Below are 71,713 nucleotides of genomic sequence, written 5' to 3'. Positions count from 1 at the left end.
CAGTCCACTCGCCAAGGATGACGTGGTGCGAATCCAGGATCAAGAAGCATGGAACAGAAAAGCAACTGTTCTCCAGGAGGTCGGACCTAGATCCTATGAAGTGAAGACTGAAGAAGGACATGTGCTCAGAAGGAACCGCCGCAGCCTTCTGAAAACAAAAGAGACTTTCACAGATGCTGAAAATGATTCTGATGATTTCAGTGCAGACGCAGCATCAAGTGCAGACAATGGACATTTGCAGGAGGACACAAGCAATGTTCAGTCGGAATTACCTGTCCTGAGAAGATCTGGGCGCCAGACAAAAAGACCTGATAGACTGAACTTGTAAGAAGAATGGACTGGATATTGGTTCACTGCAAAAAAAAAAAAAAAACTTGTGATGTGTTGATGAATGTTTAAAGTAAGTATCAGTGTGTTAGATCTATTAAGTAAGTAAGTTAAGTATCAGTGTGTTAATGTTTGGATCTACAGAAGGGGGGATGTGTTGATATGCAGTATGCATTAAATAGCCATTCCAAATATGACCACTAGGTGGACCTACCAAGCATAAATAGAAGGTCAACTACATGAATAAGGCAGTAGAACAAGTGATGTTGAACCTGGGCTGTGTTCGAAACCGCCTACTACATACTACATACTTGAAAACGGCATACTCATCTATCTGACAGTATGCAGAGCGTTTACACACAGTGCACTTCACTCCTGCCCGAGCCGAAATCAGCCGGCCTGAAAAGCTGATTTCGCTTAAGCTATAAACTCTGTAAATATATAACTTTAGCAACATTTGACACATTTTCAGGCAAGAAAGTAGTCATTTAGACCCCCAAGGTGTTGAAAATCTGACAAAATACCGGCTATTTACAATTTTGTTCCCACGAATTCGCCGCTAGTAAAGCTAGCCGCAGTGAGCAACGCACTTCCGGTTATGCCGTTTTGACTCCTCTCGTCCCGTTAACGGAATTTGACCGTTCAAATGACGATGGGCGACGTCACGTTACGTTGCATCTTGGGTAGTTTGAGTGTGACAAGTAACCTCATGATGAATACTCAACATTTCGGTGAAACTAGTATGCATCTAGTGTACATCCGGGAACTTAAAAAAGTATGACTAGTAGGAATAGTAGGAGAAGTAGGCGGTTTCGAACACAGCCCTGGAGACATGTTTGAAAATGTTTGTTAAATAAAGTGGAGTACGAGCTCTTTAAGGAAGCTACAAAGTTTATCGACTGAGTTCGTAAACAACACAATAAAGGGCTTGCTTTCCAGGTAAAATGTGGCGGGATTTATGTCCACACTCCTCAGAAATCTTTTAGGTGCTCTTCTGGTGAGAGGCCTTAAACATATCACAGAAAATAATAATGGACTTACCGTGCTTTCTATGTTAAAATTCTCAGAATATTCCTTCCCTATTTTCACTTGTATTTTTCTTCCTTCTAAATTTTTTTTAATCCATTTAAACATACAACCATTTATACCCATTCTTCTAATTTTAACTAATAACCCTTCTCTCCACATCATATCATACGCTCTTTCAATATAAAAAAATACTGCTACAACACTCTCTTTATTTACATGAGCCTTGCTTATTTCATTCTCTAGACATATTACTGGATCCATTGTACTCCTCCCTCTCCTAAATCCACTTTGATACTTTGATATAAGTCCTACTTTCTATATAATATAACAATATTTCATTTACCATTCTCTCCATTATTTTACATATATTGGATGTTAAAGCTCTTGGTCTATAATTTTTTATTTTTGGTTTTGATTCATCTTTTCCTGGCTTTCTAATTGGTATAACCACAGCTTCTTTCCAACTTTTTGGTAATTCTCCCTCCTCCCAAATTCTATTATACAATTCCAATCAAATATTTTTAGAAAATTCACTTAAATGACTTACCATTATATAACAAATCTGATCTTTCCTGGAGCTGATAATTTATATTTTTAAACTGCCCTATTCAATTCCATTATTGTAAATGACATATTCAATAAATCATTCGATTCGACCATTTTCTCCAATAACTCCTTATTTTCCAGAATTGTCTTTTCTCGCCCTACTACACTGATAATTTCAGAACTATGAATTCTAACAAACACTTTTCTCAACATCTCTGCCTTATCTTTATTTTTCACTGCTGTTGTTTCTCCATTATTTAATATTGGATATCCATTCACTCTTTTAATTCCTTTACTTCTTTTAATCACTTTTAACAGTTCTTCTTACCTTTGCTTGCAATTTTTTGTATTCATTCAAATTCTGAGGGCTATGATTTCTTTTTAATACTTTAAAGGCTTTATTTTGTTTCTTCCATAGCTGCAGTACATTCTATTGTCCACCATGGTACCAACTTCCTTTCCTTTTTCCCACCTTTTATTCTTATAGTTTGACTAGCCACTACTACAATAGCATTACATATATAAAGATTAAAATCCTCAATACCACTATTTCAATTCACTTTTTGTATTTTTAATTCACTATTATCGGAATGAGCCCTGAATCTACTAAATCTAATTATACCTGATGAGCAACAGCTGTGTCACCTCCACGAGGAGCTGATTTAAACCTCACAGGTGGGTTGGGATGTTGTTTGCTGACTGGAACAATGGGAGCTGTTGGAGTCCTGCTGATTTCTGTGCTGACGGCTTGGCTGGCCAAAGGTTTTGCATTTTGTCTGCTCTTTTTGGTGTTAAGTCCTAAAACTGGATTGTGTCTGTTGTTCTGTCTCACGATTAGCATTTGTGCAAAAATATGCTCTCTCCATAGGATCATGTTTGCCAATAGTTGGGATGAATCATGGAGCTGCCAATGAGGTTCAGAAAAAGCAAAGCGGTAAGGACAGCTGTAAGAAATGTTTTAAAGCTGTAGGTTTTCATAGTGACTCAATGCCTTTTGTGTCATAGACTTGTCTTCAAGGAAACCCCTTGAACTTGTCCAGCCAATGGATTCCATGTTGGGGAAGAACTCAAAAGAAGGTATGCAAAATGAGTTTGAGTCTTCCTTGGATGGTGAAACTTTATAAACTGCGTTTCAGCATTGACTGGAAAATGATTTTTGGAAGATTTCTGTCTGAACAGTGACCCGTTTCAATCTGCTGCTGTTTACTTGACTTCTGCATAGTTGTATAGTACGTGTCAGGATATGGTAAAGCCCTTTAAAGCTTTGTCACACTGCAAGGAAAGCAACTAAACTGAGTTTAATGCCATATATTGGGGCAGGTCTGAAGTATTTGCATTTTCTGTTTATGGCTAACTTGTCTATATTTCTTAATCCACTTTTGAACTTCTTTGCAGTCTTAATGGAGAGCAAAGAAGTTAAAGCTGCTGCATCCATTGGCAACATGAAATATAAGAAGGCTGAAATCTCACAAGTAAATCTGAAGGCTAAAAGAGAAGTGAATGTTTCTCTGGAAGCCGCCGCCAATCCGACGGAAGCCGCCGCCAATCCGACGGAAGCCGCCGCCAATCCGACGGAAGCCGCCGCCAATCCGACGGAAGCCGCCGCCAATCCGACGGAAGCCGCCGCCAATCCGACGGAAGCCGCCGCCAATCCGACGGAAGCCGCCGCCTGAGGCAGCTGTCATGAAGCTGTCTTACTTGCCAGCCTGAACCTCTTTTTAAATAAAACAGTGGTATTGTACAATGTGTGCTGCTGAAACCAATTCCTTGGCTCTGAATAATTTATTTGTCTCGATGGAAGGGTGGCTGTCCAAGGCCTTCCTGAGGAAGGGAACCAGGGAGAAACATCCTGTGATGTTTGGAAATGGATTTAAGTTGGAGCTGCATATTCTTATAGATGCAGCTACTCAGAATGATGGCTCTGTACAGCCAGTTGCCAGCAGGGTCCTATCCAGTTTTCAGCCAAGTAACACCACCCCCAGCCATAACAAAGTAGTAATGTCCTTAATCAAGGAAGTGAGCTGCATAGGCCGTAAGGTGAACCCCGTTTTCGTTTAGGCTCGCTCCGTGCTCTCCGAACTACATGCCCGTTAGCTGATAAAAATGACCAACTTATTTTGCACATATAAAAAAAGTTTCGCGTCACAGAATCCTGTACTTTTTTTAAACCGAGACGTTTTCTGAAGATATTTTCCGCAGGGCTGAATGACGATTTTTGACGTCACAAGACACCACGTGACCGTGCTGGACCAATCACGTTGCCGATTTACGACAAACTGGAAAAATGAAAACCTGCCTGGTGCTGTCATTATCTAACCTACAGAAAGGTATCTCGCAAAATATCATTTTAAAGTGAACATAAAATAATAATTATCAACGATAATGCTCATTCAAGTTTCTGAATTGAGCCAATTTAGCCATTTACCATTCAGGTATTCATTTACTGATTTATTCACTAATAACTATACAACACATAACAAAATCAAAACAAGTAGGGCATACACATCAACCGGCATAAACTTATATACATAACCATAATAAAAGGAATGATACAAATGGAATAGAATAAAGGTAAAACAAAAACATAAAAAACGCACGCAGACACATACACTATTCCTCACTGTCAGTGTCAGGGCAGCTGTCATCTTCTTTATCCTCTGTTTCCTTTGTGGTGTTTGAACAGCTGGAACACCTGCACAAGTCTACTTTATTAATCCCAATTAGGGAAATTGTTTTGTTGCAGCAGCATACAGTATATGAAAACAATTAAAGTAGTGAAAAACAAGAAAATAGAATAGAATAAAATAAATATAAAATAAAATAAAATAATATAAAATAAATAAAAATAGTGAATAAACATTTGCTATGTACAAATCTACAGTATTTTTTGTTTTTTGTTATTGTTTTTTAGGAGAGACTTGAAGCCTATTGAGGTTGAAGTTCTCTTCCAGCCAGAGGGGAGGTGTTGTATATGGTGATGGCTGCTGGTAGGAAGGATTTCCTGAAACAGTCCTTGTGACAGTGGAGCTGGATGAGCCTGTTGGAAAAGGAGCTCTGCTGTCTAACCAGCAGCTGGTGGAGAGGATGGGTGGGGTTATCCATGATGGATAACAGTTTGTTCAGTGTCCTCCTCTCCACCACCGATTCAAATGAGTCCAATCTTTTGCTTTACACATGACCTTATTATTTTAGCCTGATAATTTGCCCTTTTGCAGTGCTGGTGGAGGGGATCACTTGTTGGGGGGATAGATAATTCTGGCAAGGCTGATGATGCCATACAGAAAGCTTTGTACCTAGCCTCATTGATGTTTTCTGCGGTTGGCTGATCGTACAAATGGCATACATATTTGCAAAGTAATGCAAATGTAGAGTGGTCCAAGTTAAATTCAGTCCCCAGATTTCTGAAAGCCTTCAGGTAGACATCTTTCTCGCATGCCACAGCAAATGTCTTCTTTTTGCCTTGTGGTGTCACACCCAGTGAATGTATGGATCCCAATCAAGGCTGAACACACACTGGCTCCGAGAGCTGATGACACCTTGGTAATGTCCATTATGCGTGTTCTGTTGCCCGTCCCTGTGAAAAAGTACAAGCTGCATGGCAAATCTTTCTGCAGACTCACAGCAATGACTGCTACATCAGTGTCAGGGCTCTTAATAATGACAGTCTCATGTTCCTGTGCAGCATGTTGTGCATGCAAAAACACTAGTGTCACATTCTTCATGGTCACGCTGCAGGTCTTCCACAGCATGAACAGACTGCACACCTTCCAGTACAGTCACACAGTGACATTGGTGTTGATGTGCTATGTACAAGCTGAGGTTTCTTCCCACTGCTGTTAGATCAGCATGTGGCCACGCATCGTTTAAGAACTCAGCAAGTGCTTCTTTATTTGTTCCTTCTGATTCCTTCCATTCCACCTTGTGCAGGTGAAATTCTGTGTTTCCTCATGCTTAACTGAAGATATGTGCATGTAACAAATCTTTCGGTCGAAATTTCGTCTTCTTCGGTACTGCTGGATGATCGCGCTGCTACTGCGGTGCTGTTTTTGTTTACCAGCTCAGCTGACATACCAGCTATCCGATTCGTCCATTCTGATGACGTCTCAACCGTGGCACCTCTCGCGAGCCAAACTGTTATTACGCCTGCCGAATATGTACATACGCCTTGCCAGGCACTAGTTATTCCTTTAAACGTTGCGAACTAAAAAAGTACTGTGTTCTGAGCGACGAAACTTTTTTTTAAACCTCAACATAACTCAAATCTTTTTATGAGCTGAAGCGTGTTTGGTTCGGAGAGCGCGGAACAAGCCTGGTGTTCTGAAGGAGTTTTTGAGGTTCACCTTACGGCCTACTGCTCCGGCTCCCATAGCAGGCTCCACTCACCCCGGAAACTGACCCGCAAAGTTTTGCACAACACGTGCAAAAAATGCGGGCAGTTCAGAATTGCTGCAACAGGACCCAGCCAATATAGAGGGCAAATTTACTGTCCCTCTAGTGAAACTCTAACTAAAGAGCATTGGCTGGAAGAAATTAAAAAGAAGCCATAAGTGTGTACTCATTTATACTTTTTTAGCATTTACAAACTTTTTTTTATTGTATATAGTTACTGCTGTTTCAGACCTCTAAGTCTTTTCATTTATTTCAGAGGGTTATTCATTTTATTTAGTGATGATACTACATGTTTTTTGTTATTGTGATTGTGTACAAAGTCCAACTGTTTAAAATCTGTAAAGTAAATGCTAAGATTGTTCACAGTTTTTAGTTTTTTTAGGTTAAAAAATGGTTTAATTCACTCTTTTTGTTGTTGACAAATAAATATTTGGTTCCTTAAAAACAGATAAGGTCTATGATCTTTCACTGTGAATAAATATGAGCTGCTATTGATTTTGAAATATTAGTAATAATTTTATGCATAAACTAGGAACAATTTATCATTCACTTCACTCCTCACTCACATATACATACTTTATATACTTTATACATACTTTAAAACAATACTATAGTTTGAGCCGTTTCATTAAAACATAATATGCGACTGGTGGGATCGAACTCGCGACTCTGGGATCAGCCGCTTTCTTCTTCCTCTTTCTTTCCCCCTCCCTTATTCCCCCTTCTCTCCTTTGCCCACCTCCCTTAAAAGACTATTGTTCCCCGGCTTTGGCGCAGTAGGCAGCGTGTCAGTCTCATAATCTGAAGGTCGTGAGTTCGACCCTCACACGGGGCAGTTGTTTTGATGTGGTGTTTATAGTACTTCACCTCAGTTACAGCTGGAAACTTGCTGGGCACAGGTGTCTCCGATTATTCTCTGTTGGACCTGCAGAAAGCCCACTCGGAAGCTCACTCGCTACAAAGTGTGGAAAGTGTCAAACGCAACTTATGGGCATTCGAACCATCTCTCTTTTAGAAAAGCAAGTTGCACCCTGGCCAAGACCCATGACAAAGGATAGGAAGTTCATCACGCTAACATAATAGAATACGCTGTGTGACAAAAGCACCTTTGCAGACTCTCCTTCTCTTGACATAGACTGACATGGGACAATTCAGTCAAGTTTATCCCACGTGAAACTACCTCTTTTGCAACTTTCCATAAACTTTCAAAATGAGAATGAAAGCCAGATAAAGAAACTTGTGAGTTGATTGTTTAACCTCTAATCCAGACAACAGGTCTTTTGAACAAGTAGCTACGTGCTCAACAAGCCATGTCATCACATATTTTAGCCAAGTCTGCAGGACCAATGAATGGGTGTGGGCACAAGTGTCTCCGATTATTCTCTGTTGGAGCTGCAGAAAGCCCACTCGGAAGCTCAGTCACTCCAAAGTGTGGAAGGTGTCAAACACAACTTATGGGGTTTCGAACCATCTTTTTTTTTTTTTTAAAGCATTGCAATCAGATCTTTGTCGCCTTGTGTCAAACCCAAGTTATGGGGATTCGAACCATGTCTCTTTCAGAAAAGCAAGTTGCACCCTGGCCAAGACCCATGACAAAGGACAGGAAGTTCATCACGCTAACATAACGCTGTGTGACAAAAGCACCTTTGCAGACTCTCCTTCTCTTGACATTATTTTTTCTTCGGCTTTGCCGTTCTCTCCCCCCATAGGTTAGAAGATCTTATTTCCTACCATCCACTTATTTGATTGCCATGCAATCCATGTGAGCTGGGCAAGTGGGCATCACATACCTTTAGCAAAGTCTGCAGGACCAATGAATGGGTGTGGGAAAGTGAGCCTAGGCTGACAATACATGCACGTTTATGATTTTTAAGCCTCGTTGGCGCTACCTCGCTCACGTTAGTCTAAATCTCACCTCCAATAGGCTTCGCACTTCTCCATTCTCACATTGAACGGTTTAGCCAATGTCGCACCGACTCACAATGAACCGAGCCTATCAACGCCCGAGCTCACAATGGAACTCGGCCAATCAAGGTGAAGCCCTAACTTAGAGTTAACCTCCGCTCCCCCTCCTCCAACAAAACCAACAAAAAAACAAATTAAAGATTTTCTTTTCGTTAGGTTAGAGGATTATAAAAGTTAGCCATTACAGAAGAGGGATTTTTCATCGAGCCGTTGTCTCTGCCGACTTAAAAAAACAATCTTACAGTAAGTATCAAGTTATATTGTTTCTTATATATCCCTCCATTCAAACAAACGTCCTATTACAGTTTTTCTCTATTGGTTTGGCTCATTTCTTGAAACAGAAATTACATTCTCAAAACTCTAAGATCATTTGGCATAACACTCTTATAGTTCAGCACAACACCATAGCTAACCTGCAAAAGCACATATCTCTCCCAAAACTGTTCACCCATGCTTCAGACCTGATTTCTTTCCCATGAAAAGAGTCAGTGCCACCCAAATTGCAAAGATCTTTCTCAGTTGCCTAGGCTCATTTCTTGAAACAGACCGGAAGTTTTCAACACTCTTTAGTACTTTTTGCAAAACTAAACTGAATGGTTCAGCAAAACACCATGGTTCACCAGCAAAAGCTCATATCTCCCCCTAAACAGTTCAGCCATGTGTCAAAATGAAGTTTCTTTCTCATTCAAATAGTCAGTGCCCCAAAATGCATTGTCCTTTTGGCATTGTGTGAGCACTACAAGTCAAAATGTTTAGATGTTTTGTCACTATGGCATAGGACTACCTAACAGAATACAATAGTGTATAAAACTGAAGGAAAAAAGTTTCACAGTAAGAGTAGCCTCAAAGCACACACAATACACTCATACCAACCATTTTTATTCACACAAATACTGTGAAGTACGTAACTTCCATACAGTATAGTATTGTAGAAGGAAAAGAAAAATATACATAGCACACATATACTGTAATATAAACACAAACAAAAAACAAGCTAAATTATGTGGCTATGAATGATGACATGATCTATAATTATGGCCCAAATTTCATCTGGGACAGCACGGTGTCTTCGTGCTCCTCGGCCTCTTCCCCCTATTCCACCACTGCGCATCCTCACTCTCCTTTTCTTCTTCTTCTTCTTCTGCTGGTGAGAGGAGTGTGAGTGGAAGAGCTGAGAGAAAGGCTAAGTGTAAAGGTGGTTTTTCTACCCTTTATTCGCTATCCTTGTTTTCTCTGTTAAATGTTTCATTAGTTGTGTTAGTTCTGTGTACTTTGTGTAGTCTTGTGAGGTTAATTTCGAGGTTTTTTTCGCATTTGTTTGGTGCGCTTCCCGGCCGCAATGGCGTCTGGCGGCTTCTCCATGCTGTCCCGGAAGCACGGCATCAGAGTCGGTGCCGGCTCTCCGTGCAGCGTGGAGGAAGTGGCGCTGGCCGTGGGGCAGGTGATCGGGCACGGTTCGGTAAAGTCCGCTGCCCGCATGAACAGTGCGGTGGTTTTATTTTTAGCGAAGGTGGAGCAGGTGCACAGCCTGGTGGAGGCGGGCATCACCAGGGGCGCCGCCAGGCGGGGAAAGGTGATAACGTTTCTAAGGGCCCAGTGCAGCCTGGGGGGCCCTCGGAGGTAGTGATAATATAATATTAATATTGTTGCCCATTCTTAGAATTTTCTAGTGAATTACAACATTTTTAATGGAAAATAAACTAATTAAACACAGTTTTCGATTTCAATAACTTTTCTTTAGTTCTTTGGCATATTGACATTTACTCGGCCCTCCCCCTCTTGCAAAATGGTGCGGTCCAGTTCTGATCGAATTGTAGTTGAACGCATCCGAAATGCAGGCAGGTGTACGGAGCGGCTGTCTGAAACACATGATGGACGGTGAGCTGACTGAAATAATCTAGAATGAAGTCGGGTTATCAGAAGCGGAAGGAAAGACGGGAGAAAGACGAGAGGGCCAGTAGAGGCAGGCAACTGGTCACTCAGTTTTTCTCAAAGAAAGGTAAGTTCACTCACTGACTTTGAGCTTTCAAACACTAGATGTTAGCGAATGGTAGGCTAACATATTAATATACATCTAACTTGGATGTATAACTGAAACCTGCATGCTTTAACCTTTTCCTGTATTAACTTATCTTGCATTCATCACTGATACAGAGCCAGGCTCCACATCAGGCAATGTTGCAGCGGCCAGTGACACCACCACTGCTGAAGTGCAGGAGGACAGGAGGAGGACCAGCAGTGAAGATGGTGAGAAAGTAGCAAAGAGTACCATGTCACTTTAAAATTGATTCACAATAAGATGTTTCCCTTCTTTTAAGGGTTACACTTTTACAGCTAAGTATGGAGTCAATTTGATTGCATGCATAACTGTAACTTGCATGCATTTAACTTTTCTATGCATTAACGTCCGTGCATCACTAACCTGCATGCTTTAACTAAACTCCATTTGAATCCATGATACAGAACCAAGCCCCTCATCAGGCCATGGTGACGACAACAGGGCCAGTGCCAGCAGTGCAGATGACAGCGCAGCACAGAGTAAGGAGCAAGAGCAGGAGGGGGCAGGGTTAATGGACATTTGCCAGTCTGAAAGTGAGGATCTACTTTTAAATGATCCAGGGCTGTGGCCAGCAAAGCTCATAACTGGTATTGTCAAGAAATTGGCTACTACAGAGTCAAAGCAATTCTGAAGGGAAATCTTTTCCAGAGTACTTGAGGTACACAAAGGCAGCAAATGGCAGGGAAAAGACAAAAAGGGACTGGCTAATTAACAGGGAAAGTGTGAATGCACTGTTCTGCATCCCATGTGTTCTTTTTGCCTCTGATGTAAAAAGGCCCTCTCAAAGCGCACTGGGTGGATGTGGTTTCAAAATGTGTGATGTCTATTTGTTTGATAAATTGAGTTATGGTACATTTATTGATGAAAGGGCCTAGTTGATTTATTTGATTTCATTTTATGTTGAAGTTGCAACGTGTTGAAAAATTACCGATTTTATTCTTGTAAATACATTCATTATTTGAGGAAACAGCTCAGTCACTGTGCTTGAGTAGGATTGGTTTCTTTATCATTTCAAAGATATATTGTTAGTTTTTACAGTGGTTTTAAGAACAGTTTTTGGAGTTCATGATGTTTTTGGTTCAAGGTAAAGTCCCAGTGACAAAAAAATTACAAAACGTTTTACACATAATACATGTAGATATTGTTATAATAAGTTGTTACCTTTTAATATAAGCATTTAATCAAAACCTAATGTTGACATTGACTCTACATCTACCATCACAACATACATTTTCACCTTTAAAGTGCATTTAAATTACATTTCAAGCCTTAGATATGGACAAATCTCCAAAAGGCGGCCATTTTGGACGCCATCTTGAATTTCTCAGAGAGCCCAAGGGGGATTCCTGGGGACTTTTGGTATGTGATTCCTAAAGGTATTCTAAACATATCCTGAAATTTCCAGCTTGTCATGAATTTGTTCCGGGTGAAACCCTAATGCTACTGGACTATCAGGGCAATCCGGCAGACACATTCCGAAACACGGTCTTTTACAGTGCCATGGATCATGTAATTAGTGACTTGGACACAAGGTTTCAAAGCACAGCAAATATCGTTGAGGAATTTGCTTCAATTATCAAAATTGGAAAGTTAAAGCTGCAGTCTGCAACTCTTTTTCAAGCATAATGCCTGGAACTGTCCGGGGATTCTGAAAGTAGTATATTAAATACCCCAATACAAAAAAAAAGAGTTCTCTAGGTCCCCTATATGTCCTGCTAGGTCCCTCCAAAGCCAGCAGGTTTGTTTACAAAATTGCAGACCGGACCGGTAAAAGGTAACCAATCAGGTTTACGAGCTGGGCTCTGCTGCCTGTCAATCACCGAGTGTGCACGCGCGATACAAGGTAGGCTCGTCCCCACGCTTATTTATCTAGACTATTAAACTTCATTACGGCTTGTCTACTTACTGTGTCTTCCATGATCGCAAATGACAGGTGAGTTGATGAATGAGGAGTCGTGTACGCGCATCTGGCGTGCACGTAGACGTGCACGAGTTCTCATGTGTTTTGAAGGGGCGGGACAGGAAGTTGAATAACTTTTTATTTTTCGGTTAAAAAATAAGCATTTCTTGCATTTTGCGACTACGGAGGTCACCGTTTTCAACTTCAAGCGTTCTGATAGATCATGTAAACTCTTAAAATGCCAAAAATTAGGACTTTACGAATGACAACAACAAATCCTGCAGACTGCAGCTTTAAGGGAGAGTGATGTTGCTGCTGTGTGCCGGCCACTGATCCACAAATACACTAAGGACCTCACACCTCAGTTTGAGTGTGAAATCAGACATCTCAACGATGTATATTCTGCCACTTTCCCATCTGATTGTTCTGGTATTGACCTGCTCAATACAATTTATAAAATGCAGCTGCATAGCATTTTTTACAGCTATAATGATTTTTTTGCACACTGCCCGTTACAGTCGCAGGTGGAGAAAGGGCATTCAGCAAACTTAAACTGATCAAGAGTTACCTCAGGGCAAAATTAGAATCTTTAATGGGGCCCAAAATTCCTGGCAGCGCCCCTGGGCATCACTGTTAACGGGAGGTTTGAGCCGGTGATGCCGCTAACGCAGCCGGCTACTAAAGTCACCCTGTCTAACGTGCCTCCCTTCATCACCGATGAGTTCCTGGTTAAAGAGCTGTCCAGGCACGGTAAGGTGGTGTCACCCATAAGGAAGGTGATGTCGGGCTGCAAGTCCCTGCTGCTGAGACACGCAGGCAGCTCTTTATGATTCTTAACAATAAGAACGACGAGTTTGAATACCGCTTCCGTGTCCGTGTGGACGACTTTGAATACATTCTGTTTGCATCGTCGCCCACTGTGAAGTGTTTTGGTTGTGGTGAGGAGGGACACTTAGTTAAAGCCTATCCCGGCTGCGCTGCTCCGGCGGCGGCTGCCGCTAAGCCGGCCGCACCCGCGGAGCGGCGGCCATAGGGCTCGGGCACGTGACGTCACTACGTGAGCGGCGGCCATACTGGAGGCTCAGAACTGTTTTGTTTACATTGTTTTCCACTGCGCGCAGACGTACTCCCGCCTGGTCTCGGAACTTTCTTCGTTGGTTTATCTATTTTACTTATTGTCTTTGCCACTATGGTCGCACGTTGCTGTGTCGTGGGGTGCAATAGCGTAAGCTGTGACAGGAATGGGGGGGAAATCGTAAATGGTTTATCTTTTTACCGGTTTCCTGCTTGGAGGCGCACCCACGGAGACCAAGTGTCCGAGATAACAAAGCGTCGTCGACTAGCATGGATCGCTGCTGTAAGACGACCAAGCATAACTTTCCACTCAATCCCGGTGTCGATGAGAGTGTGTTCTCTGCATTTTCATTCTGGTAAGTTACAGACTTTTGTGTGCTGAGGTAAAGATCCCCGCCTTCACAAGAGGACACTGTCAGTTGGAAGCAAGGGATGTCTCAATGGGTTAAAAGCGGAGGACAAATTTCGTGTGTATGCATGTATACATGACAATAAATCTGATCTTAATCTTAATTTAATGTGGAAAATACAAGGAAAATTGCCCATCTCCAAATTCACATGGAAAGGGCGATTGGAACTGTCAGAAACAATACACCTTTTTGTCAGCAAAAGTACCTATCAACATAGTTTTGCCATGCGAAGGTGAAGACAAAACATTCTTTGACAAGATTGTGTCTGTATGTTGTACTCTGACCACCATGAGCAGGAGTGTTGTGCAAAGTTGAAGTCGTCTAAAATAAATATGCTTTGAGATACAGCCAAGTGTGTGTGTTTCATTATTTATTTACAAGTAGAGTAACATGACAAAAGTGTAAAGTGTCATTATAATTGAAACTGTTGCAAAGTATAAGCACTGACACCACATACTATATACGCAATTATGTCCGAAAGGGTGAACTTAGGCAGTAAATCTTCGTCGACAATCCATTCCTTGCTCGGTATTTCATAAGGGTCCAGTCCGTTTATAACGCCAATCTTCTGTATGTACCGATCTCTGGCTTCCTTCTGTAATGTATCCCGGTATATCCCACATCCTTTCTTCGATTTTAACATGCTTTTCTCTCACTTTTCTCTCACTGTTTGGTCCTTGATCTCCATCTTGCCTCAGGGTTTGTTTACGAGATTGAGCCTCCAATATGGCGACCATATCCCAGAATGCAACGCGTGTGCCCGAGCCCTATTACCGCCACTGAGCCGGCTGCGGGGCCGCGAGTGGCGGCCGCCGCGGGGCCGGTGGCGGCGGTCGCTGCTGGCAGAGCCGGTGCAGCAGAGAAGGGGAGAAACACAGATAACACCTCAGGTCAGTCAGCAGGTAAACTGGTGGAGGATGTGGGTGTACCAGGTGCCAAGGATGTGTCAGGTGAGGGTTCTGGAGAGGTGAGTGGAGCATATAAAGTGGGAGGTAAGTTAGGTGGGGCAGGGGGACCAGGTGAGGTGGTAGAGGAAGGTGAGCCTGCAGGTGTGCTGGATAGAGCAGGTAAGGCGGTGATGGGGCTCTGCAAAGGGTCTCAGGTTGCTGGGGGCCTGTGTGTAGTGGGTGAGGAGGGTGAGGCAAGCGAGGTGACTGGTGAGGCGGGTGTGCTGTGTGAGAGGAGCAGAGCAGCTGAGGAGATGGAGGCCTGTGAGGCTGTGGGTGGCTCTGCTCCGAGCAAACTGTGCAGTAAGAGGAGAAAGGTGACGACTGTGGTGGTTGGTGGCAAAGCTGGATGCCTGGCAGGCAGGCCGGGTGCTGCAGTGGGCAGAGCGGCTGTGTCTGACAGCAGTGACAGTGAGGGGGGGGGGGTGTCTGACAGCAGTATGATGTCCCACAGCAGTGTGCTGTCCCACAGCCAGCAGGCTGCTCCAGTGTATCCTGCTGAAGACTTAAAGTCCTTTCTGCGGCAGACCAAAGGGATGAAGGGTCTGCTGTTGGAGCAGCACTTCCCTGACCTGCAGGGTTTCTACAGTTCTGCCAGCTACACCGTGAAACACAGAGCTGAGTCAGACCTGACAGACCAGGAACTGTTCAGGCTGAAGAAGCACATGAGTAAAGTCAGGAAACAACTCGGCTTTTAATGATGATGTACTCACAGCTTCTTTCTCTGGGTTTCTCATTGTCTGTTCTTGGTCTGTTTTTCCACTTCTCCTTCACCATGGATGGGTTTAAGATGGACAGTCTTAATGTAAATGGTGCCAGAGAGATGACAAAAAGGGCTGTTGTGTTTGACTTGGCCAGGATGAAACACATTGATGTGCTGTTTCTTCAGGAAACTCACAGCGGCCCTGGGAATGAGGCGGAGTGGAGCAGAGAGTGGGGAGGGGAGCTGGTGCTGAGCCACAACACCACCCGCAGTGGTGGAGTAGGTTGGCTGTTCTCCAGAAGCTTCACTCCTACTCATCTGGATGTTCAGCATGTTGTGGCGGGGAGGTGCCTCTGGGTCACAGCTCACTTTGAGGATTTTAAGGTGGTTTTTATTAACATCTACGCTCCGAACAACGGTGCAGAGAGAAAACACTGCTTTGAGAACATGAATGACATTTTAAATGGCTGCAGCCAGGAGGATTTTTTATTCGTGGGGGGGATTTTAATTGTACTGTCAATGAAGTTTTAGACCGAAACCATGCAGAGCCTCATCCAGCATCCCAGCATGCCTTGGGGCAGCTGGTCTCCTCCCATGGCCTGGTGGACGTGTGGAGAAGGATGCACACGAGCTGCCGACAGTACACATGGTCCCACCTCTGTGAGAACAGAATCTGCTCAGCTAGACTCGATCGTTTTTAGATTTTTAATCATAGAGTTGGTGTTTTAAAACAGTGTACGATTTTACCAGTTGGTTTTACTGATCACTCTTTAGTTTTATGTAAGGTTTTTATACAAACTATTTTACCCAAAAGCGCCTATTGGCATTTTAACTCGGTTTTAGCTGTCGACAAATCCTTCAGGGAGGCTTTTAGTTTCTTCTGGAGTGATTTTAGGCAGAGGAAAAACGAGTTTGTCAGCTTGAGGCAGTGGTGGGACCATGGAAAAGTTCAAATCAAACTCTTATGTCAACAGCACACGCTCAATGTCACACGTGACATCACCAGATCTGTCAGGGATCTGGAGACTGATATTGTGGATCTCGAGTGTGCAACTGAGTCCACAGGAAATCGAGGATATATTGAAATCCTCAAGACTAAAAAGATGGCTTTGGCCAACCTGCTGGACACTAAAGTACAGGGTGCGCTGGTCCGGTCCCGGCTCCAGCACATCCCGGAGATGGACGCTCCAACGAGCTATTTCTTCGGGCTGGAGAAGAAAAAAGGGCAGAGCAGACAGATCCACTCCCTGCTCTCTGAGACGGGGCAGGTGCTGACGGAGCCCGGCCCAATCAGAGAGAGGGCTGCTGGGATTTATGCCTCACTGTATCAGAGTGATTTTAACGAAAATGACGTGCTGATGGACGAGGTCTGTGCTGGCCTCCCTCAGCTGTCTGAGGAGCTCACCTCCCTGCTGGACAGGCCTCTGGCTCCTCAGGAGCTGCAGGCAGCTCTGCAGAGCATGCAGGGGAGGAAAGCTCAGGGCATCGACGGGCTCACGGCTGAGTTTTAGAAAGCTTTCTGGGACATCTTTGCCCACGATCTTTTAGATGTCTTTAATGAAAGCCTGGTGTCTGGGTCACTGCCAGTCTCGTGCCGGAGAGCCGTCATCACTCTGTTACCTAAGAAAGGCAACCTGCAGGACGTGAGGAACTGGCGTCCGGTGTCTCTGCTCTGTACTGACTATAAGCTCCTGTCCAAGGTCTTAGCCAATAGGCTGAGAGGGGCCATGGAGCAGGCTCTCCACCGGGACCAGACGTATTGTGTGCCCGGCAGGTCTATGGCAGATAACATCTACCTCATTCGGGACGTTTTGGAGGTCTCCAGTTCATTAGGCTTGAACACGGGATGGATCTCACTGGATCAAGAAAAGGCTTTTGACCGCGTTGAACACGACTTCCTCTGGAAGGTCATGGGGAGGTTTGGGTTCAGTGCTGGTTTCATAGCCAAGATCAAGGTGCTGTACAGTGACATTGAGAGTGTGCTGAAGGTTAACGGTAGCCTGTGTGCTCCTTTTGGGGTGCATAGAGGCGTCCGGCAGGGCTGTGCCCTGTCTGGGATGCTCTATGCGCTCTCCCTGGAACCCCTCTTACACATGATACGTTCGTCTGTCAGAGGCCTGTTTTTACCTGGTTTTAACAGCAGCGTTGTTTTATCGGCTTACGCCGACGATGTCGTTGTTTTTATTAAGGACCAACAGGATGTGTGTATTTTAGACTCCATCATCGCTAAGTTTTCTGTTGTGTCTTCTGCGAGGGTGAACTGGAGGAAGAGCGAGGCCCTGGCTGTTGGCGAGTGGCGCGAAGGCCTCCCTGTTCTCCCCCAAAGCCTGACCTGGACAAGGGACGGCTTCAAGTATCTGGGTGTTTATTTAGGGAGGAACGACATTGTACGAAAGAATTGGGATGCTGTTTTAGACCAGGTTGAGAGCAAGCTAGCTAAGTGGCAGTGGCTCCGCTCGCAAATGTCCTTCAGGGGGAGGGTCCTGGTTTTAAATAACCTGGTGGCCTCCTTATTGTGGGACCGGTTGGCCTGTCTGGACCCTCCACCTGGACTGCTGGCCCAGATTCAGGCCAAGATGGTCACCTTTTTCTGGGATAGGTTTCATTGGGGGCCTCAGTCTGTTTTGTTTTTATCCAGAGACGAGGGGGGCCAGGGCCTGGTCCACCTGGCCAGTAAGACAGCCACCTTCAGACTCCGGTTCTTTCAGCGTTATTTGATTGTACCGGAGGATCTGGTGAGGTGGGACGTGGCCAGCTGCATACTCAGGCGTGTTAATGACCTGGGGCTGGATGCTGCTCTGTTTTTTACTGATTTTAATTCCCTAAAGTTAAGTGGGTTGCCTCCTTTTCATCGTGGTGCTTTTAAGTCCTGGGCGCTGTTCCACACTCTTAGAAGTGAGAAGTGTAACTCTCTGCACTGGCTGTTACAGGAGCCTTTGATCTGTGGTGCCAGGCTGGACGTCTGCTGCAGTGCTGTGCCCGGTCTGCAGGGGGCGCTCTGCAGGTCAAAGGTCGTCTGCCTGCATCAGCTGGAGAGTGTTGCAGGTCCAGCACTCACGGACAGCCGGGCTCTGGGCTCCGCTTTGGGGGTGCGTTCCCTCCGCCTGGTGGAGAGGTGCCTGGAGCTGTGGAGGGCGAGGCTGACGGAGAAGGAGAGAGGCCTTCTCCTCGCATTCGGCAGGGGAGAGGCGGACCCGGACCCCAGGGACCTGTACCCAGACATCCACCTGAGGCCTGGGTTGGCTGAGCTGAGCGGGCCTCTGCTGACGTCCTGCAGTGCGGTGAAGCTGAGCCTGCACTCGGCAGATAAGAAGGCACTGTACATGTCCTGCGTTAAAGGCATCAACCAGAAGGGCCTGTGCGACAGGGCAGAGTGTGTGTGGACCGGGAGGCTGGGTGGGCTGAGCCCACAATGGAGGGTCCTGTACAAACCACCTCTGAAAAAGAGAACAGGGGATCTCAGGTGGCGACTTCTACATGGCGCCATCGCGACATACGCCTTTTTATCTAAGTTTAGTCCCAGTGTTATCAATGTCTGTCCTTTCTGTAACCTGCCCGAAACCCTCTTCCACGTTTTCACTGAGTGCAGCAGATTAACAAGTTTCTTTAGTGTTCTCACTCATGTTTTTGGTTTGTTTGATGTTCTTTTTACTGCACCCATCTTTATTTGATTTACAAGCTGAAGGGTGAGCCGACCCTTGCCCCAGAAACTCTGTGGAAGTTCCATGTGAAGGCCAGGTTAAAACTGGAGTTTTGTTTCCACAGGCTCACCGGGAACCTGGATGTTTTTGTACAGCAGTGGGGTAACAAAGAGCTTTTGTGCCGAGTAGCTCACGGAAAATTATGATTTGCATCCTTTTTTAATTACTTTGTTGCCTTCGCTGTCGTTGACAATGTTATTTGCATCCTTTTTGACCTGATTTATTGACTGAGCTGTCGTTACCGCTGTGGCTTTCAGTAATTAAATGTAAATAAAGTTGTGTTTTTAAAAATAAAAAAAAAACAATCTTCTTGGGTTATTATGGAGGTTGGAAGCTTAAGGAAAAAGGTGCATTACCGCCACCTGCTGGACTGGGGTGTGGATGCAAGAGAGCCTACTCTAATGCTAGACTGGGGCTGCACGCTTTTTGGACTTCACGAAGGCCTACGATCTTTTTTTTTTTTGTCCCGCCCACTTAAAATCAAACCGTGATTGGTCAATTTTCCCATCACTCTCCAAAACAAAACACATAGCTTGGCCTTCCCCGAGATGCGTGAAGTCCTAACCAATTAATGAGCCGGTTAATCTTGCTTCGATAGAGATGGACGATTCTGATTGGATAGTATGTTTCAGGACAGTAACCCTTTCATTGCCGATGTGAATTTGACATTAAACTTAACTTTGGAACATAGATTAGCGAGAATGTAGTATTAAATGTATTAAATTAATTGAGAGTGATTGAGTTTTTTTTATGTATACATACATTATTATTTAATACTAATATGTTTTTGTTCCAAATTTTTTAAGGCCTTCTCTGAAGGCGTAGAAGGCCCTGAGGGTTCCCCTCTGATAATACGCATCTTAAGCCTGGTTACATGCATTCATACAGGATTCATGAAAAGCATATGGGCTTTGCTCCCTTCGATAGCTCAGTTGGTAGAGCGGAGGACTGTAGGTCCCCATCAACAGTTATCCTTAGGTTGCTGGTTCAATTCCGGCTCGAAGGATGTGCAAAGCTTTTGTATACAGAGGCTCTTTTGGCCAACTCCGTCAATCCTTTCAAAGCGTTTGGAATACGCAGTTTTACGAAAGACTGTTCCACTCTCTATCGAGCTTGCTAAGGGCTAGTGGCGCAATGGATAACGCGTCTGACTACGGATCAGAAGATTCTAGGTTCAACTCCTGGCTAGCTCGGCACGCTGGTTTTAGTCTCTCACTTCTCCCACTGCTATAGAACAGGATCGCTTTAAACCTTCTACTCCCTGGGTATCCCAGCTCACTTACGCCCCAAAGATACCTCACAGTGTGTCTTCTTGCAACACATGTGGCTGACCCCACACCGTAAGGAAAGCTCGTCTACCTCTTTATCTCTGCTGTCAATGATTTTGCTACAAACACAAAAAAACAATATTCCTGCCAGCCACATGCCGCAGAGCTACATATGCTATCCTTGGGATACGAAGGTGTTTTGGATCACATCAAAGCCACACACGACAACAACCCACAACCGGCCGTGATCGTATAGTGGTTAGTACTCTGCGTTGTGGTCGCAGCAACCCCGGTTCGAATCCGGGTCACGGCAACCCCCCGACCGAATTTGTTTGCATCGCTGAAAAAAGATCCCACTTTCAACTTAGATTTCTTAAACTTTAAAAAAAATAATTTTGTCTACAGGCCTCTGTCCCGTATCAAAGGTCTGAAAGAATCAAACACCACAAATGCCCAAGGTCTGCCCATTTAAAGAGCATAAAGGGGTCAAAGTATCAAACAGGCCCCAATGAGAAATAGTGCCTTTTTAATGAGTCACCAAGGCCGCATATGTTCTGTGTTTTTTAGCTCTTCTAAAGGGAGGGTTTTCACACACCGCCACACCCAAAGTATAAACATCCTAACAACAGAAGATGAAAATCGTGTGCCAAATGAATGGATGGATAGACCTGACAAAAAAAGAACCCAAACAAAAAGGCTGGACTTTTGCGCTGGACAATGTGAGGGTATATTGCACTGCATGAAAAGAGGGATTTGTGGATGTATGTGGCCCCTTACATGTCCGCATACGTTGAGCCCCTGCATTTGCGGTGGTAAAAGTGAAAACTTGGCCCAAATTGTCGCAAATTGACCTGGCAACTGCTCCCCCATGCCCCCCTCCCCTCCCCTACTTAGGAGAGCCTTTAATATGTAAATGCCAGTGATCAGGTCAGGAGCTGCCACAGTCATTTTCAAGTGGGGTTGGGGTGAGGTGAGGTGGGGGGTGGGCAGGCCTGTTTCTACACGTTCATCACCATCACCTCCAACTCCAGCCAAGTTTGTTGCTGTGTTGTCTTGAAAAAGAAGAGGTGCACGCTGTCTGCTGGTGACAGGTGATGCATATCTGTTTTTTTTTCTCCCAAACACCTCTTTTGTAATACCGCTTTTTGTGGGCAAAATTCAAGGATTCAAGGATTCAAAGGTTTATTGTCATATGTGAAGTTAGAAACATGTTTCCCTGAACAATGAAATTATTTTCTTTGTTGCCCGCACTGGATGTCCAAATGTATAATAATAAAGATAAGATAAAGATAAAATAAGCATGCAACAGCAATATTCTAAAAGGTTTCTTAAATAAAATAGAAATATAGAAATAAAAATATAGAAATCTGGCCTGTATACATAATGTGCAGTAGTGCGCTCAGTGTTTTATTGTGTATGGCTTAATTCGGTGTCACAATGGTCACAATATCGCCGAGGTCTTTTCTTTGTCCTTGCAGAGTCCATTTTTGTGTCAAAACAGTGCAAATTGCCAGCTGTGGTCAGACAACATTAAATAGCAAAAGGACGGGAGGTTGTCTCGCGAGTATTCCGTGTAATGACGTATACGCATATGATTGGTGGAGCTTAACGGCTCGCATAAGCTCTCGTTCAATCACGTATGAGAAACATTGTGTCGTGCAGTGTAAACAAAAAGTCTAAGGAGCAGATCTGGCGGCAGAAAGGCAGACAGAAATCGCTGAGGTCCCGTGCTGTGAAAACTGCCCTGGTTTGCAGAATACAATGGCTGGAAGACGACTTGCTTTCAACTCCCCAGCAACTCTCTGCGGGTCTACAGGTTTGTGTGTTTTTTTCTACTTGCACATGACCATTTGATTGTTTAATTTTAGTCTTGTTGACACTGTACAGCACTTGGGACAGTTCTCGCTGATTTTAAATGTGCTGTATATTAAACTTACTTACTCACTTGCTTACAGGCAGATAAAATGAAAGTCCTGTTGAATGCTATGACCGGGATGTCTCGTATGGTGGCCAGCACTGTGGATACGGTCGTGGAGAGGGTTCTGGAGGGAATCGACCAGAGATTCGCTAGGTTGGAGGCAAGATGGCCGTCGAGAACGGACTGAAGTTACATTCCAGAGAAGTTAAAGAGCGCACCCCCAAGAGAAGGCGGATACAGAATCCGAAAATCGCGGTAAGAGTAGGTTATTGACTGTGGCTTTAGGCTAAACTCAACTTAATTGTGTCCATCACGTGAAAACCAGTGTGAGTTGCTTTATTTAAAAAAATGAATTTTGTGTTTTCAATTTATAGGAAGCAGTTCGCCGCCTGCATAACTCACCGTGGCATTATAATCCAGGTCAAGGGTAAGAATAAGTGAATGTTCTCCCGATATCTAGTTGAGTTGGACCCGATGTTACGTTACGTCAATGCAGGTTTTTTTTATTAACCATAGGCCTGTTGTTTTTACAGGCTACTGTCACCTCACAATATGGATGTAACGAGTCGCTTGAAGGAGGCGGTGCCAAACAGTCCGAACTTCAGAGAGGTAGACGGGGACACTATCGAGGGTGAGCGGCGCTGACTTTTACCACGGCTGGCACTGACACTTTTAAGCACTGGTCATTTTATTCATTCCTCTTGTTTGTTTGTTTTTAGCTGCGTGACGGACCTGTGTGCTGTGCTACAGGCGCGTCTTGAAGCCAACCCGAAATACTCACAGTCTCACCACAGAAGAGTAAAAGAGAGTAAGAACATATACGCTGTCAATATGACTTTTGTTACTTTATAGACAAGTTGTCAATATGCTGTGCATGGATAGATTATGTTTTGATTATTTATTGGTTATTCCAACAGCTCCCAGAAGCCAGCTTCTGATCCAGGATGAGGACGTCTGACAACTCCCGCAGACCCTGCAGGGACCGGAGGAATGCGAAGAATGCGGATTCCAAACGGCGGCGTTTAGACTTATTGTGTATATCGTAGGCTACAGCAGTGTGCGTGTATATAGTTTTCAATTCTTTATTATCAACATGGTTCTTATTACAATGTAAGCTATGTACATTGTGTGGTGTGGCAATAAAAGCGCTTTAAAAAAAAAGTTTCCTTTTTCATTCTCAATAGATTCACGTCATTCATGCCTGCATTAGCCTAGTCATAGTGCAGCTTATAAGAATGACGTGAATATATGAAGTACACAAACATCCCAGGAATATTAGTAATCATAATCACAATTATTAATCATAATTGCTGAGTGATATGCCCATATAAAGTATGTATATATTAACCTTATTGGCCAATGGGCGGACAGCTTTACAGGAGCTTTTTCATGTAATCACGTGCCTTTTTCGTCCAATACCAGCGAGGTCAGTGAGAGGTCCAGGCACTCTCACAGCGGGGTGCTAATCGCTGGGCCATTAGCACCCCGCTGTGAGAGCCCGCCGCGAGTCGGGTTCGTTTCCGATGATTTTCTCGCTCAACAAACTTAAAGTTTGTCTGCCTGCAAGCGCCAAGGTGCATCCGAAAATTAGGCAAATTCGCGGATGTTCACTGCCGTCCACAGTGACACAAATCCCTCTTTTCGTGCAGTGTTAAAGCCTTAATGCAATGAATCCTAAGAAAATCATCCCAGTGGAGATGTAATGTTGGGGATTCCCAAAACCTGCCCAGTGCCTCTCGGCGCTCGGCCATTCTGACCGCTTAAAGGGAAATTTAGTGATACTGTCGGCGGGCCCAGGCATCATTCTTGCGAATAGAATAGAATAATACTTTATTTATCCCCCAATGGGGGAAATTCAAATTCGTCAAGTAGCTCAAAATTCTTTTTAAATATTTACAATGATTGAATTAACAACAATAAAACAACAATAATAATTCTACTACGAACTAAATAATAATAAATGCCTAAATGGCAAAATAAACAAATAAATAAAAATCAATCAATCAATTTGAGAAGAACTTAGCAGTCACTGTTATAAAGCCTTATGGCTGTGGGAACAAAGGACCTTCTGAACCTCTCAGTCCTGCAGCGCAGAGAGATGAGCCTCTCACTGCAGCAGCTAATCCATGATGTCAGGGAGGGGGCCACACCCATACCGAGCAGCTTGTCTTTCAGTATGGGAGGCTGTATGGTGTTGAAGGCACTGGAGAAGTCAAAGAACATGACTCTCACATATGAACCAGGCACATCCAGATAAGCATATGCCCGATGCAACATGTACAGAATCGTGTCTTCCACTCCCATGTGTTTCTGGTAGGCAAACTGGAGGGGGTCAAGAGCCTCAGCAACCTGCAATCTCATGCGACAAACAAGAAGTCTCTCCAAGGTCTTCATGATATGAGATGTCAGAGCCACCGGTCTGTAGTCATTCAGCTCCACCGGTTGCCCTAATTTGGGCACTGGTATGAGACAAGAAGTTTTCCACAGCACCGGGACTTTTTCCATCTGAATGCTCATATTGAAGAGCCTCTGAAGAGGGACTGCTAGTTGACCAGCACAGTCCCTCAGAAGCCTTGGACAGAACCAGACTCAGGAAGGGTGGCCATCCGCCTCGACCAGCTGGGGTTTGAGAAGACAAGAAGGGGGGGAGGGGGGTAGGGGGCCGCGGCAGCGGCACTGTAACACCATTCAAAGGATATCTGTTGGAACAGGGAAACACGAGTTAATGACCACAATAATATTACATATACATAAAGAGAGTAAAGTGAGAAAAGGTGTGACAGATGAGGCCCCCCAGCAGTCTGGGCCTATAGCAGCTTAACTATGGGATGTTTCAGGATCACCTGAGCCATCCCTAACTATAAGCTTTATCAAAAAGGAAAGTTTTAAGCCTGGTCTTAAAAGTGGAAAGGGTGTCTGCTTCCCGGACATTTACTGGCAGCTTATTCCACAATAGAGGGGCCTGATAACTGAAGGCTCTGCCTCCCATTCTACTTTTAGAAACTCTGGGAACCTCAAGTAAACCTGCAGTTTGGGAACGAAGTGCTCTGTTAGGAAAATATCTTACAATGGGATCTTTAAGATATGATGGAGCTCGGTCATTAAGAGCTTTATATGTGAGGAGAAGAATCTGAAATTCTATTCTGAATTTAACAGGGAGCCAATGAAGAGAAGCTAAAACTGGAGAAATATGATCTCTCCTGTTAGTTCTCATCAGAACTCTGGCTGCAGCATTTTGGATCAGCGAATATGTGGGACAGCCCATAAATAAAGAATTAAAGTAGTCCAATCTTGAAGTAACAAATGCATGAACTAGTTTTTCTGCATCACTCTGAGACAAGATGTTCCTGATTTTAACAATATTACGAAGATGAAAGAAAGCAGTCCTAGAAACCTGTTTTATATGAGTCAAATGATAAGTTCTGGTCAAAAATAACTCCAAGGTTCCTCACTGTAGAACTAGAAGCCAAGGAAATACCATCTAGAGTAACTATATAGCTAGACAATTTCTCCCTGAAACGCTCAGGTCCAAAGATAACGACTTCAGTTTTGTCTGAATTTAGAAGCAGACAGTTCTGAGTCATCCAGGTCTTTATGTCTTTAAGACATGCTTGTAGTCTAACCAACCTATTGGGTTCATCTGGTTTTATAGATAAGTACAGCTGAGTATCATCAGCATAGCAATGGAAATTTATGCCATGCTGTCTAATAATGTTACCTAATGGAAGCATATATAAAGTGAAAAGAATCGGTCCAAGCACAGAACCCTGAGGAACTCCATGACTTACTCTGGTGTGTGAGGAGGATTCTTCATTTACAAGAACAAACTGAAATCTATCAGATAAATATGACTTAAACCAGCCTAATGCAGTTCCTTTAATCCCAATAACATGTTCAAGTCTCTGTAATAAGATACTGTGATCGACCGTATCAAATGCAGCACTGAGATCCAACAGGACAAGCACAGACACAAGTCCGCTATCAGAGGCTAAGAGGAGATCATTGGTAACTTTCAGCAGTGCAGTTTCTGTGCTATGATGCACTCTGAATCCTGACTGAAACTCTTCAAACAGATTATTTCTGTGTAAATGATCACAAAGCTGAGCTGCAACTATTTTTTCAAGAACTTTAGACATAAAAGGGAGATTGGATATAGGTCTATAATGAGCCAACACCTCTGAATCAAGAGTAGTTTTTTTAAGTAAAGGTTTAATTACAGCAACCTTAAAAGTCTGAGGTACATATCCTGTCAACAAAGACAGATTGATCAAATCCAATATGGAAGTGTCAATTAATGGGAAAACCTCCTTGAACAGTCTGGTTGGGATTGGGTCTAAAACACAAGTTGATGGTTTAGAAGAGACTATTGCTGTTGTTAGCTCAGAGAGATCAACTGGGCAGAAGCCGTCTAAATACAAATCAGGTTCTAAAGATACTTCTAAAGCTGCTGTACTTGATGATACATCACTGATAATAGTGGGAAGGACTCCGTCAATCTTCTCTCCAATAGAAACAATTTTATTAATAAAGAAGCATCACTGCTGAGAGTTAAAGGAATAACTGGCTCAACAGAGCTCGGACTCTTTGTCAGACTGGCTACAGTGCTGAAAAGAAACCTGGGATTGTTCTTATTCTCTTCTATCAATGATGAATAATAAGCAGTTCTAGCTTTACGAAGGGCTTTCTTATACGTTATTAAACTATCTTTCCAGACTAACTGAGACTCTTCTAAATTAGAGGAACGCCACTGTCTCTCCAGCTTTCTTGCAGTCTGCTTTAAAGCACGCAGCTGTGAATTATACCAAGGAGCCAACCTCTACTGACTGATTACCTTCCTTTTCAGAGGGGCAACATTGTCCAGTGCTGTACGCATTGAAACTATAGTGCTGTCAACAAGAGAGTCAAGTGCTGCTGGAGTAAAGTTTAGGTAGTCGTCCTCTGTCATATCTGCACATGGCAGTGAAGAAAAGGATGATGGAATTAATTCTTTAAATCTGATTACAGCATCCTCTGATAGACACCTTCTATATGTAAATTTCTTCTCAGAAACTGTATAGTCAAGTAATGTAAACTCAAAGGTTATCAGAAAATGGTCAGATAAGACAGGGTTATGAGGGAACACTGTTAACTGTTCACTCTCAATGCCATAAGTCAGCACAAGATCAAGGGTGTGATTAAGGCAGTGAGTTGGTCTGTGAACACTCTGAGAAAATCCAATAGAGTCTAATATAGAATTAAAGTTCATATTCAGGCTGTCATTTTCAACATCTACATGAATATTAAAGTCACCCACTACAATGACTTTATCTGTACTCAGCACTAACTGGGATAAAAATTCTGAGAATTCAGACAGAAACTCAAAATAAGGGCCAGGTGGACGATACACAACAACAAACACAAGAGGTTTCTGGGATTTCCACTTTGCGTGGGAAAAACTGAGAATCAGAGATTCAAAAGAGCTCAAACTAATCTTGGGTCTGGGACTGATTAGTAACCCTGATCTGAAGATAGCTGCCACTCCTCCTCCTCTGCCTGTGGTTCCAGGAACGTGAACATTTAAACAGTCAGAGGGAGTTGCTTCATTAATGCTAACATGATCCTCCTGCTGCAGCCAGGTTTCTGTAAGACAAAATGTATCAATATGATGATCACAAATCAACTCCTTCACTAACAGAGACTTCGAAAGGAGAGATCTGATATTCAGCAAACCACATTTAATAGTTTGATGTTTTTGTTCAGTTAAAGTTTTTGTTTTAATAATTTCTTTTTGCACAAGAGGATTTGCTCCTTTTGTGTTAATCGATTGGGTGGGTAGCAGCAGGTGGGAAGCTGCAGAGAAGTGTGTAAGACTACAACTCTGCATCCTGGTCTGAGCCCTGGGTTGTCATGTTTTAGGGTGGCAAATGAATTTGTCCATATTTCTAGAAATGAGAGCTGCTCCTTCCAAAGTGGGATGGATGCCGTCTCTCCTCATCAGACCAGGTTTTCTCCAGAAAGATTGCCAATTATCTCTGTAGCCCACAGAAATAGAATGTAATAGAAATGTAAGACAGGATTTTATCATCTTAAAAATATTGCCAGAGTTCACCCATTTCTCTCTCTTGCCAGCACGGAGGTGCTGATGCATGCTTTTATTTCTAGTAGAATAGATTATTGCAATGCCCTGCTCTCTGGTCTTCCCAAAAAAAAGTATTTCTTACCTACAATTACTACAGAATCAGCTACACATGCTGACGAAGACCAGAGGGCGGGAACACATGACACCAGGTTTAAAACCGCTGCATTGGCTCCCCGTCCGTTTGATTTTAAGGTTCTTTCAGTTGTTCATAAATGTCTTAATGGTCTTGTTTTTCTGATCTGCTTTTAAATTATTGGCCCTCGCGGACCCTGAAGTCCTCTGGTACTGGCCTTTTAGTTGTTCCTAAAGTTGGAACAAAAACTTATGGTGAGACATCGTGCCATTATTATGGACCTGCCACAGAACCTCAGGGCTGCAGAGACTGATGTTTTTAAAAAGAGGCTCAATACCTACCTTTTTAGTTTTGCTTTCAGCTGTATTTTATTTCATTCATTTGGGTTTAGTTTACTTTCATCCATTATTTTAAACCGGGCTAGGCGAGTCAACTTGTTATTATCGCATTAACTCATTCATTAGACACCGAGAGGTGGAGGTGTCGATCACATTGTACCTCAAATAAAATTATATCCAAGACTTGTGGAAAGAAGTAGAATGATTTAAAAGTGAATGAAGCTGTAAGCAGCAGGAGGAAGCAGAGACGTCTGCACTCTTCAGGAGGAAGTAAAAACCATTGTAGGCACCTACATCTTCATCACCATTTAAAAAGGAGTTCTGGCATAATATTTTACTTTCAGATGACGCCACAAGCCAAACTAAAAATACAGAGACAGCTGTACACAGTTTTAGCTTCAACAGTCACTGCTCCTCCATTTACAAACATCACAAGAGGTTTCTCCCTGGTTCCCTTCCTTAGGAAGGCCTTGGACAGCCACCCTTCCATCAAGACAAATAAATAACTTCTTCAGAGCCAAGGAATTGGTTTCAGCAGCACACATTGTACAATACCACTGTTTTATTTAAAAAGAGGTTCAGGCTGGCAAGTTAGACAGCTTCATGACAGCCGCCTTAGACGACAGCTTCCGTCAGACTGGCGGCAACCGCCACGGCAGCTTCTTCTGTGGGATTGGCGGCGGCAACCGCCACTGCAGCTTCTTCTGTGGGATTGGCGGCGGCAACCGCCACTGCAGCTTCTTCTGTGGGATTGGCGGCGGCAACTGCCACTGCAGCGGCAGCTTCTGTCGGATTGGCGGCGGCAACTGCCACTGCTGCGGCAGCTTCTGTCGGATTGGCGGCGGCAACTGCCACTGCAGCTTCTTCCGTGGGATTGGCGGCGGCAACTGCCACTGCAGCTTCTTCCGTGGGATTGGCGGCGGCAACCGCCACTGCAGCTTCTTCCGTGGGATTGGCGGCGGCAACCGCCACTGCTGCGGCAGCTTCTTCCGTGGGATTGGCGGCGGCAACCGCCACTGCAGCTTCTTCCGTGGGATTGGCGGCGGCAACCGCCACTGCTGCGGCAGCTTCTGTCGGATTGGCGGCGGCAACTGCCACTGCTGCGGCAGCTTCTTCCGTGGGATTGGCGGCGGCAACCGCCACTGCAGCTTCTTCCGTGGGATTGGCGGCGGCAACCGCCACTGCTGCGGCAGCTTCTGTCGGATTGGCGGCGGCAACTGCCACTGCTGCGGCAGCTTCTGTCGGATTGGCGGCGGCAACTGCCACTGCAGCTTCTTCCGTGGGATTGGCGGCGGCGGCAACTGCCACTGCAGCTTCTTCCGTGGGATTGGCGGCGGCGACCGCCACTGCTGCGGCAGCTTCTTCCGTGGGATTGGCGGCGGCGACCGCCACTGCTGCGGCAGCTTCTTCCGTGGGATTGGCGGCGGCGACCGCCACTGCTGCGGCAGCTTCTTCCGTGGGATTGGCGGCGGCGACCGCCACTGCTGCGGCAGCTTCTTCCGTGGGATTGGCGGCGGCAACCGCCACTGCAGCTTCTTCCGTGGGATTGGCGGCGGCAACCGCCACTGCAGCTTCTTCCGTGGGATTGGCGGCGGCAACCGCCACTGCTGCGGCAGCTTCTGTCGGATTGGCGGCGGCAACCGCCACTGCTGCGGCAGCTTCTTCCGTGGGATTGGCGGCGGCAACCGCCACTGCAGCTTCTTCCGTGGGATTGGCGGCGGCAACCGCCACTGCTGCGGCAGCTTCTTCCGTGGGATTGGCGGCGGCAACCGCCACTGCTGCGGCAGCTTCTTCCGTGGGATTGGCGGCGGCAACCGCCACTGCTGCGGCAGCTTCTGTCGGATTGGCGGCGGCAACCGCCACTGCTGCGGCAGCTTCTTCCGTGGGATTGGCGGCGGCAACCGCCACTGCAGCTTCTTCCGTGGGATTGGCGGCGGCAACCGCCACTGCTGCGGCAGCTTCTTCCGTGGGATTGGCGGCGGCAACCGCCACTGCTGCGGCAGCTTCTTCCGTGGGATTGGCGGCGGCAACCGCCACTGCTGCGGCAGCTTCTGTCGGATTGGCGGCGGCAACCGCCACTGCTGTGGCAGCTTCTTCCGTGGGATTGGCGGCGGCAACCGCCACTGCTGTGGCAGCTTCTTCCGTGGGATTGGCGGCGGCAACCGCCACTGCTGTGGCAGCTTCTTCCGTGGGATTGGCGGCGGCAACCGCCACTGCAGCTTCTTCCGTGGGATTGGCGGCGGCAACCGCCACTGCTGCGGCAGCTTCTGTCGGATTGGCGGCGGCAACCTCCACTGCTGCGGCAGCTTCTTCCGTGTGATTGGCGGCGGCAACTGCCACTGCAGCTTCTTCCGTCGGATTGGCGGCGGCGACCGCCACTGCTGCGGCAGCTTCTTCCGTGGGATTGGCGGCGGCAACCGCCACTGCTGCGGCAGCTTCTTCCGTGGGATTGGCGGCGGCAACCGCCACTGCTGCGGCAGCTTCTTCCGTGGGATTGGCGGCGGCAACCGCCACTGCAGCTTCTTCCGTGGGATTGGCGGCGGCAACCGCCACTGCAGCTTCTTCCGTGGGATTGGCGGCGGCAACCGCCACTGCTGCGGCAGCTTCTTCCGTGGGATTGGCGGCGGCAACCGCCACTGCAGCTTCTTCCGTGGGATTGGCGGCGGCAACCGCCACTGCTGCGGCAGCTTCTTCCGTGGGATTGGCGGCGGCAACCGCCACTGCTGCGGCAGCTTCTGTCGGATTGGCGGCGGCAACCGCCACTGCTGCGGCAGCTTCTTCCGTGGGATTGGCGGCGGCAACCGCCACTGCTGTGGCAGCTTCTTCCGTGGGATTGGCGGCGGCAACCGCCACTGCAGCTTCTTCCGTGTGATTGGCGGCGGCAACTGCCACTGCAGCTTCTTCCGTCGGATTGGCGGCGGCGACCGCCACTGCTGCGGCAGCTTCTTCCGTGGGATTGGCGGCGGCAACCGCCACTGCTGCGGCAGCTTCTTCCGTGGGATTGGCGGCGGCAACCGCCACTGCAGCTTCTTCCGTGGGATTGGCGGCGGCAACCGCCACTGCTGCGGCAGCTTCTTCCGTGGGATTGGCGGCGGCAACCGCCACTGCTGCGGCAGCTTCTTCCGTGGGATTGGCGGCGGCAACCGCCACTGCTGCGGCAGCTTCTTCCGTGGGATTGGCGGCGGCAACCGCCACTGCTGCGGCAGCTTCTTCCGTGGGATTGGCGGCGGCAACCGCCACTGCTGCGGCAGCTTCTGTCGGATTGGCGGCGGCAACCGCCACTGCTGTGGCAGCTTCTTCCGTGGGATTGGCGGCGGCAACCGCCACTGCTGTGGCAGCTTCTTCCGTGGGATTGGCGGCGGCAACCGCCACTGCTGCGGCAGCTTCTGTCGGATTGGCGGCGGCAACCTCCACTGCTGCGGCAGCTTCTTCCGTGTGATTGGCGGCGGCAACTGCCACTGCAGCTTCTTCCGTCGGATTGGCGGCGGCGACCGCCACTGCTGCGGCAGCTTCTTCCGTGGGATTGGCGGCGGCAACCGCCACTGCTGCGGCAGCTTCTTCCGTGGGATTGGCGGCGGCGACCGCCACTGCTGCGGCAGCTTCTTCCGTGGGATTGGCGGCGGCAACCGCCACTGCTGCGGCAGCTTCTTCCGTGGGATTGGCGGCAGCAACCGCCACTGCAGCTTCTTCCGTGGGATTGGCGGCGGCAACCGCCACTGCAGCTTCTTCCGTGGGATTGGCGGCGGCAACCGCCACTGCAGCTTCTTCCGTGGGATTGGCGGCGGCAACCGCCACTGCAGCTTCTTCCGTGGGATTGGCAGCGGCAACCGCCACTGCAGCTTCTGTCGGATTGGCAGCGGCAACCGCCACTGCTGCGGCAGCTTCTTCCGTGGGATTGGCAGCGGCAACCGCCACTGCTGCGGCAGCTTCTTCCGTCGGATGGGCGGCGGCAACCGCCACTGCTGCGGCAGCTTCTTCCGTCGGATGGGCGGCGGCAACCGCCACTGCTGCGGCAGCTTCTTCCGTCGGATGGGCGGCGGCGACCGCCACTGCAGCGGCAGCTTCTTCCGTCGGATTTGCGGCGACAGCCAGAGAAACATTCACTTCTGTTTTAGCCTTCAGATTTACTTGTGAGATGTCAGCTTGCTTATATTTCATGTCGCCAATGGATGCAGCAGCTTTAACTTCTTTGCTTTCCATTAAGACTGCAAAGAAGTTCAAAAGTGGATTAAGAAATATAGACAAGTTAGTCAAACAAAAAATGCAAATACTTCAGACCTGCCCCAATATATGGCATTAAACTCAGTTTAGTTACTTTTCTTGCAGTGTGACAAAGCTTTAAAGGGCTTTACCATATCATGACATATACTATACAACTATGCAGAAGTCAAGTAGACAGCAGCAGATTGAAACGGGTCACTGTTCAAACAGAAGTCTTCTGAAAACCATTTTCCAGTCAATGCTCAACTAACGCAGTTTATAAAGTTTCACCATCCAAGGAACACTCAAACTCTTTATGCATACGTTCTTTTGAGTTCTTCCCCAACATGGAATCCATTGGCTGGACAAGTTCAAGGGGTTTCCTTGAAGACAGGTCTATGACACAAAAGGCATTGTGTTACTATGAAAACCTACAGCTTTAAAACATTTCTTACAGCTGTCCTTACCGCTTTGCTTTTTCTGAACCTCACTGGCAGCTCCATGATTCATCCCAACTATTGGCAAACATGATCCTATGGAGAGAGCATATTTTTGCACAAATGCTAATCGTGAGACAGAACAACAGACACAATCCAGTTTTAGTACTTAACACCAAAAAGAGCAGACAAAATGCAAAACCTTTGGCCAGCCAAGCCGTCAGCACAGAAATCAGCAGCACTCCAACAGCTCCCATTGTTCCAGTCAGCAAACAACATCCCAACCCACCTGTGAGGTTTAAATCAGCTCCTCGTGGAGGTGACACAGCTGTTGCTCATCAGGTATAATTAGATTTAGAAGATTCAGGGCTCATTCAGATAATAGTGAATTAAAAATACCAAAAGTGGATTTAAATAGTAGTTTTCAGGATTTTAATCTTTATATATGTAATGCTATTGTAGAAGTGGCTAGTCAAACTATAAGGATAAAAGGTGGGAAAAAGGAAAGGAAGTTGGTACCATGGTGGACAATAGAATGTACTGCAGCTATTGAAGAAACAAAATAAAGCCTTTAAAGTATTAAAAAGAAATCATAGCCCTCAGAATTTGAATGAATACAAAAAATTGCAAGCAAAGGTAAGAAGAACTGTTAAAAATGATTAAAAGAATGAAAGGAATTAAAAGAGTGAATGGATATCCAATATTAAATAATGGAGAAACAACAGCAGTGAAAAATAAAGATAAGGCAGAGATGTTGAGAAAAGTGTTTGTTAGAATTCATAGTTCTGAAAATATCAGCGTAGTAGGGCGAGAAAAGACAATTCTGGAAAATAAGGAGTTATTGGAGAAAATGGTCGAATCAAATGATTTATTGAATATGTCATTTACAATAATGGAATTGAATAGGGCAGTTTAAAAACATAAATGATCAACTCCAGGAAAGATCAGATTTGTTATGTAATGGTAAGTCATTTAAGTGAATTTTCTAAAAAATATTTGATTGGAATTGTATAATAGAATTTGGGAGGAGGGAGAATTACCAACAAGTTGGAAAGAAGCTGTGGTTATACCAATTAGAAAGCCAGGAAAAGATAAATAAAAACCAAAAATCAAAAATTATAGACCAAGAGCTTTAACATCCAATATATGTAAAATAATGGAGAGAATGATAAATGAAAGATTGTTATATTATATAGAAAGTAAAGGACTTATATCAAAGTATCAAAGTGGATTTAGGAGAGGGAGGAGTACAATGGATCCATTAATATGTCTAGAGAATGAAATAAGAAAGGCTCAAGTAAATAAAGAGAGTGTTGTAGCAGTATTTTTTTATATTGAAAGAGCGTATGATATGATGTGGAGAGAAGGGTTATTAGTTCAAATTAGAAGAATGGGTATAAATGGTTGTATGTTTAAATGGATTAAAAAAAAATTTAGAAGGAAGAAAAATACAAGTGAGAATAGGGAACGAATATTCTGAGAATTTTAACATAGAAAGCACAGTAAGTCCATTATTATTTTCTGTGATATGTTTAAGGCCTCTCACCAGAAGAGCACCTAAAAGATTTCTGAGGAGTGTGGACATAAATCCCACCACATTTTACCTGGAAAGCAAGCCCTTTATAATTTGACCTCATTTTTCTTCCACATTTGGGTATATACTGAAGAGATTGTAATAACCCCAACCCTAAATTTGACTTGTCCTAAGTGCAATTGCTTTTGTTTCGCCTAATTTTAAATCAAACAACCTCAAACATCCCTACATGAAACCACATTTAGATAATAATGATTCTATTTTTGTGAAAGGGGGATGAATTCATACCCTCTGTACACATAGCCTAGCTTTACATTAACCTGTTTTATTAATGTTTGCAGATGACTAAGACCTGAAAACCTGATGCTTACTGGAGGGACAATACCACTTCTCTACTGGCAAACGTCCAGGGGCCAAGAAGTGGAAAAGGGCCCTGGAGAAAATTGATGCTTGTCCCCTGCAGAACCACACAAAGGATCTGTTCGGGGGATGCCTTCTGTGCTCCTGTGGGTTCCAAAAGGTAGGTGAAATGATTTACTAAGTCCTGATAAGCCACTGCAGCATGTGGATTTATTTATTGAACAATATATATCTTCACTATTCTGGAGAAAACTGTGAGTGTAGGATTCTGAGTTGCATGTAGTACAGCCTTGTCAGCCAAGGAGGAGGAAATAGTCCACCGCTACACAGCCCTCCATGCCATGGACAAGAAGCCTTCAAGGTACAAAATAGTAATTATTTTGTGCACCAGAATTAAACATACATTCCATGGGCTGAATGAAGAATATGGATGTCTCTTTCACCATTTAGCTACACCCATAAGGCTAGGAAGAAAGCGCGGGCATCAGGAGGACCGTGGAGAGCACCGAGGAAGCCGAGTGGCTCTGCTCCTGGACAGCAGGCGGCAGAGAGGTGCTTTCTATCATTTTGGGTCAATACAAATCATTGATTAAGAGAAACACATGTAATTAAGTGTAAATTACTTTATTGCAATCCCTACTGACATTGTCACTTGGTTCTTCGTGGCTTTACAACCTTGTTCACGGTCCAGATCATATCACACTTCTCTCCCACAGACTGTACATGACTCACGGCCAAGCAGCCCGGGACCCCGAAGTCCACAGGGTCAGTGAGTGTGTCTGCCTCAGACTAGTGATGTGTCGGTCGCGAACGATCCGGCTCTAAGAGCCGGCTCTTTGAAGTGAACGACAGGAACTGGCTCCACAATGGGAGCCGTTTTGGGATCCTATTTGGGAGCCGTTTTTTTTTTCTTTCAGTATCTCGCTGTCTCGCTTGTGCTCTGCAAGTGCCACAGAGCCGACAGTTTTGTCCCCACGTCGGTTTTTTTGTCCTTCATACCTCGCTGTCTCTCCCCCCCCCCCTCACTCTGCTCTGCTTCTGCCAGTGCTAGACGGAGAGTTTTTTTTCCTCGGTCTCCACTGCCCTCATGGAAGCGTGTGCTCCACACATCTGACTAATCACACGCAGCTTTCAATTAATAAGGTGACGGGGCTGCTTTTATACTTTTTCGTACTGTGGTGGGTATTTGTATTTAATACAATGAGTTCTTCATCTCTAGTGGTTCAAAACTTGTGTTGTTCACATGTTTTTTATCCTTCATAGTTTTATACTTTAATTTAATAGCACTGAAAGTGATACTTGTATTATGGTGCCTTTTTGTTATGAAGCTGCTTTAATACTTTTTCGTACTGTGGTGAGTATTTGTAATACAGTGAGTTCTCCATCTCTAGGCCTAGTAGTTCAAAACTGGTGTTGTTCACATGGTCTTTTTTTATCCTTCATAGTTTTATACTTTAATTGAATAGCACTGTATTTGATATTTGTATTGTGGCACCTTTTTTGTTATGAAGCTGCTTTGATACGTTTTGGTATTGTGGTGGGTGTTTGTATTTATAACTGTTTAATTTATTTTAAGTTATTTTTGTGGAAGTGGTGCTATTTTGTGGTAATTTAATTGGTTATAATAAAAAATGTATTTATAAAGCACTGTTATGCAGCATTTTTACTCATCATAAGTGCTTAACAATGTCAATAATGAAACAAAATGTTATAAAATTAGGTTTAAGCTATTAATTAATTAATAATGTAAAAATATATATATGGGGAGCCGTTTGGGAGCCGAAAGAGCCGGCTCTCCACAGTAAGAAGAGCCATTAGAGCCGCATCTCGAAAAAGAGCCGAAAATCCCATCAGAGGTGTGTAGCAGAGTGGCGCAGCGGAAGCGTGCTGGCCCATAACCCAGAGGTCAATAGACCAAAACCATCCTCTGCTATGTATACCTTTTCAAATCAAACTCGACATCTCTCATTAAAAAACCTGGAAAAGATGATGTAACATTCATAGCATCACAGTTGACACTTGACCAACTCTGAAAACCTTTCTACACACTCTTAATTAAAACTAGTTTGGTGTGCTCACGAGTGTTCTCCAAAGTCCACTTTTCTGATATAAGTAAAAAATAAGAATTATTGTTGTCAAAAGACTGAAATCTTTCACTTTTGTTAAATGGATTAGAGGATCGTTTACCCGATCTCTTTAAGTTGTGTTTTTTATTTTGAATAGTCACGTGGATAAGGCACTGGCCTCCTAAAGCTGGGCATGCACTGTGCTATTTTTGGCCCGATGTAGACAAGACTTTCACTCGTGCGACTATTTTGGAGATCGGACCAAGTTTTGGCTCAATCGTGCGTCTCGTATCGTGTAGTATACATGGGGTAATGACAAACGATTAAGCCCTCCCGACCACCTCCCGATCGTTCGGATGAAAATCAAACTTGTTTGAAATCCTGGTCGCCGCTCGTGAGGCTCTCGCACAGTTGAAGCAGTTGCATGCGGCGATTGACCCCATCCTGTCACACTACGCATGCACGAACATAGATGCGGAAGAGAAAATTGTCAACAGAAGAAGAAGAAGAAGACAACAGAACAGCATGGCAGCACAACGTGTCAACTGGACGCCGGCAGTGGAGGGTCGGCTTGTTGAGCTATGGCAGGCACAGCCGTGCTTGTTTGATGTGGCCTCACAGTCCTACCATGACCGCAACAACAGGGATTGGACGGCAATTGCAGCTGACTTGTAAGTTTTTTTCCGGACTAGCTATTTAACGATGTGGATAACAACTGTTATCAACAGCTGTTGTTGTTGTTGTTAGTGTGTGTGTGTTGAATTCAAGATATATAGTTTGACGGTTGGAGTGGAGGAATGTTAACATGTCAACATGATCCGGCGTCAGACTTGCCCTTTTTTTGGTTACAATATGTCCAGCATCTGAAAAGAGATGTTCTGATGGAGTGGAGGTTGCAGGCACAGACAAGTAGGATTTGGCTAGAACTGCCAGGTTGGGGAACCTTCCTGCATTTTCCTTCCACCATTGAAGTGGGCTAGTATCCCTTGGAATGCAATTCTCCCCAAAATACAAAAGAACCTCATTTCTCACAGATTCACCCTCACCACTGTCCTCCTGGCCAATATCCTCAGTGCTGCCCTCCCCCTCAGAGTCCGAGCCAAGCAGAATGTCCAGCAAAGAGGTGTTCTTTTGCTGGGGACTGGCCGAGTGCTCCTGCTCAATCGTTTCCAGTTGTTGCTTGGCTCTTTTGATATAAATTATCAGAGCCTGAATCTGTACTTGTACCTTCAAAGCATCCTCGGGTGACAGGAACTTCATCCTACGAAAGCGGGGGTCAAGGGCAGCAGCAATGATGGCCACATTTTGTCCATTCTCTTTGAAAGCAGACTCAGACTCCCACCTTGCCTTCATCTCTTGGTCTGCAGCAATCTGAAAAGAGTTCACAGAAGCAGACTTGTATGTGGTTTTCTTTGTAGACTTATGGAGACCCTTCAGCAGTGGAGGTAAAACAGATATTGTGACATAGGACTCTCCACTGAGAAAAACAGTGGCCTGTTCGAAAGGCTTGAGGACCTGCTCCAGTTCCTCTAGTAAGATCCACTGATCATTCCTCAAATCCATGGATTGCTTCCCACGCTGTGTAACGTCTGGGTCAGAAAGTGTTGCGACCACCGGCCACCGTTGTTCCAAAAGGCGACTTACCATGTAGTATGAGCTGTTCCATCTTACAGACACATCCTGGAGCAGGGTATGCTCAGCTGTACCCCACTGTTTTTGTTTCTGTTTCAGCTTGCTGCTAGCCGGCTCACTTTTCTTGAAATGCTTCACAAGAGACCATGCAGCCCCGAGTGTCCTGTCGATCATGGGGTTGTTCTTCAAGGCATGATTTACCACCAACTGAAGCGAATGGCAGGCACAACGATGTGATGCTACCCCATGTTTCTCCTCTAGGATGCGAAGAGCTGCAACAACATTTGCTGCGTTATCATGTACAATCGCCAGTACATCATCTCGAAGGGAGAAATCAAATTTATCTGCCACCATCTCAACCCAAGAGGCAATATTTTCAGCAGTTTGGAGCTCCTCAAGCGGCATTGTAGTTAAGCTAAACGAGGTCAGCTCCCAATTTTCATTAATGAAATGACAGGTGACACCTAAATATGCCTCAGTGGCCAGAATGATCCAAGCATCAGTTGTTAGGGTTAGTTTGGAAATGCTTTTTTTCTAGTTCACTTTTCACTTTGTCCATGGTAACCATATACTTCTTCTCCATTAAAGACATGGTTGGTAATCCTGTTCAGAAACACATTTTGTAATACTGGGTGAAATGGTCCATCTATCCTGAGAGAAATCTACACAAGATGTATTTAGAAAAAGGGACGAAAATAATCAGACCTCTGTGGCAGCTGCAGGACTGAGAAAAAGCTGACCAATCAGATGCCTCTGCTTTCTGCCTACGCCCCCCTCTGCCGGCTCCCTGCTCCATGTGCGCATGCGGTTCTACCGGCTTTGGATGAAGCACTGACGGAATGGGGAGGGGGGGGTGGAGCTTAGAGGAGGGGACACTTTCGAATCTTGCTAGCTCTCTTGCTAGCTCTCTAGGATTACCTACCATAGCTTTAAGTCAGTGAAGTGGCGCCTGGATGGAAGGGTGTATCCTGAGTGGAAAGTGTTTATCATTTCACGGAAGCCTTCACCTTCAACAATCGCAAGGGGCCTCATGTCCTTCACAATCATAGAGACGATCCTGTTTGTGTACACACTAGCCTCCTGGGGTGTGCAAGGTGCCTGGTTCTTTTTATGAAAAAAGTCCGCCACACTGCTTTGCTTACTCCTGTAAAGGCAAAAAACATAAAGTACATGAATATTCACAGCAGCAAATCAAAAATATAGCATCGTCCACATCATTGCTGTTATTATGATACATTTAGCTAACAGTAGGCTATACTACAGCCATCTCAGAGGCTCAACTTAAAAAATGATTTATGTAATTTAAATTGTCAACTCGTAATGCGTGTTTACTACTTGGATCTGGTTGCTACTAGATCATGGAATTTCGACAGTCAACAGGTAGACTAGAACTACATAATGGCAGAGTATAAAATCCACCGTCCGGTGTTAGCAAATAGATAACACAGAAGAAACATGTCGGGACTGGTAGCGCTAACAGCTTTAAACTAGGCAAACATGGGACCTGTTCTAGTCATAATTAAAAGACGTAAATTTTACGTCGAGAATATAACTAGACAACAACTCAACAGTCTAAAGTAGCGTTTATTCAGAGATGATCTTGAATGAACAGAACCTACGGTGTTTTGCTGCCATCCTAACGAGCTCCAGGGTGCTTTCGTTTTAAGTGTTTGTGCATCGCTGATGTACTGCTGTGGTACGCCAAATTAAATTTGCATAGTCTGCAAACAACCACATTGTTAGCAGCATTAAGGGTGAAAAATTCCCAGACTTTGGAAGACCGTGTGCGTGATTCTTTAGCTATATGCTCTTCAGTGCTCCAACTACTGCTTGCCGCCGCCATCGTTATGAATTCTTCTTCTTCCGTTTTAAACTAAGGCATCTACACCGATTGGCGACTCTGGTGCATATTTACTGCCACCACTAGACTGGAGTGAGAGTTCATCTAGTAGGTCGTTTGGAACGGGGACTTCAACCAAAAAAAAATAAAAATTAGCGAAGTATAAAACGTAAATTATTCATGTCGACGAATTTATGACGTCGAATAAGTCGAATACGTCGACTATTTGACCCAGCTCTAGTGCCAAAGCATGCTGAGCTGTTTGATGAGAGATATTACAATTGTATTGTATCTGGTAATCTTGCTGTATAGCACCACCTACTTTTCAGTTCAAGTTTGACATAGATTTAGTCAGCAGTCAAATGTTCACTCAAGTCTCATCACGCAAAAATACAGAACTCTTGCATCTACCGCCATGAGGGGGCAGTCAAGCTCGAAGCCACGCCCACTGCTAACAAAGCTAACAAAAAGGCTGAGAGACCAAATGAGGGCAGTTGGGAAAAATTTTGACATTAAATCTCTTTCTTTAAAGCTGCAGTCGGCAGGTTTTCAAAATTACGAGTCTAAAAATTCGAACTGATACAACTTTCAGGTCCCTCCCCCAACCTCTAAAAAGCTCCGAATCGCCCCCCAAACCCCTCCCCCTCTGTGGACGAGGTTGAGCACGTAAGTTCACACCAGTGTGAGCGCACACAAGCTGTGTGCAGACTCACGCTCAGCAGCGTGTGCACAAGCTGTGATTGACAGGTAGGATTCCTCCACCCTAACTTGATTGGTTAAAAACAGTCGGGAGCGCTCGGTTTTTGCAAGCATAATTACAGGCTTCAGAGGGAGGTACAGATTTCGTTATTTTTCCTAAACAGACTATTTAATATTCTACTTCCAGAATCCCATGACAGTTCAAGCTAATATGACTAAAAAAAAGTTGCAGACCGCAGCTTTCTTTAATAAGTCGCACCAGGAAGTTATTGACTACTTGTTGTGTGCTACTTTACTTGTTACCTACACAGCAGATATCAACCTTATGACAAACATTAATAAATCGAACACATACTCTAATGAAGGGATGAGAGGTGGTAATGAAAAGCCAGGCAGAGTCTCTATGGCACAACTGTAACAGCGATCGGCTGTTAACCGAAAGGTTGGTCGTTCAAGCCCACCCAGGGACGTTCTGACTTATGCGTATTACGTGAGTTAAAGTAATAATTCTGCTGCCAAAACGCTCTCCTTACATATTATACACGCTCCTTGGCAAAATATTTCTCCAAGGGTGACCTGTTAAGTGCAGTGTAATGCATTACTCAACCTTGAGGCTCCTCTGTCTTTTGTCAAAATTGCACAAGCAAAGTGAAAAAACAACCTTTTTGTCATATTGCTATGAAAGTCACACACAAACAAGAAAAATTCAAAAAGGCTGAGAGACCAAATGAGGGCACTTGGGAAAAAATTTGACATTAAATCTCTTTCTTTAATAAGTCGCACCAGGAAGTTATTGACTACTTGTTTTGTGCTACTTTACTTGTTACCTACACAGCAGATATCAATCTTATGACAAACATAAATAAATCGAACACATACTCTAATGAAGGGATGATAGGTGGTAATGATCGAGGCCACGCCCACGGACAACTACAGAAAGTCTTTGTGGCGCAATCGGCCAGTGCGTTCGGCTGTTAACCGAATGGTTGGTGGTTCGAGCCAACCCAGGGACGAGTGTGTGTACCAACAAATCTACCGGTCAGCAACCAGTTGTAGGTTTGGTAGCAAAGCGATAGCTGTAATGGGTAACTTGTCCCACTGAACACACAAGTTATCCTTTAAGTCATTTGGTTGACAAGAGTTAAGGTGCCAAAGCATGCTGAGCTGTTTGATGAGAGATATTACAATTGTATTGTAACTGGTAATCTTGCTGTATAGCACCTCCTACTTTTCGGTTCAAGTTTGACATAGATCAGCAGCAGTTCACTCGAGTCTCATCACATAAAAATACACAACGCTTGCATCTACCGCCATGAGGGGGCAGTCATGCTCGAAGCCACGCCCACTGCCAACAAAAGCCAGGCAGAGTCTCTGTGGCGGAATCGGCCAGCGTGTTCGGCTGTTAACCGAAAGGTTGGTGTTTCAAGCCCACCTAGGGATGTTCTGACTTATGCGTATTACGTGAGTTCAAGTAAACATTCTGCCGCCAAAACGCTCTCCTTACGCATTATACACGCTCCTTGGCAAAATATTTCTCCAAGGGTGACCTGTTAAGTACAGTGTAATGCATGACTCAACCTGAAGGCTCCTCTGTCTTTTGTCAAAATGGCACAAGCAAAGTGAAAAAACAACCTTTTTGTCATATTGCTATGAAAGTCACACACAAACAAAAAAAATTCAAAAAGGCTGAGAGACCAAATGAGGGCACTTGGGAAAAACTTTGACATTAAATCTCTTTCTTTAATAAGTCGCACCAGGAAGTTATTGACTACTTGTTGTGTGCTACTTTACTTGTTACCTACACAGCAGATATCAACCTTATGACAAACATAAATAAATCGAACACACACTCTAATGAAGGGATGAGAGGTGGTAATGATCGAGGCCACGCCCACAGACAGCTGCAACAAGTCACTGTGGCGCAATCGGCCAGCGCGTTCGGCTGTTAACCGAAAGGTTGGTGGTTCGAGCCCACCCAGGGACGAGTGTGTGTACAAACAAATCTACCGGTCAGCAACCAGTTGTAGGTTTGGTAGCAAAGCGATAGCTGTAATGGGTAACTTGTCCCACTGAACACACAAGTTATCCTTTAAGTCATTTGGTTGACAAGAGTTAAGGTGCCAAAGCATGCTGAGCTATTTGATGAGAGATATTACAATTGTATTGTAACTGGTAATCTTGCTGTATAGCACCTCCTACTTTTCAGTTCAAGTTTGACATAGATCAGCAGCAGTTCACTCGAGTCTCATCACATAAAAATACAGAACGCTTGCATCTACCGCCATGAGGGGGCAGTCATGCTCGAAGCCACGCTCACTGCCAACAAAAGCCAGGCAGAGTCTCTGTGGCGGAATCGGCCAGCGTGTTCGGCTGTTAACCGAAAGGTTGGTGGTTCAAGCCCACCTAGGAATGTTCTGACTTATGCGTATTCCGTGAGTTCAAGTAAACATTCTGCCGCCAAAACGCTCTCCTTACGTATTATACATGCTCCTTGGCAAAATATTTCTCCAAGGATGACCTGTTAAGTGCAGTGTAATGCATGACTCAACCTGAAGGCTCCTCTGTCTTTTGTCAAAATTGCACATGCAAAGTGAAAAAACAACCTTTTTGTCATATTGCTATGAAAGTCACACACAAACAAGAAAAATTCAAAAAGGCTGAGAGACCAAATGAGGGCACTTGGGAAAAAATTTGACATTAAATCTCTTTCTTTAATAAGTCGCACCAGGAAGTTATTGACTACTTGTTTTGTGCTACTTTACTTGTTACCTACACAGCAGATATCAACCTTATGACAAACATTAATAAATCGAACACATACTCTAATGAAGGGATGAGAGGTGGTAATGATCGAGGCCACGCCCACAGACAGCTACAGCAAGTCTCTGTGGCGCAATAGGCCAGCGCGTTCGGCTGTTAACCGAAAGGTTGGTGGTTCGAGCCCACCCAAGGACGAGTGTGTGTACCAGCAAATCTACCGGTCTGCAACCAGTTGTAGGTTTGGTAGCAAATCGATAGCTGTAATGGGTGACTTGTCCCACTGAACACACAAGTTGTCCTTTAAGTCATTTGGTTGACAAGAGTTAAGGTGCCAAAGCATGCTGAGCTGTTTGATGAGAGATATTACAATTGTATTGTAACTGGTAATCTTGCTGTATAGCACCTCCTACTTTTCAGTTCAAGTTTGACATAGATCAGCAGCAGTTCACTCGAGTCTCATCACATAAAAATACAGAACGCTTGCATCTACCGCCATAAGCTCAAAGCCACGCTCACTACCAACACAAGCCAGGCAGAGTCTCTGTAGCGCAATCGGTTAGCGCGTTGGGCTGTTAACCGAAAGGTTGGTGGTTCAAGCCCACCCAGGGACGTTCTGACTTATGCGTATTACTTGAGTTAAAGCAAACAGTCTGCCGCCAAAACGCTCTCCTTACGTATTATACACGCTTCTTGGCAAAATATTTCTCCAAGGGTGACCTGTTAAGTGCAGTGTAATGCATTACTCAACCTTGAGGCTCCTCTGTCTTTTGTCAAAATTGCACAAGCAAAGTGAAAAAACAACCTTTTTGTCATATTGCTATGAAAGTCACACACAAACAAGAAAAATTCAAAAAGGCTGAGAGACCAAATGAGGGCACTTGGGAAAAAATTCGACATTAAATCTCTTTCTTTAATAAGTCGCACCAGGAAGTTATTGACTACTTGTTTTGTGCTACTTTACTTGTTACCTACACAGCAGATATCAATCTTATGACAAACATAAATAAATGGAACACACACTCTAATGAAGGGGTGAGAGGTGGTAATGATTGAGGCCACGCCCACAGACAGCTACAGCAAGTCACTGTGGCGCAATTGGCCAGCGCGTTCGGCTGTTAACCGAAAGGTTGGTGGTTCAAGCCCACCCAGGGACGGTGTGACTTATGGATTTTACGTGAGTTAAAGCAAACATTCTGCTGCCAAAACGCTCTCATTACGCATTATACACGCTCCTTGGCAAAATATTTCTCCAAGGGTGACCTGTTAAGTGCAGTGTAATTCATGACTCAACCTGGAGGCTCCTCTGTCTTTCTTCAAAATTGCACAAGCAAAGTGAAAAAACAACCTTTTTATCATATTGCTATGAAAGTCACACAAACAAGAAAAAATTCAAAAAGGCTGAGAGACCAAATGAAGGCACTTGGGAAACAATTTGACATTAAATGTCTTTCTTTAACAAGTCCGACCAGGAAGTCATTGACTACTTGTTGTGTGCTACTTTACTTGTTACCTACACAGCAGATATCAACCTTATGAAAAACATAAATAAATCGAACACATACTCTAATGAAGGGATGAGAGGTGGTAATGATCGAGGCCACGCCCACAGACAACTACAGCAAGTCTTTGTGGCGCAATCAGCCAGCGTGTTCGGCTGTTAACCGAAAGGTTTGTGGTTCAAGCCCACCCAGGGACGAGTGTGTATACCAACAAATCCACTGGTCAGCAACCAGGGGTAGCAAAAGATAGCCTGGCTATAGCCAGAAATCGTCACTTGAACTAGCACCATCTCCCAATTAAGCCTCAAGTTGCTCCACGAAGACATTTCAGCTGCATCTCGGTGAGGCTAATCCAAGCGAGGCTTACACAGCCTGGATAAGTGCAAGTGCACGAGGAACGTAAGAAGCCCCGACGAGTGGATGGTGGAAAAATGGAGATGGCAGAAAAGGAGAGCAAGACAACAGCTCTAATTTTTTCGGCAGCTGAATAAATAATGCTGATAGAGCTGTATGAGGATTTTAAAAGTGTCATCACCAGAAATGGTAATACATCTGCGATCAATAAAGCGAAGAATACGGCATGACTAACAACTGCAGACAGACTAAATGCGTAAGTTATGAAAGTTTCATACCATTGTCAATTGTTAGACATTTATTTTACTGTCCTCATGTATTTATGCTCTCCTCTTTGTGTTATAATGTGTTTACATAAAGCATGCTGAATTGTCTCTGTATGTGATGTAAAGCACAAATATACTGGCCCTGCTCAGTTTATTAATAACTCAATAATCGACACGCATCATCATACTTTGTGACTATATTATCATGAGTGTGTGACCCACATATTATTTTTTCACTGTTACATCTCAACAGGAGCTATCTTAACAGCCAAAAGCATACCTGGCAGCAGGTGAAGGTAAAGTACAGCTACATATTTCAGAGTGGTAAGTAGCCTTTGAAGAAATGTGTTTGTCCAATAAAGAGAGCAGCAAACTAGATATGGAACACAAGAAACTGAAAATAAAAAAGATCAAGCTAGAGATTATGAAACTGGAGAGGGATGTTAGTATAAATTCAGATAAAGGAGAATTTCGTGTTGTGAACTGTATTTAATTCTGTTTTCTCTCCACAGCTTGAGAAACATGTAATAATAATTAAACAGTTCAACACAACTTGAACTCAAACTTGTCATTATTGTACGATTCATGCAAAGTATTAGAAATGTGTTTTTTACATTTATATTCACAGTGGGGTGCAATGACCTAAACGTGTGGAAAGTTATAAATCATCTCTGTCCATTTAGTCTTCTTACACTTGCTCTGACTTAAACTGCTACTGTGTCAATGCTAACTTATGAAAAGAAGTTCTAACTCAAAGGTCACAACAATAAGGATCAAAGGAAATATGTGTCCCTGTAGGTCCCTCACTGTGTCAGGAGAAACTGAGTCCTTTCAGGCACTAGAACTCAACGAAGAAAAGACTTGAGCCTGAAAAGTTGTCCACAAGACAAAATGTATAAAATATGAAGTATACTATAAAATTTAAGATGGCTCTGTCAGAAGTCAGCCATGGTGCTTGAGAATTTTAAGCAATGAACCTGTATTTAATTTGGCCAAAGGTCATTTCTATCCGTGCCCTTGTTTTAGCATGTGCATGTGCATGTGCATGTGCATGTGCATGTGCATGTGCATGTGCATGTGCATGTGCATGTGCATGTGCATGTGCATGTGCATGTGCATGTGCATGCCCTTGTTCCTGGATCAGGATATGGCGTGAGGAGGTACGGCCAGCATGCATAGCCTCTGTCCCCAAGCAGGACACCATTGAACTCTCCTGCAGAATAAGAGAAATGTTGGATGGATATACATGTGTTAAGACTTGGCAATTTGATGCAATATGTGCCTTTTAATGGCTATCTATAATAAAGTATGACGAGCACTTTAAATTCCTTAAGATGACCTCTACACCTGACCTCTCATTACATTACCAAAATTCTGCCTATGCTACACCTTACTTCAAAAGTACACTCCTTCGGGTAAGTAAAATTCTCGCGCCTTGTGCAAACCTCTGTGCCAGTGAGGATGCTCGGAAGATCCTAGAATCATGAACTGATCCCGGCCATTTAGCCTCAATGTTGGAAATGAAATGAGCTCCATCACAGATCATCTGTATGCACGGAGGATAGGAGTCAATGATGAGCTTTCACAGGGCATAAATGTAACATTGCTTAGCATTACTCAAAGGGGTTGATGTGGTATTTTTCAAAATGAGAAATCCAGTTCAGAGTCTATGGACAATTATCCCCAAGTGTACCTGTACATTTAGGATATGGAAAAATGTTCGGTTTACATAGTCAGCCTCCACGGGTCCAGCAGGGGCCTGGACAATGTGACAATGTTTAAATCCAGACTGAAAACAGTTCTATTTAGATGTGCATATGACACCTGAAAGTATCTTATCTGCACTCTTCACTTTTAAATTAATTAATTAATGATTTCTTTGTTTTTTGGAATAATTTTATTGCCTTCTTGTGATTTTATGTAGCTGTAAAGCGCTTTGAATTGCCTTGTGTACGAATTGTGATCTACACATTGCCTTGCCTTGGATGCGTACATGGGCACAGTGTAGTGCACCGATAACATTAGGGAAGCCTGAGGGAGATGATGAACTTAATGCAAATACTTCAGCCAGTAGGTTGTTTTACATTATCGGCTACTGTAAATGTGGAGCAGCAGCCTGAAAGGACAGAGCCCCCCCCCCCGACATTCGCAATACTGACACTCTTCCTCTGTTCAGGTCTTAACTCAAAACCCATCCGTTTAACTTTGCTTACCTCCATTGATTGCTCCGTTCTGTGTATGTTTAATATGGTATGATGTTTTAATTCCTGTGTTTTATCTAATATCTTGTTTGTACAGTGTCCTTGACTGTTTTGAAAGGAGCTTTCAATAATTTGTATCATTAACATTATTACCTGTCCCCCATTTTTCTGAGTCTGGTTCTACGTGGGTGTAGATCGGATGTTTGTTAGGTATTGATTAGTTTTAATGAATACCATGTTCTCTCTCATTTAATTTCATGCTCAATACGTGTGTATAGTTGCGTTTCTTTAGTTGCACTGGCACCGACTGATTGATTTTTCGAGACAGTGAAAGTGGTGATATGATTACCACAGTTTTTGTTTCATTTTTTAGACAAGACATGAGTTGCGGGAGCGCAGAATTCTAGGTGAACATTTCTTTCCGGAGTCTGTTTCAGCCAGTCGGACATTTTTTGAGTTGCAGCTAAGCTAAGCTTCAACTTTAGCCTGCCCGGGACCAGGCTAGTTCAGCAGTATAAATTACCATGGTTACTCAGCGGGCGTTCAAATAAGCCACCTTTATAGAACGGAACTCTCGCTAAATTTAGCCAGAAGTAGCGAAATAAGCCAGGCTTTCCGCTAAGCCAGCTTCTAGGAATACCCCCCAACTCTGAAACCCTTTCTACACACTCTTAATTCAAACTAGTTTGGTGTGCTCACGAGTGTCCTCCAAAGTCCACTTTTCTGATATAAGTGAGAAAAATAATTATTTTGTCAAAAGACTGAAATCTGTCACTTTTGGTAAATAGATCAGAGGATCGTTTACCCGATTTCTTTAAGTTGTGTTTGTTATTTTGAATAGTGTAGTAAATATGAGAGAAGGTCACCGAGCCAATGTAGAAATGAATGATGAAGAAGTCTGCTGACACGGACTTAGTCGAACAAAGAAATCTTTATTTCTGTCGTCAGGTCCGTCTCCAATTTACAGAAAAGATGCATCTTTCCGGAGAGAATGTGTCAATTCGCCAGATGGAAAACCCTCTCCCCCCTGGAGAGAAAGTCCCTTACTTTTAAAAGCTGTTCAAGGCCAATGTCTAGGTATTTAGCCAAGAGATATGGTCTGACTTTAAGGATGTCTCCTACCAAATCTATCCTTATTTGGTCATGTTAAGTGTTTATTTAAGTCTGTCTCCATGCCTTGCATGGAGGCGCGCAGAGGCGCGCAGAGGCGCGCAGAGGCGCGCGCAACAATTATGCACTTGATGAAACTATCCAGCTGCGAACCCAAATGAACCTGATTCGGCCCTCTTCATCTGCCTGGGTCTCCATTTTGCCTGTGGGTCCATACACTTCAATAGTCACGTGGATAAGGCACTGGCCTCCTAAGCCAGGGATTGTGGGTTCGAGTCCCATCAGAGGTGTGTAGCAGAGTGGCGCAGCGGAAGCGTGCTGGGCCCATAACCCAGAGGTCAATGGACCGAAACCATCCTCTGCTATGTATAAATTTTCAAATCAAACTCGACATCTCTCACTAAAAAAAACCTGGAAAAGATGATTTAACATTCATAGCATCACAATTGACACTTGACCAACTCTGAAAGCCTTTCTACACACTCTTAATTCAAACTCGTTTGGTGTGCTCATGAGTGTCCTCTAATGTCCACTTTTCTGATATAAGGAAGAAAAAATAATTATTGTGTCAAAAGACTGAAATCTTTCACTTTTGTTAAATGGATTAGAGGATCGTTTACCCGATTTGTCTTATCAAGGGAGGCAAAAATAGCGCCAAGCGATGTGAGGTCTAACTTTTTCATTGAGAACGATTTTGTGATGCAAATGTATTACTCTTTTGAACGCATATTGTTTTGAGAAGAAAGACGCTTTATTTTTCTAGCCCCAGCCAACTAGCCGGACTACCTTCGTGGACGCCAAAACTCAGCTGGAACTCGGCTCACAGGATGCAGCGGGGGGTAAGTCAATGTTCATAAATGATATTGCTAATATGGGATGTCATACAACTTCATGTCAAAAGAGGCGAACTATCCCTTTAAGTTTGCAGTTCCGTGAGAGGATTCTTAGCTTTCTGGCCACAGCCCAGAGGAATTCCATGATCGCCATGGTTCCCTCCTCAGAAGCATCATCGCAGCATCATTTAAAAACAAACATAAACACCATCAGTCTACACAACTTTTTTTCTTCACATTTCACTCCACCAGTTGTGGAAGATTGTAACTTCTGCTGAGGACTTGTTGCATCCCAACATGAAGAAAACACTCTCAGAAACCCAGAAAAGTGGAACAACATACTTCCAACAGGAAAAAATATCAGGTTAGAGAAATGTCAAAGTCTGCTCTCTTTTCTAAAGTTTCCACTGAGAAGATTTTTAAAAAGTTCATAGTCACTCATATTCAAATGACCAAAAACCTCTGAAATAAACACTTCCCACCTTCAGCTTAAAGGCAAAGTATGCTGAAGTCAGGTTTAAACTCATTTCAAAAGAAAAAACAGCATCCAAACATTAGCTCTTCTCAAATTGGTCTAAGTGTAGAACAGGGTCATTTTTTTTATAAATCAATATTTTTATAATTACACATAGAAATTGGTATGAAGAGTTGAACATTAAATCATATATATTTATTTATATAGCTGATAAAAGTATTCACAGGACAGAAGTCCTCAGCTTCCTGCTGGGACACATAGTCACATGTAAAGGTAATATGTAAATTGTGGAAAAGCAATCACTGTAATGTTATCTTTTTCAATTTGGGATGAGAAAGGCATTCTTTCTTATTTGAATTGAATTCAAAATTCAATTCAATTCAAATTCAATTCAAAAATACTTTATTTATCCCAGAGGGAAATTAAATGTTGATGTAGCTCAATTAAATCAAGGAGTTATTATAGATGCTGATGGCTGTGGGCAGGAAAGATTTCCTGTAGCGGTCCGTTTTGCATCCAAACTGAAGAAGCCTTTGACTGAAGAGACTCTGTTTTCTGATAACAGTCTCATGGAGAGAATGTTCAGGGTTGTCCATAATTCTCTTGATTTTATGCAAAATCCTTCTTTGCATTATTGTCTCCGGAGGTTCCACAGTCGTCCCCAGAACAGAACCAGCCTTCTTTATCAGGTTGTTGAGTCTTTTTAGGTCCCTGGTTCTGATGCTGCTGCCCCAACAGATGACGCAAGAGGAAATGACGCTCTCAACAACAGACTTGTAGAAGATCTGCAACATCTTGTTGCAAACCTTGAAGGACCTTAGCTTCCTCAAGAAGTACAGTCTGCTCTGTCCTTTCTTGTAGATGGCTTCACTGTTGTGTCTCCAGTCCAGTCTGTTGTCCACATGAACACCAAGTATTTATATTCCTCAACCACCTCCACTTCTTCTCCCATGATGGAAACAGGGTTTGATCTGACCCTGTTTCTCCTGAAATCTACAATCATCTCCTTTGTTTTCTTAACATTCAAGATGAGATGATTGTTCCCACACCATGCCACAAAGCGGTCCACCAGCTCTCTGTACTCAGCTTCTTGTCTATCTCTGATACACCCGACAACTGCAGAGTCATCTGAATATTTCTGTAGATGACAGGAGTCTGACTAAACTGAATTGAATCCTAACTCAAAGACTGTCCTTTATCCAAATAAGGTACCAACTCCCTGTCAAAAGATTACATTTGATCCCTAACCATGATCATTTCCTAACCCTCGCTAAGAAGTCTGGATTTTTAAAGTCCCAACCCTGCGTTATTGGCTAAACCTAAACAGGAAGGGACAAAGTTCCATCCTAATGTGTTGTGTTTACATGTGAACAAGACCACAAGTAACATGAACACTACTTGTATGTACTTCTGTAAGTGATTATGGTACAGAGAGGCCAGTTATTTCAAAGTAAAAGCTTAAGATCTGTCATATTTAGGAGCACTTTCACATGTGACTGTGTGTGGGTTTTTCCTTTGATCAGCTATCACAGTCTTGAAAAGCAGGGGTCCTGCCCAACAACGGGGTCAGCCCCACTTCCTCATAAGATGAGTTTTTTTAATCTTTCTTTACTCAGAGGTGCTGTGATATTCAGGCTCAATAATTACTCTTAAACTATGATTCTGAGCTGCAGGACTTTCAGGTTAACTTTGCAGTTCTGTGAGAGGATTCTTAGCTTTCTGGCCACAGCCCAGAGGAATTCCATGATCGCCATGGTTCCCTCCTCAGAAGCATCATCGCAGCATCATTTAACCCTTTAGGCGCCAAGATTGTTTTTTGAAAATACTGGATTTTGACATTAATATTTCCAAAGCTGGTGGCTGAAAGGGGGTTAAAGATAGATGCCTACTGTACATTAGAAAAATGTTGCCCATGATCCATAGTTTATGTGGGGTATGAAATTATTGATCTAATTTGCATATTATGACGTCATCAGGTGGCAGCCATTTTGAATCTCATTATGTTCAGGAAATATTGGAATTGAGTGATTTTGAACTTGTTTTTTTAAAACTTTTTTTTTCTTTTTGTCTTTTTATCATCATCTATAATGATCAGGGAATAAGGAAAGCAACAATAAAACAGAATAATGTAGTAAAATATTACTATATCATCATTACCATATAGTTGGAAAACACATGCGAAAAGTTACCTATATTTTTTCAGGAAATGGTGGATATTGACTTGATGTTTGAACTTATTTTCATTTTTCTGTCTTTTACCATCATTCATAAGGAGGAAACCAACATTAAAACAGGAGAAAGTGGTAAAATACTGTCATCATACAGTATGAACTGATAGTTCTAGAATGCGCTGCTGAGGGTGGCAGCATGTTGGAGTAGCTCTGTACCTCACATTGAGATTTTTCTTTTTCTCTAAATTTCATTCCTGTTATTTCTTGGAAGAAATTGCATTTTTTGGACAACTGTTCCTTCCTGCCTTGGATGCTGTGCAGCTGGATTAATTTTTCCCAATACTTTTGTATATTTTACTCTTTTGTCATGATGCATCACCATAGCAACAAGGTGGTTTACAACAGGGAGCAGCTGAATAACATTGGAAAAGCAGAAATAATTCGACAACTGAAGCCAGAAATCCCACTGGAATTGAAAAGGAGGCGTCGTGGATGCAGAGCAGGAGCAAAGAGGAGAGAAAGAAAGAAGAAGTTCAAACCATCTCTGCCATCCTGCATCATGGGAAATGTAAGATCGTTAGCTAACAAGTTGGATGAACTTTTAGCCTTGATAAGGACTCAGCAAGAATATCGGGAATGTAGCATTATGTGTTTTACTGAGACATGGCTGCAGGATCATATACCCGACTCCAGCGTCTCTCTGCCGGGCTTCCTGACTGTACGAGCAGATCGAGATATAAAGACTAGCAGGAAAAGGAAAGGGGGTGGATTGGCAGTGCTTGTCAACAACAGATGGTGTCACCCAGGACATGTTACTGTGAAGAGTCGTCTCTGCAGTCCTGACATTGAACTATTGGCAGTAAGTTTTCGTCCATATTATTTGCCAAGAGAGTTCACCAGTGTTGTTTTGGTGGCTGTTTATATTCCACCCTTAGCTGTTGCCGACACTGCATGTGATGTCATCAGTTCCGTTGTTGCTAAGATACAGACTCAACACCCCAATTCTTTTGTGGCAATATCTGGTGATTTTAATCATGCCTCACTCTCTGCTACACTGCCAACTTTTCAACAGTTTGTCAGCTGCTCTACCAGAGAAAACAAGACATTGGATTTGTTTTACACAAATGTCAAGGATTCATACATTTCCAAATCAAGACCTCCCCTGGGAAAATCAGATCACAACCTTGTTTTTCTCTGTTCAGCATATAAACCCCTTGTCCAGAGACTACCTGTCACAAAAAGGACTGTTAGAAAATGGTCAGAGGAAGCTGAAGAAGCCTTACAGGGTTGTTTTGATGCAACCGATTGGATTTCTCTTTGTAAGCCACATGGAGAGGACATTAATGCCATGACTGAGTGTGTGACTGACTATATTAACTTCTGTGTGGACAACACCATCCCCACCAGAACAGTGAGATGCTTCCCTAATAACAAACCCTGGATCACCAGTGAGCTAAAGGAACTATTGAACAAGAAAAAAAGAGCCTTTAGGGAGCGAGACAGGGAGTTACTGAGGAGTATACAGAAGCAGCTCAAAGTCAAGATCAGAGAGAGCAAGGAGGTGTATAGAAAGAAACTTGAGAGTAAACTGCAGAGGAACAATATCAGAGATGTGTGGTCAGGAATGAAGAAGATCACAGGCCTCAAGCAGAGGGAGGATCGGATGGATGGAAGTCTGGACACAGCAAATGAGCTGAACACATTCTTCAACAGGTTCAGTTCAGGAACAAGCTCACCATCCTCCCCTCCTGTTCCCAGCCAAAGAGACATCCCACCCTCCTCTGACCCACAGCTTTCCTGTAACATCTCCACCTCCACCTCAGTCATGGATTCTTCTGCTTCCACTAGTTTGTCTTCAACCCAATCAGGAGATGCTGCTGTCCCCTTTGCCTCCCCCTCCCACTTTTCTGTTTCTAGAAGTCAGGTGAAGAGGCAGTTGGAAAGACTGAACCGGAACAAGGCTGCAGGTCCAGATGGTGTCAGCCCCCGAGTCCTGAAGGCCTGTGCAGAGCAGCTCTGTGGGATTCTGCAACACCTTTTCAACCTTAGCTTGACCCAAGAGAAGGTACCACTGTTGTGGAAGACATCCTGTCTGGTTCCGGTACCAAAGAAAACTCACCCCTCAGACATCAATGATTACAGACCTGTTGCCCTGACATCCCACATCATGAAGGTCCTGGAGAGACTCCTGTTGACCCACCTGTGTAAGCAAACCAGCACATATCAGGACCCCCTGCAGTTTGCTTATCGCCATGGAGTTGGAGTTGAAGACGCTATCATACACCTGCTTCAACAAACCCACTGTCATCTGGACAAAGCAGGCAGCACTGTGAGGATCATGTTCTTTGATTTCTCCAGTGCATTTAACACAATCCAGCCTGATCTGCTTAGTCTGAAACTCCAGAAGACTCAGGTGGAGGCCTCAACAATCACCTGGATTAATGACTACCTGACAAACAGACCACAGTTTGTCAGACTGAAGAAATGTGTGTCTAACCAGGTGATCAGCAGCACAGGAGCACCACAGGGGACTGTACTCTCACCATTCCTTTTCACTCTGTACACTTCAGACTTCCAGTACAAGTCAGACTCCTGTCATCTACAGAAATATTCAGATGACTCTGCAGTTGTCGGGTGTATCAGAGATGGACAAGAAGCTGAGTACAGAGAGCTGGTGGACCGCTTTGTGGCATGGTGTGGGAACAATCATCTCATCTTGAATGTTAACAAAACAAAGGAGATGATTGTAGATTTCAGGAGAAACAGGGTCAGATCAAACCCTGTTAACATCATGGGAGAAGAAGTGGAGGTGGTTGAGGAATATAAATACCTTGGTGTTCATGTGGACAACAGACTGGACTGGAGACACAACAGTGAAGCCATCTACAAGAAAGGACAGAGCAGACTGTACTTCTTGAGGAAGCTAAGGTCCTTCAAGGTTTGCAACAAGATGTTGCAGATCTTCTACAAGTCTGTTGTTGAGAGCGTCATTTCCTCTTGCGTCATCTGTTGGGGCAGCAGCATCAGAACCAGGGACCTAAAAAGACTCAACAACCTGATAAGGAAGGCTGGTTCTGTTCTGGGGACGACTGTGGAACCTCTGGAGACAATAATGCAAAGAAGGATTTTGCATAAAATCAAGAGAATTATGGACAACTCTGAACATCCTCTCCATGAGACTGTTATTGGAAAACAGAGTCTCTTCAGTCAAAGGCTTCTTCAGTTTGGATGCAAAACGGACCGCTACAGGAAATCTTTCCTGCCCACAGCCATCAGCATCTATAATAACTCTTTGATTTAATTGAGCTACATCAACATTTAATTTCCCTCTGGGATAAATAAAGTATTTTTGAATTGAATTTGAATTGAATTTGAATTGAATTGAATTGAATTGAATCATTAGGCTACCATAGGGTAGGAAAACATGCAAGAAGTGGAAGACATTGAATTGATTTTTTTTTTAACCTGTTCAACCTTATTCATAATGATCAGGAATGAGGAATACAATAATAAAACAAGTGGTAAAATGTCATCATATAGCAGAAACACACACTAAAACAGGTGACAACACATTGTGAAACGTGAAAACGGTGGTGAAAACGGTGGTGAAAACGATGGTCAAAACGGTAGTAAAAACTTATCTGTCCAGGTGACACTGTTTATAATTTTTTAGAGTATGGTACCTCTCAAAACATGGCACAGCACAGACACATACACCACACTGACGGCACCTGGACTTAGTCTGCCGACGACCTTTAGGCCGGGTACGGTCAGAGCAGACAGCACAGTCTGGTCTGTCATCAGCCTCACTGAGCCAGTGACGCTCAGTGAGTCTCTGTGGCATCTCTCCCCCCTCCACTGAAAGCCTTCCTGCTTTTTTGCCCTCCCTCTTTGGATGGCCCTCAAGTAGATCCGTGATGATGCTTTGGATGAAGTCCTTCAGTGGCTTGTGTGGACCAGGCGCACACTTGGTGTACATGATATGGGCATTTACCACGCTGATGCTAATGATGTTGTTGAAAATCCGATTATACCATTTCCTCAAACGGTGAGGAAAGATATAGGTCTTCATTCTCTGGTCAGCGGTATCTACGCCACCCATGTACGAATTGTACCTGTCCACACACACAGGCCTGTTTATGTCACGGAAACCAGTGTCGCTCTGCTTAGTTCTTATACGCTTGTGCACACATGTATTTCCGTGAACAGATGACAGCATAGTCAGGCGCTTCGTGTCATGCCAAGCACAAGCCAGGAGTTTGCCCTTCCTCATAAAGACTGGGTCATCCCCCTTTCTCAGAGACAACTCTGTCCTTCTGAGGCACCTGGGCATGCCCCGCCTTGCACAGTTCACTGTGCCACACAAACCAGTGTCTGCCCCTGCCAGCTCATTAGCAACGGCAGGGGAGGTATAATACGAGTCCATGTATACCTCGTGACCCTTATTTATGTATGGTGCCATGAGCTGGCGAACAATCAGATGTGTGGCACCTAAGTCTGTGTCAGTGTCATGGGCTGCGTTTGCTCCAGTGTACATATTCCACTGGAGAACATATCCTGCCTCACTCAAAACAAAGACTTTATAGCCATACTTGTCTGGCTTGTTGGGATTATACATTTTGAGGGTGGACTTGCCTTTGAAGGCTATGGTCATTTCATCCAAAGACAGCTCCTTGAAGGGACCATAGAGGGCTGAAAACCGAGGCAAAATTATGTCCAGTACAGGGCGTACTTTGAACAGGACCTGGCTGACCCCTACCCACATACTCAGAGTTGTTGGCAAAGTGGAGGAAAGAGAGAATTATTTCGAATCTGTTCCTGGCCATCACTTTTCCAAAGCCAGGGGTGTGTGTTGGCCAAAACTCTGCCCAGTAGTCCTCAATTTCAGGCTTGTCCACTTGCCCCATGCACAAATGCAGGGCTAGAAAAGCCTTCATTTCGGACACTGTTACATCACACCACTGATGGAAACGAGATTGGGCTTTAGTTCATGAGAGGACAGATACTGGCGCGCATAACGATTTGTCTCCGTTGTAAGGAGGTTCCAAAAGTCATCAGTGAGAAAGAGGGAGAGAAAACCTAAGGGGGAAGCATTTGCCAAGTCATCCTCACCCAAAAAACCAACAGGCTCACTAAATGACTTTATCCAGTCCTCATATTCTTCCTCTCTCGGCAAATGCACCCAGCCACTATCATCGGTGACATCTCTGCCAACATGTCGTCTCCCCCTCCCACGCACACGAGGAGTGCAGCGGCTACTCGCCGCGGTGGCACCTACTGGACGGCTAATGCTATGGGCTCTCACGCCCCTGCTGCCACGACCAACACCTCTCCTACGGACACTACGGCCACGCTCGCCACTGCCACCCACCCCGTAAAAGCCAGATAAAGGGACAGAAGGAGTGTGTGTTTGTGCTTGAACATTTTGTGATCCGATGTCAGGATCATTGCGCTGGCGGACAGGTGCGCCGCGGCTAGCCGCACCACCGGGGGCTGGGTGGAGAGCGCGCATGCTAGCGACAGCAGACCCACTTCTCCCACCCCTGATTCCTCGACCAACACCTCTACGGACACTGCGACCGCGTTCCCCACTACCACCCACTCCATTGAGGTTGGATAACGGCACAGAATGAGTTGGAGTGTGTTCTTGGAGAACAGCCTCGCTTCGCATGCCGGCACCATTGCCTGGGGAAGTTTCACCGTGGGAAGCATGAGTGCTCGTCCGATCCTCATCCTCAAGAGGTAAAAACTCTCCTTCGGAGTCGGAATCGGCAAATAGCATGCTCAATACTTCCACACGGTTCAACTTCTTACAAGCCATGGTGTAAAAACTCAGTAATAGTTCGCTGACAATAAAAATTCGACTCGCACGTCTGCTCTGAATCACTGCGTCTGTGTCTGAGCCAGCGCGGCTTTTTTGCACTGTCTTATAAAGACAATGTGAACTACAAAATGACTACAAAATGACTACAAAATGACGTGAGCTTGGTCTTGTTTGAAAGGGTAACATGTTTGCCAACTAGTGGTAGGAAGACTGAACACCTTAAAGCCCGTTTATTTTATCTACAGACTGTTTTGTTTATGCTGACGTCATGTCGCAATTCTGCGACTTTGGCGGTTAGAGGGTTAACTAAGGGTATGGTTACACAGGTCAAGTTTTTGAGCTGGATCTGGATTCCACTGAGGATTCGTGGACTGCATTAGATGGCGAGCCAACCACCCATTCGAGTGTGATCCTGTTGTATGTCATTGCACATGGCATATCTGGTAGGATTGTGGCCTGCTTGTGTCACATCACTGACTATGACTGACTTGACTTATTGACTTGAATTAACACTTTGCGAACTGAACCAAGGATTAACGTCTTGAACTGAACTGCTTGAAAGGAACTCTTTTCTTTTTTGGAACAACAACTTAAAGGAACTTTACTTTTCCATTTGGAGGATTTAAAGGACTATTACTCAACTTTTGAAGGACAATTCATTTTTATTTTATTTTAAAAGGGTCAAATCTTTTATTTTGGTAATTGTAAATACCTCTAACTTTTCAATTCATTACTAAAGAAAGAAAAACTTATATCCTTGTGTGGTGTTCTTTTAATTGCACTGTCTTTTCCTACTCTCCCCAGAGCCTAGTGTCTCTTATTCTCTAGTCTATTGAACTGAGCCTATCATTGACGTGTACATACTCAGTAGTGGGTTACACGGTGTTGCACAGCGCTTGTTCCGAGGTGCTTTAAATCCTCAAATGTATCTCCCAACACAATTTCCTGTCTTACGTCTACAGACTGAAATGCAAAAGCAGAGTGGCGCAGCGGAAGCGTGCTGGGCCCATAACCCAGAGGTCGATGGATCGAAACCATCCTCTGCTAGTCGATCATCTTGTTGAGTTCCACCAGTTTATACTCTTCTCTTGCTATGCTCTCTTCTGTAAAGATTTCATGGCGTTAGATGAAGAGCACAAGAAATATCTATGGGTGTTGCACAGTGGCAAGACTACAACTGGTACTCATCAGTTGTTATTCTGAGTTAGAAAAGATTCATCTTACAGGGTCGACTGACAACTATTGATTACAATCCTTCAGTTCAGTCCGTCTTTTAAAGGTGATGTTCCCTTGTAGTTGGCTCAAAGGAATCTTTGGTAGTGTGGCCGAGTGGTCTAAGGAGTTGGATTTAGGCTCCAGACTCTGTGGAGGCGTAGGTTCAAATACTGCCAATGTGGCTGCTTTCTTGGTGCCAGTTTCACAATCAAAAGTACAAATCAGTTTTAAAAAAAACATCGCCATGAAGAAGATGGAACTCACAGGAAATCAGACACATGTGCTGGTCCTTTGGGGATGTAACCCATATATAAAGTCCACTTCCATCCTCTGAAGACGCCATTGAAAGTACTGCGGTGATTGCTAATGTTGTGATGGTAACTTGGAGGTTCCTAGATTTCCAAAACCTTAACATGGAAGCTGAGTTGCACGGCGCTTGTTCCGAGGTGCTTTAAATCCTCAAATGTATCTCCCAACACAATTTCCTGTCTTACGCCTACAGACTGAAATGCAAAAGCAGAGTGGCGCAGCGGAAGCGTGCTGGGCCCATAACCCAGAGGTCGATGGATCGAAACCATCCTCTGCTAGTTGATCATCTTGTTGAGTTCCACCAGTTTATACTATTCTCCTGCTATGCTCTCTTCTGTAAAGATTTCATGGCGTTAGATGAAGAGCACAAGAAATATCTATGGGTGTTGCACAGTGGCAAGACTACAACTGGTACTCATCAGTTGTTATTCTGAGTAAGAAAAGTTTCATCTTACAGGGTCTACTGAAAACTGTTGATTACAATCCTTCAGTTCAGTCCGTCTTTTAAAGGTGACGCACCCTTGTAGTTGGCTCAAAGGTATCTTTGGTAGTGTGGCCGAGTGGTCTAAGGCGCTGGATTTAGGCTCCAGTCTCTGTGGAGGCGTGGGTTCAAATCCCACCACTGCCAATGTGGCTGCTTTCTTGGTGGCAGTTTCACAATCAAAAGTACATTTCAGTTAAAAAAATACATCGCTTTGAAGAAGATGGAACTCACAGGAAATCATACACATGTGCTGGTCCTTTGGGGAGGTAACCCATATGTCAAGTCCACTTCCACTTTCATCCTCTGATAAGGTTCAAACATGAATCCCAAATCTTTTTAGGTGCCCCTTTCAGTCTTAATGTGTGACAAGAGAAAGAGAGCTCATTTTACCCAGTCTAACCTGTTACTGACATTTTTAAGAACTTCAGTTTCTTCTACTGCCAGAGATAAAGGGGACCTTGGTCGGAAATCATTTTTATATGTGGAACTACAGAGAGTCCTTAATAAAGCTTATACATTAATGTCACACACAACTAAAGAGTCCCTTCAGGGTCACAGAATAAACAGTGAAACTGCACATGCAAAAAAAATGGATGTTACCACTGTGACATCGGCATCTGGCTGGCAAGCTATCTTTTCCAAGGCTCATGTTTGTTTTTGGCCGTTACTCTTTGGGGTTTTGTAAATGCAGGTCATGGATATGGCTGAGGACAGCGAGATACTATGCGTGGTCAGTCAGTAGGTCTAACATTTGTACACTATGACTCAGAGGGCAAACCATTAATACTGCACTGTTTAAAGCCTTAATGCAATGAATCCTAAGAAAATCATCCCAGTGGAGATGTAATGTTGGGGATTCCCAAAACCTGCCCAGTGCCTCTCGGCCACTCGGCCATTCTGACCGCTTAAAGGGAAATTTAGTGATACTGTCGGCGGGCCCAGGCATCATTCTTGCGAATAGAATAGAATAGAATAGAATAGAATAGAATAATACTTTATTTATCCCCCAATGGGGGAAATTCAAATTCGTCAAGTAGCTCAATTTTTTTTTAAATATTTACAATGATTGAATTAACAACAATAAAACAACAATAATAATTCTACTACGAACTAAATAATAATAAATGCCTAAATGTCAAAATAAACAAATAAATAAAAATCAATCAATCAATTTGAGAAGAACTTAGCAGTCACTGTTATAAAGCCTTATGGCTGTGGGAACGAAGGACCTTCTGAACCTCTCAGTCCTGCAGCGCAGAGAGATGAGCCTCTCACTGCAGCTGCTAATCCATGATGTCAGGGAGGGGGCCACACCTACACCGAGCAGCTTGTCTTTCAGTATGGGAGGCTGTATGGTGTTGAAGGCACTGGAGAAGTCAAAGAACATGACTCTCACATATGAACCAGGCACATCCAGATAAGCATATGCCCGATGCAACATGTACATAATCGCGTCTTCCACTCCTATGTGTTTCTGGTAGGCAAACTGGAGGGGATCAAGAGCCTCAGCAACCTGCAATCTCATGCGACAAACAAGAAGTCTCTCCAAGGTCTTCATGATATGAGATGTCAGAGCCACCGGTCTGTAGTCATTCAGCTCCACCGGTTGCCCTATGAGACAAGTTTTCCACAGCACCGGGACTTTTTCCATCTGAATGCTCATATTGAAGAGCCTCTGAAGAGGGACTGCTAGTTTACCAGCACAGTCCCTCAGAAGCCTTGGACAGACTCCATCTGGGCCTGAAGCCCTCCCTGACTTAAGTCTCCTAAACTCAGCTCCAACCTCCTCTATAGTTAGACACAGAGGTTGTAGCGGAGGGATGGCGACAGGAGTGATGGTGCTATCAACCATAGAGATGGGGGGGGGGGGGGGGGGGGGGGTGCAGCTGGAAAGAGGAGGGCTAGTGGTGGGAGTTGCTGCAGAGGTGGAGGAGCAGCTGGACCGAGGAGGCCAGGCGGTGGAAGCTGCCGCAGAGGTGGATGTGCAGCTGGGCTCTGGATGCCTGGTGGTGGAGGTGCAGCTGGGCTGATGAGGCCAGGCGGTGGGAGCTGCCGCACAGATGGAGGTGTGGCTGGGTTCAGAAGGCCTGGCAGTGGAAGCTGCCGTAGAGGTGGAAGTGCAGCTGGGCTCAGGGTGCCTGGTGGTGGAAGCTGCCACACAGGTGGAGGTGTAGCTTGGCTCAGGAGACCAGGCGGTGGAAGTTGCTGCAGAGGTGGAGGTACAGCTGGACAGAAGAAGCTTGTTGGTGACAGCAGAGGTAGAGGTGCAGTCAGGCGGAGGAGGAGGCTTGGCGATGCAGGTTGCCATTGAGGTGGAAGTACAGCAGGGCAGTGGAAGCAGTATAGAGGAAGCAGCTGTAGTGGTGGGGGTGGAGGGAGCAGCAGCAGAGGAGGGAAAAGCCACACTGTCAAACCTGTTGTAATATTGGTTGAAAGTGCTGGCTCTGTCCACATCACCTTCTACAGACAGAGTTCTTCAGTCTGTATCCAGTGATGGTCCTCATGCCCCTCCACACCTCCTTGGTATTATTGTTCTCCAGCTGTCTCTCCACCTTGTTCTTGTACTCCACCTTAGCTCAACGTAATGTCTTTTTAAGCTCCTGTTGTACACTACTCCGCCTTTCTCTATCCCCATTCTGGAACGCTCTCTTTTTCTGGTTCAGGAGGTCTTTGATGTCACTGGTGATCCATGGTTTGTTATTTGGATAGCACCTTACAGTCCTGACTGGAATCACAGTGTCCCTACAGAAGTTAATGTAGTCTGTGATGGTGCTGAGTCTCCTGTCCATGTCAATGTCCATTTCATCTTCCTCCAGCAGTACAGCCCAGTCTGTGACATCAAATCAGTCTCTCAATGCATCACTCGCCTCTGGTGACCACTTCCTGAAAGATCTGGTAGTAACAGGAAGTCTTTGTACACACGGTCTGTATGTGGGTTGTAGATAGACCATGCTGTGATCAGATCTATTCAGTGGTGGAAGAGACACTGTCCTGTAAGCCTCCTTCACGTTAGCATAGAACAGATCTAATGTTTTTTCTCCACGTGTTGGACAGTCCACATACTGTACAAAGCCAGTAAGGCAGGAGGATAGAGAGACGTGGTTGAAATCCCCTGTGATTGCAATGAATGCCTCAGGATGATGGGTCTGTATCCTAGCAACGGCGTCATGGATGACGTTACACGCCGTTACAGGTGCCGCCCTCGGTGGAATGTAAACAACGATGACGACTGTGTATGGGAATTCTCTGGGCGCATAGAATGCACGGAAACCAACTGACAGCAATTCGATGTCTGGACAACAAACCCTCTGCTTAACGGTCACATTGCGGGGGTTTACCCATCTCTGATTAAAGAACAGTATAACACCCCCGCCTTTCCGCTTACCGCCGCTCGTACTCAGGTCTCAATCCGCTCGTACGGCTGTGAAGCCGGGTATGTCCACACATGAGTCTGGTGTGTTGTCGTTCAGCCAGGACTCAGACAGACAGATCAAACTGCTCTCTTTATACAGCCGCTGGTTCCGCAGAAGCGCCTCTAACTCATCACACTTGTTTGTTAGCGAGTTAGCGTTTCCCATAATCACCGAGGGCAGAAAAGGTTTGTACCTCCACCTCCTGTTGTGCCTCTTTGCCTTTAGTTTCGCTCCAGCTCTGCATCCACGGTACAGCTTTTTAAGCTCGGTCGGAATTGGATGTTTAATTCCGCGTCCAATCCTTGACAGTGCCAACAGTTCTTCTCTTGTGTACACTGCTTTAGTAGTAGTGCACATTGTCAAAAAAATTAATTAAAACAAAAAAGCAGATCAATAAAAACTAACTAAAAATGTTTAGATAGAAACTAAAAATGAAATTTTTTTTATCCACGTGACTATTCAAAATAACAAACACAACTTCAAGAAATCGGGTAAACGATCCTCTCATCCATTTAACAAAGGTGAAAGATTTCAGTCTTTTGACAATAATTCTTTTTTTTACTTATATCAGAAAAGTGGACTTTGGAGAACACTCGTGAGCACACCAAACTAGTTGGAATTAAGAGTGTGTAGAAAGGGTTTCAGAGTTGGTCAAGTGTCAATTGTGATGCTATGAATGTTACATTATCTTTTCCAGTTTTTTTTAATGAGAGATGTTGAGTTTGATTTGAAAATGTATACATAGCAGAGGATGGTTTCGGTCCATCGACCTCTGGGTTATGGGCCCAGCACGGTTCTGCTGCGCCACTCTGCTACACACCTCAGATGGGACTCGAACACACAATCCCTGGCTTAGGAGGCCAGTGCCTTATCCACGTGACTATTCAAAATAACAAACACAACTTCAAGAAATCGGGTAAACGATCCTCTAATCTATTTAACAAAACTGAAAGATTTCAGTCTTTTGACACAATAATTCTTTTTTCCTACTTATATCAGAAAAGTGGACTTTGGAGGACACTCATGTGCACACCAAACTAGTTTGAATTAAGAGTGTGTAGAAAGGGTTTCAGAGTTGGTCAAGTGTCATTTGTGATGCTATTAATGTTACATTATCTTTTCCAGTTTTTTTTAATGAGAGATGTTGAGTTTGATTTGAAAATTTATACATAGCAGAGGATGGTTTCGGTCCATCGACCTCTGGGTTATGGGCCCAGCACTCTTCTGCTGCGCCACTCTGCTATACACCTCAGATGGGACTCGAACCCACAATCCCTGGCTTAGGAGGCCATTGCCTTATCCAAGTGACTATTCAAAATAAAAAACACAACTTTAATGGTACATGTAACAAATGTAGTCTTTTTGTAGTTTTGGAGGCGAGGTTATCTGAATTGGAAGCTCGGCTCTGCAGTTGAAAATCAACCGAAAGCAAACAACGTGGGCTACATAGATAATTGGCAATCTTTCTGGAGAAAACCTGGTCTGATGAGGAGAGACGGCATCCATCCCACTTTGGAAGGAGCTGCTCTCATTTCTAGAAATATGGATGAATTTATTTGTCACCCTAAAACATGACAACCCAGGGCTCAGACCAGGATGCAGAGTTGTAGTCTTACACACTTCTCTGCAGCTTCCCACCTGCTGCTACCCACCCAATCAATTAACACAAAAGGAGCAAATCCTCTTGTGCAAAAAAAAATTAAACTTTAACTGAACAAAAACATCAAACTATTAAATGTGGTTTGCTGAATATCAGATCTCTCCTTTCGAAGTCTCTGTTTGTGAATGAGTTTATTTGTGATCATCATTTTGATATATTTTCTCCCTCGCACGTCTCCAGTTGGTCCAAAATGCTGCCGCTCGCCTCCTAACTGGAACACGTAAGAGGGAGCACATCACTCCCATTTTAGCCTCCCTCCACTGGCTGCCTGTGCATTTTAAGATTCTTTTATTTGTTTTTAAATCTTTAAATGGACTCGCCCCGCCTTACCTCTCTGAGCTGCTCCATCCGTATGCTCCTGCCCGGTGCCTCAGGTCAGCTGCTCCTGGAGGTACTGAGGGCCAAACGGAAGCTCAGAGGAGACAGAGCCTTTTCCGCTGCCGGTCCGAAACTTTGGAACGACCTCCCATTTTATATCAGACAAGCCCCTTCACTGCCCATTTTCAAAACTCATCTTAAAACGCATCTTCATTCCCTGGCTTTTAACCCAGCATGAGACTCTGTTTCTGTTATTGTTTTTATTATTTTAATATTGTTGTTCTTGTGTTTTATTTTGTGTTGTACAGCACTTTGTTTCAGCCAAGGCTGTGTTAAAAGGCTATGTAATAAAGTTGATGGTTGTGGAATTTGGGCTTCTCCTGATAATCTGGTCAGCCCTTGGTTGAGGTTTGGGTTACATTCATCATCACACATTCTATTTTCAGTCAACGGATCGCATCTATTGTGCAATGGAACTTCAGGTGGCGGAGTGAGTGCTGGAGGTTTAGGTTTGGTGCTGGATTTACCTCTGCGACGGACAACATGAGACCAGATCCTGGCTGGGGTTGATGACTTTGGTTTGGCACCAACACTGATCCAGTGGGAGATGTCAGTCGGACCGTCCGGTTTGGGAGCTTCATATATTCCAGTGTCATTTGGACACATCCAGGGAAGAGTGTCAGCCAGGTCTGCAGTGAGATTCCACATCAGCTGTGATTCCGTGTACAAATATCTGAGTTAGTCCTTTGGCACATGAAGGCTCCACAGAAGCTATAATAGTCAATAAATTCCTCGTTACAAATGTCTTGTTCTATTAGGTTCTTTTTGTAAACAGGAGGGCTAGTACCGTTTACAAATATACAATTTAAAGAAAAGAATACAATTATATCCAAGACAGAGTAGAATGATTTAAAAGTGAATAAAGCTGTAAGCAGCAGGAGGAAGCAGAGATGTCTGCACTCTTCAGAAGCAGGAAGTAAAAACCATTGCAGGCACCTACATCTTCATCACCATTTAAAAAGGAGTTCTGGCATAATATTTTACTTTCAGATGACTCTACAAGACAAACTAAACATACAGAGACGCTGTACACAGTTTTAGCTTCAAATGTCACTGCTCCTCCCCATGTGGAGAAAAGGCATTGCAGCACACTTCCTTGATTAAGGACATTACTACTTTGTTGTTATGGCTGGGGGTGGTGTTACTTGGCTGAAAACTGGATAGGACCCTGCTGGCAACTGGCTGTACAGAGCCATCATTTTGAGTAGCTGCATCTATAAGAACATGCAGCTCCAAATAGTTCCCTCCAACTTAAATCCATTTCCAAACATCACAGAATGTTTCTCCCTGGTTCCCTTTCTTAGGCCTTCGACAGCCACCCTTCCATTGAGACAAATAAATTATTCAGAGCCAAGGAATTTGTTTCAGCAGCACACATTGTACAATACCACTGTTTTATTTCAAAAGAGGTTCAGCCTGGCAAATTAGACAGCTTCATGACAGCCGCCTCAGACGACAGCTTCTTCTGTCGGATTTGCGGCGGCGACCGCCACTGCTGCGGAAGCTTCCTCCGTCGGATTGGCGGCGGCCACCGCCACTGCTGCGGAAGCTTCTTCCGTCGGATTGGCGGCGGCCACCGCAGCGGCAGCTTCTTCCGTCGGATTGGCGGCGGCCACCGCCACTGCTGCGGCAGCTTCTTCCGTCGGATTGGCGGCGGCAACCGCCACTGCTGCGGCAGCTTCTTCCGTCGGATTGGCGGCGGCAACCGCCACTGCTGCGGCAGCTTCTTCCGTCGGATTGGCGGCGGCAACCGCCACTGCTGCGGCAGCTTCTTCCGTCGGATTGGCGGCGGCCACCGCCGCTTCTTCCGTCGGATTGGCGGCGGCCACCGCCACTGCTGCGGCAGCTTCTTCCGTCGGATTGGCGGCGGCAACCGCCACTGCTGCGGCAGCTTCTTCCGTCGGATTGGCGGCGGCAACCGCCACTGCTGCGGCAGCTTCTTCCGTCGGATTGGTGGCGGCCACCGCCACTGCAGCGGCAGCTTCTTCCGTCGGATTGGCGGCGGCCACCGCCACTGCTGCGGCAGCTTCTTCCGTCGGATTGGCGGCGGCAACCGCCACTGCTGCGGCAGCTTCTTCCGTCGGATTGGCGGCGGCAACCGCCACTGCTGCGGCAGCTTCTTCCGTCGGATTGGCGGCGGCAACCGCCACTGCTGCGGCAGCTTCTTCCGTCGGATTGGCGGCGGCAACCGCCACTGCTGCGGCAGCTTCTTCCGTCGGATTGGCGGCGGCAACCGCCACTGCAGCTTCTTCCGTCGGATTGGCGGCGGCAACCGCCACTGCTGCGGCAGCTTCTTCCGTCGGATTGGCGGCGGCAACTGCCACTGCAGCTTCTTCCGTCGGATTGGCGGCGGCAACCGCCGCTTCTTCCGTCGGATTGGCGGCGGCCACCGCCGCTTCTTCCGTCGGATTGGCGGCGGCCACCGCCACTGCTGCGGCAGCTTCTTCCGTCGGATTGGCGGCGGCAACCGCCACTGCTGCGGCAGCTTCTTCCGTCGGATTGGCGGCGGCCACCGCCACTGCTGCGGAAGCTTCCTCCGTCGGATTGGCGGCGGCAACCGCCACTGCTGCGGCAGCTTCTTCCGTCGGATTGGCGGCGGCAACCGCCACTGCTGCGGCAGCTTCTTCCGTCGGATTGGCGGCGGCAACCGCCACTGCTGCGGCAGCTTCTTCCGTCGGATTGGCGGCGGCAACCGCCACTGCTGCGGCCGCTTCTTCCGTCGGATTGGCGGCGGCCACCGCCGCTTCTTCCGTCGGATTGGCGGCGGCCACCGCCGCTTCTTCCGTCGGATTGGCGGCGGCCACCGCCGCTTCTTCCGTCGGATTGGCGGCGGCCACCGCCACTGCAGCAGCAGCTTCTTCTGTCGGATTAGCGGCGGCCACCGCCACTGCAGCAGCACCTTCTTCCGTCGGATTGGCGGCGACCGCCAGAGAATCATTCACTTCTCTTTTAGCCTTCAGATTTACTTGGGAGATTTCAGCTTGCTTATATTTCATGTCGCCAATGGATGCAGCAGCTTTAACTGCTTTGCTTTCCATTAAGACTGCAAAGAATTTCAAAAGTTGATTAAGAAATATAGAGAAGTTAGCCATAAACAGAAAATGCAAATACTTCAGACCTGCCCCAATATATGGCATTAAACTAAGTTTAGTTGCTTTCCTTGCAGTGTGACAAAGCTTTAAAGGGCTTTACCATATCCTGGCACATACTATACAACTATGCAGAAGTCAAGTAGACAGCAGCAGATTGAAACGGGTCACTGTTCAGACAGAAGTCTTCTGAAAACCATTTTCCAGTTGATGCTCAAACGCAGTTTATAAAGTTTCACCATCCAAGGAAGACTCAAACTCAATATGCATACCTTCTTTTGAGTTCTTCCCCAACATGGAATCCATTGGCTGGACAAGTTCAAGGGGTTTCCTTGAAGACAAGTCTATGACACAAAAGGCATTGAGTTACTATGAAAACCTACAGCTTTAAAACTTTTCTTACAGCTGTCCTTACCGCTTTGCTTTTTCTGAACCTCACTGGCAGCTCCATGATTCATCCCAACTATTGGCAAACATGATCCTATGGAGAGAGCATATTTTTGCACAAATGCTAATCGTGAGTTAGAACAACAGACACAATCCAGTTTTAGGACTTAACACCAAAAAGAGCAGACAAAATGCAAAACCTTTGGCCAGCCAAGCCGTCAGCACAGAAATCAGCAGCACTCCAACAGCTCCCATTGTTCCAGTCAGCAAACAACATCCCAACCCACCTGTGAGGTTTAAATCAGATCCTCGTGGAGGTGACACAGCTGTTGCTCATCAGGTATAATTAGATTTAGAAGATTCAGGGCTCATTCAGATAATAGTGAATTAAAAATACCAAAAGTGGATTTAAATAGTAGTATTGAGGATTTTACTCTTTATATATGTAATGCTATTGTAGAAGTGGCTAGTCAAACTATAAGGATAAAAGGTGGGAAAAAGGAAAGGAAGTTGGTACCATGGTGGACAATAGAATGTACTGCAGCTATTGAAGAAACAAAATAAAGCCTTTAAAATATTAAAAAGAAATCATAGCCCTCAGAATTTGAATGAATACAAAAAATTGCAAGCAAAGGTAAGAAGAACTGTTAAAAGTGATTAAAAGAATGAAAGGAATTAAAAGAGTGAATGGATATCCAATATTAAATAATGAAGAAACAACAGCAGTGAAAAATAAAGATAAGGCAGAGATGTTGAGAAAAGTGTTTGTTAGAATTCATAGTTCTGAAAATATCAGTGTAGTAGGGCGAGAAAAAACAATTCTGGAAAATAAGGAGTTATTGGAGAAAATGGTCGAATCGAATGATTTATTGAATATGTCATTTACAATAATGGAATTGAATAGGGCAGTTTAAAAATATAAATTATCAGCTCCAGGAAAGATCAGATTTGTTATGTAATGGTAAGTCATTTAAGTGAATTTTCTAAAAATATTTGATTGGAATTGTGTAATAGAATTTGGGAGGAGCGAGAATTACCAAAAAGTTGGAAAGAAGCTGTGGTTATACCAATTAGAAAGCCAGGAAAAGATGAATCAAAACCAAAAATAAAAAATTATAGACCAAGAGCTTTAACATCCAATATATGTAAAATAATGGAGAGAATGATAAATGAAAGATTGTTATATTATATAGAAAGTAAAGGACTTATATCGAAGTATCAAAGTGGATTTAGGAGAGGGAGGAGTACAATGGATCCAGTAATATGTCTAGAGAATGAAATAATAATAATAATAAAAAATCTAATTTGTAACGCACTTTTCATTAGAGAGTTCCAGAGACGGCGGGCAGCCACAGAGAATGCCTGATCTCCCATGGTCCTTAATCTGGATCGAGGAAGGTGGAGGAGGTTGCAGTCTTGTGATCGCAGAGATCTGGTGGATGAATGTGGAATGAGAAGGTCCTTCCGATAATCTGGTGAGGTTCAGTTTAAGCATTGATGGGTGATGAGAGCAATTTTGTACTGAATTCTGTAAGTGACAGGAAGCCAGTGCAGATCATGGAGAATAGGTGTAATATGGTCAGATTTACGAGCTCTCAATAGAACCCTGGCTGCACTGTTTTGAATGTATTGAAGCTTCTGAAGGTGTTTTCTGTGGATTCCAACAAACAGAGACAGAAATTAGGAAGGCTCAAGTAAATAAAGAGAGTGTTGTAGCAGTATTTCTTTTTATTGAAAGAGCGTATTATATGA

At 44.6% G+C, this 71,713-nt stretch overlaps 1 long non-coding RNA gene and 9 other non-coding genes across 10 annotated transcripts; all 10 read left to right on the top strand.

Moving 5' to 3' along the window:
- The first annotated feature begins 19,967 nt into the window (after positions 1 to 19,967).
- On the top strand, positions 19,968 to 20,056 carry trnay-gua (transfer RNA tyrosine (anticodon GUA)). Its single transcript is given in 2 exon segments — positions 19,968 to 20,004; positions 20,021 to 20,056. It is a non-coding gene; the product is annotated as a tRNA-Tyr (tRNA).
- Positions 20,057 to 20,170: 114 nt separating this feature from the next.
- Positions 20,171 to 20,243, top strand: trnar-acg (transfer RNA arginine (anticodon ACG)). The gene has a single exon. It is a non-coding gene; the product is annotated as a tRNA-Arg (tRNA).
- A 316-nt stretch (positions 20,244 to 20,559) lies between these two features.
- On the top strand, positions 20,560 to 20,631 carry trnah-gug (transfer RNA histidin (anticodon GUG)). The gene has a single exon. It is a non-coding gene; the product is annotated as a tRNA-His (tRNA).
- Positions 20,632 to 22,846: 2,215 nt separating this feature from the next.
- Positions 22,847 to 23,191, top strand: LOC142385512 (uncharacterized). Its single transcript, XR_012770197.1, has 3 exons — positions 22,847 to 22,867; positions 22,956 to 23,044; positions 23,154 to 23,191. It is a non-coding gene; the product is annotated as an uncharacterized LOC142385512 (long non-coding RNA).
- A 20,252-nt stretch (positions 23,192 to 43,443) lies between these two features.
- On the top strand, positions 43,444 to 43,517 carry trnan-guu (transfer RNA asparagine (anticodon GUU)). Its single transcript has one exon. It is a non-coding gene; the product is annotated as a tRNA-Asn (tRNA).
- Positions 43,518 to 44,830: 1,313 nt separating this feature from the next.
- On the top strand, positions 44,831 to 44,904 carry trnan-guu (transfer RNA asparagine (anticodon GUU)). Its single transcript has one exon. It is a non-coding gene; the product is annotated as a tRNA-Asn (tRNA).
- A 469-nt stretch (positions 44,905 to 45,373) lies between these two features.
- On the top strand, positions 45,374 to 45,447 carry trnan-guu (transfer RNA asparagine (anticodon GUU)). Its single transcript has one exon. It is a non-coding gene; the product is annotated as a tRNA-Asn (tRNA).
- Positions 45,448 to 60,001: 14,554 nt separating this feature from the next.
- Positions 60,002 to 60,073, top strand: trnam-cau (transfer RNA methionine (anticodon CAU)). The gene has a single exon. It is a non-coding gene; the product is annotated as a tRNA-Met (tRNA).
- Positions 60,074 to 60,756: 683 nt separating this feature from the next.
- Positions 60,757 to 60,828, top strand: trnam-cau (transfer RNA methionine (anticodon CAU)). Its single transcript has one exon. It is a non-coding gene; the product is annotated as a tRNA-Met (tRNA).
- A 268-nt stretch (positions 60,829 to 61,096) lies between these two features.
- On the top strand, positions 61,097 to 61,178 carry trnal-uag (transfer RNA leucine (anticodon UAG)). Its single transcript has one exon. It is a non-coding gene; the product is annotated as a tRNA-Leu (tRNA).
- The last annotated feature ends 10,535 nt before the right edge of the window (positions 61,179 to 71,713 follow it).

This window comes from Odontesthes bonariensis, chromosome 8, assembly GCF_027942865.1.
Source record: "Odontesthes bonariensis isolate fOdoBon6 chromosome 8, fOdoBon6.hap1, whole genome shotgun sequence".
NCBI lineage: Eukaryota > Metazoa > Chordata > Actinopteri > Atheriniformes > Atherinopsidae > Odontesthes > Odontesthes bonariensis.
Note: the sequence above shows the minus strand (reverse complement) of the source record. Positions and strands in the feature narration are given on the sequence as shown.